The sequence below is a fragment of the Solea senegalensis genome, linkage group LG8 (genome assembly GCF_019176455.1).
Source record: "Solea senegalensis isolate Sse05_10M linkage group LG8, IFAPA_SoseM_1, whole genome shotgun sequence".
Classification (NCBI taxonomy): Eukaryota; Metazoa; Chordata; class Actinopteri; order Pleuronectiformes; family Soleidae; genus Solea; species Solea senegalensis.
In genome coordinates this window covers 5,371,156-5,443,244 of record NC_058028.1, presented here as the reverse complement: position 1 = coordinate 5,443,244, position 72,089 = coordinate 5,371,156, and the positions used below count along the sequence as shown (strand labels likewise).

The 72,089-nt window shown below is 39.7% G+C and overlaps 3 protein-coding genes across 3 annotated transcripts; 1 reads left to right on the top strand and 2 right to left on the bottom strand.

The window, feature by feature from the left end:
- Positions 1–17,632: 17,632 nt before the first annotated feature.
- On the bottom strand, positions 17,633–34,251 carry LOC122773240 (integrin-linked protein kinase). The gene is made up of 13 exons (XM_044031753.1): positions 34,137–34,251; positions 32,297–32,551; positions 25,873–26,038; positions 24,177–24,272; positions 23,966–24,062; positions 23,794–23,877; positions 23,616–23,701; positions 23,386–23,495; positions 22,205–22,332; positions 21,889–22,010; positions 21,515–21,614; positions 20,437–20,567; positions 17,633–19,106 (listed from the first exon to the last, which is right to left on the bottom strand). The coding sequence occupies exons 2-13, from the start codon at positions 32,383–32,385 to the stop codon at positions 18,957–18,959; spliced, it is 1,359 nt and encodes a 452-aa protein (XP_043887688.1). The 5' UTR covers positions 32,386–32,551; positions 34,137–34,251; the 3' UTR covers positions 17,633–18,956.
- Positions 34,252–34,860: 609 nt separating this feature from the next.
- On the top strand, positions 34,861–40,772 carry rrp8 (ribosomal RNA processing 8). The gene is made up of 8 exons (XM_044031752.1): positions 34,861–34,996; positions 35,364–35,483; positions 35,651–35,891; positions 35,983–36,817; positions 38,439–38,568; positions 38,656–38,762; positions 38,860–38,956; positions 40,234–40,772. Exons 2-8 carry the CDS (start codon positions 35,379–35,381, stop codon positions 40,345–40,347), a joined length of 1,629 nt encoding a protein of 542 aa, XP_043887687.1. The 5' UTR covers positions 34,861–34,996; positions 35,364–35,378; the 3' UTR covers positions 40,348–40,772.
- A 380-nt stretch (positions 40,773–41,152) lies between these two features.
- si:ch211-149e23.4 lies at positions 41,153–55,022 on the bottom strand. The gene is made up of 14 exons (XM_044031751.1): positions 54,886–55,022; positions 51,964–52,290; positions 51,122–51,436; positions 48,564–48,848; positions 48,337–48,484; positions 46,648–46,802; positions 46,287–46,568; positions 45,849–46,151; positions 45,460–45,753; positions 44,789–44,951; positions 44,114–44,274; positions 43,195–43,270; positions 41,912–41,939; positions 41,153–41,577 (listed from the first exon to the last, which is right to left on the bottom strand). Exons 1-14 carry the CDS (start codon positions 54,950–54,952, stop codon positions 41,428–41,430), a joined length of 2,754 nt encoding a protein of 917 aa, XP_043887686.1. The 5' UTR covers positions 54,953–55,022; the 3' UTR covers positions 41,153–41,427.
- Positions 55,023–72,089: the final 17,067 nt, after the last annotated feature.

The window sequence follows — 72,089 nt, the reverse complement described above, 5'->3', positions numbered from 1 at the left end:
TCGAGAGTACAGGATACTGATTTAGATGAAAATAACTGCACTGAAAATGTGTATGAGAGACTGATTAAAAAAACGAGACTGTGGGATGAGCTTCAATCATTAAGTAATGCTAAGGATGTAAAAGGAGGCCACTGATTACATTTTGATGATTTCCAAATGTGGGATTATTCATACTAGATGTGCATTTAAGCATATCAGACTGAGCTGGCTGCACATTTCTGCTCAGTCGGGATGTTTATAGCCGTTAACAGCCCAGGATTTTCATTTCCACATGAATCATACTGCATGGAGCTACTACAGTTGCAGTGCCAAGTTTATGTAGATGACTGTGACTGTAATAATGAGAGTATGAGTATGGCTATTTGCAGTCAAATACAGGTGAGGTTGCAAATTGCAACCAGCTGACTAGCCCTGCGCTCACCCTCAGCTGTTAAATGCCAAGTGATTGGTTTGTCCATGCACACAATCATGATGCACCTTTAACACCTGGGTCATATTTTTTCTGCATCCACTATAGTCCGTGTGACGTGAATGTCATCATATGTGACAACCTTCACATTTCGTGACAGTACCCGCTGATGCACTCTCCCAGTAGCACATTTCTTTACTAAAAGACAGAAATCACAGCTACTAGAATGAAATAGAGCTGCAACTAACTAATTATTTTCATCATCAATTAATCTGTCGATTATTTTCTCAATTCATCGAGTATTCGTTTGGTCTGTAAAATATCAGAAAATGTTGATTGGTGTTCACCAAACCTGGAAATTATGAAATTCTCACATTTAACCCTTTAAAATCTAGCCTTAAAAATTTCTGGACTTTTTTGCTTATTTTAATCATAAAAGGGCCAGAAATGTCCTGTAAGTAATTTTCCCAGAATAACTTTCAATATCTGGCAGTTATTTGCAATTTGCTGTATGTTAAAATAGTGTATTAACAATTTGAAATTAAGAAAAACTAAAATATATATTTAGAAAAAACCTTTGCATGTTAAATGTGAAATTTGAACAGTATAAAACATATTTACAATAACATTTTTGTGTTCTTCCCACTCTCTCCTCTCTGGCAACAAAGACGCAGATTCTCCAGCTTCCTGAAACGGCGTGAGTGAAATTACTGTAATAAGCACATGTTGTCTTTTACGGGAAACTTCTCAGCTTTCAGAACCCGCTGGAATTTTTCTGATTACTGTATAAACGTGTCTTCTGTGATACGCTTGGTGTTAAAGGGTTAAGAAGATGAAAAATCAGAAAGGTTGTTTTAATTATTGAAAAAAAAAAAAACACTCAAACCGATTAATGATTATCAAATAGTCGATTAATGTAGAAATCGATTAATCGTTGCAGTCATTGCAGCCTTAGAATGGAACACGAGATTGAGTATGCAAGAATGGAACACGAGCCTGGAGCAGATCCTCATTTTATTATAAAATCAAACCACACACAGAAAAGTATATTGGCTGTCTGCGAATACAAAGTGTGAAAAGCATGACCCAGGCATAAAAGGGCTGGTTTGAAACTAGCAGAAAACTTAAAAAATCATTCAAAGGGCACAAACCTTCATCAAAGCAGCTCAGTTTCCTGCTGTCAATACACTCCAACTAACAAGGTCATTGCCCTGAATCCAGATCACCAAAATCATTTATTCCTCAGGTCATAACCTACATCCATGGAATTTTTTTTTTACAACTATTATCAGTACTAGTGCCGTACCCACTCAATGTCTCTTGCACTTTTTATCCAAACAACATCACACATGGTATTGCAAATACTGGTGCCCTGAGTAAGTTATCTGCCAATTCTGAAGCCTGTCAAGCAAAGTGTTGGACAGACATGTGATAAACAAACATACATACAGACGTTGACGCCCACTCACCCATCTTTAATTCTTAAGGACGTGTGTTTACAAATAACTTCCCTCTCGTTCCTATGTTTTCCTCTTTGATCATTCTCCATCTGTGACGTGACTATTCGTGTTCATAGCTCGATGAGTGCTGTGTTCAGAAATCTGATGCTTTTGTTAGAAATTCCAAGGCTGTGTTGAGCAGGTGCACAGCCATTGTGACAAGCACAATTTATTTGCTGCTCTCAAGGAAAAGGGAACACGTTCAATAATGTGCTGGGAAGATTAATCCATTTCACAGAACACAGGGCTGGGGCTCGCTCGACGCGGCAACAGAGGTAATTTACACGTGCAGGTAACCCAACTCAGCAGTTGAGTCCTTCAGAGTTGTAAATACTTGTGTATTAGCAGTTGTAATTCATCTCATTACACTTAGGACTTTTGAGTCTGACACCATCATTTACATCAAAACTACAAGCCTGTCATAAAGACCACACATTACGACTGTCTGTGAAACACTTTACTGGGGTAAAAGGCCAGGAGAAAGCAGGGGCGTAAGTTACAACACTTTGTAGTGTCAGTATTGGTACGATACAGGCCAAAATCACTGGACAAAGAAAAAGAGTAAAAACCTGACATGATCCATTGAGCCTAAGTATGATATAAATGCTTCATTACGCACTGGAAACATGCCGTAAAGCTGAGACAAGGACATGAGTGAGGACTGCAAAGGTCTCCCACACTGTTGGAGCTTAGCAGGGCACAATATTAAATATCTCCCACCACAATTATCCTGACCAAAATAAGTGGGATTCATGACATTACTGTTTTACTTATTTACATCTTGAAAGTACAAGCAGCCTGAGGTTGTTTTTTTTGATGAAAACTCTTTATTTCTTGAGCCATCATTTTGAGGAATTTGCTGCTTTTCTTATTTGTTAACTTTTAACCTCTTTGACAAGGTAAAATCGCCCACTTGTTCGGTCAGCTTAACTCCTTGTATACTATAGATGTTCACGTCTGCATACGCCTTTGTCGCTTAACTTTATAAACTTAACTTTATATTCATATTTAATTTGTGTGGTTTTATGTTTGCCGTTTAATATGATCCAATAGTGCACTACTGTTTAAATAGTTTGTGGTTTGATTATATCCATGCTTTTAATTATTTTTACAATGCAATATTGCCTTTGCTAGTCTGAGTAGTTTTATATTAAGATATTGAAACCGTACCGTTACCCAAAAACCATGATGCATACCGAACCATGGGAGAACTGCACCGTTGCATCCCTAATGTGAAAAGTGTAAATAATACAGTAGTGCAATTAATTGTGCGTACCTCTGAATTTTAGCTGTTTTCCCACACTAAAATGAACTAAATGCTGAGTCATTGATATTGCACATTTAAGAATCATTACACCCTTAAAAATCAAAAGGGCTTTACAACCCCTGTGGAGCCTGAGTGCACCCCAACGGGGGTTGGTCCCATGGAAAGTCTCTGGACTGTACCACTCAGGAAATGGAGCTGATTCACTAAACCTGTACTTCATCTAGCAATAAATGACAAACCGCTCAACCACATCATATTGCGTAAGTCTGGAGGCAAACCACCAGAGACCTTCTTGCTGAGGGCGACAGTTCCAGTTCCTGCTCTTCCCCGTGGAAGGAAAAGACACAGGACGGCGGATCATCGACAGGCAAGAAGAGCAGCAGGCAGTTAGCCAGACATGATGTACAGCTCTGCATAATCAGCTCTCAGCCCCATTAATCTGGGCAGACTGCAACACTTGATGAGACTGTGATGCATTCGATGAAAGGTCCCTCCCTCAAGTTGTCATTTTGAAGAACAGTGACGATGCTGCCATAGAGGTAGGTGCCAAGTCACGCAGCCACACCCCTAACCAGGCCCAGAGGACATACAGCGAGACACTCAGAGGACATCAGATGTCTTCCTACTCCCGCAGCTAAAATTATAATCACACACTCATGAGCAACGGATGGAAAAAGAAAAAAACTCCAATGCATAGTCATCGGGTCTCATTTCAAAAATCAAACATTTCTCCTTAACGATCTGCATCCAAGGGCACACAGTGTTAGGTCTAAAATCCACGAGTACACAGCTATTATAGCCCAAGGATCACAATGTGAGAATGTGATCTGGGCTCCTCTCACAGGAGAGGGGAGCTTTACACAAGTGTGAACACAAAGCAGGAGTCGCTGTGTAGGATGACAAGGTTAACTGGACCTTTTCTTCTGCAGCTTTCACTCTTCCCTCAAGGCAGGTCAGCCCGCACCAACATTACAGCCATTTCAGTGTTTTTATTTCTGTTAATCCAATGAAATCTTAGCCGCAATCTATACTTCTAAAAAGGTAGGGTACCTTGACTTTTTTTTGTTTAATTCCAAAATCACACTTTTGACATTTTATTAGTCTGAAAAAACAGGGCATGTAAAATGGAACCCACGGTGCTACAGTGGCTAGCATGTTGTGTCACCTTGTCTCTGCGGCAGCCCGATTGTACATGGAATGAGTATATCACATATTAAAACACTGTTTCTGGTATGTGAAGGATACCATAGTTTCCTCTTTGCTCTTACGAAAGGTAGGCGTAAGTGTATGAGTTCTCCATTTGTTGCAATCTACAGTCACACCATTAGATGTCACTACTTCTTACACAATGGACTTTAATGTGAATGAAACGTCCAGTGGAAACTGTGGCCGAAAAGGTTATTGCGATAAAATATTTTCAAATCAGTCGATAATTATATAAGTATCACGATGTCAGATAGTAAAAGACAGCTTTTTCGTCTTGAGTTAAAGTTGAAGAAACCAGTAAATTGGTGTTCTAAACATTTTTAAGAATAGAAAACAAAAAAAACATGTGGACACAACACATATATATATATATATATATATATATATATACACACACACATACATACGTATATATATATATATATATATATATGTATATATATATACACACACACATATACATACATACATATATATACACATATGTGTATATATATACGTGTATATATATATATATATATATATATATATATATACACATATACATACATACATATATATATACACATATATACACATATATATACATACACATATATATACATATATATATGGTTATTGAATTATTGACCAGTCATACTTGCAAGGAACAAAGAACCATGTTAAAAGATATCCTTTCCTGTTTTCATCGATGGCGTGACCCATTAACAGGCTCAGAAAAATTTTATCTGCTGTTCCATAACTACTGGGGAGACTCCATCTTGAGATTGTGTGATACAATCAAAAGCGCTAACACAGACACTAAAGGACGTAGGATGAGATTGCTTGGCCAAATAACTTCTCATCTCAGCGGTGTGATCTATGAAAATCTACACCCTGGCGTACTTATTCATTTAAATATCAAATAAAAGATATTTTGGCTCCAGTTCCCAAGTGAACTTTGATTTGTCTGTGAAGCCGATTGTTCTACATGTGGGTTTTGAGTCTTTTGAAGTTTTTTTAGGTGGTGTACGTCTTCTGGCAAAAATGAATTCAGATGCAGTTTCTTTGTTCTCCGAGGAGACGACGTGGAGGCAAAACCTTACAATATAACCTTATAGTGGGGTCACATTTACAATGTAAAACACAATAAACATTATTATCGCAGCAATTTTAGTAGGGAAAGAGGCGCCGTTTGCGAGGAAGCCAGATATTTAGACTTAATGGGCCTTGGTGTATGTGTGTGTAGGGAGTTGGAGGCGATGACTGTGACATAGTCCACTGGGACTTCACTCCCCTTGTTCTGTGCTGGCAGTCGTCGTGCTGCGGATTTTATGGCCCTCTGTAATATTTCACGACCCCACGCATGGGTAAATCAGACTGAAGCAGATGAAAAGAGCAGCGGCAACAGCCGCAGTCGTCCAAAATAAACATTGCCACTAAAAAAAAAAGCCTTCCGGCGTGATGTCATTTGGCTCGGTGTCATTAGGGTCGTCACAATAAGCATGTGCAACCAGGCATCCAGTGTGAACTCTCTCAAATGGTGGTGCTCAGAAGATGACTTTGAAGTCATTTATGTTGTAATGGAGATGCACCCTGCTGTGCTGTTGGTTCTTTAGTTTAATTGACTACTAACATAATTCCAAATGAATCTTAGATCACTTTAACCCCGCGATCAAATTAAAAGAGAAGCCAAAATCACTCCACTCTGAACAATCACACTCTCTGCGTAACAGAAGTGCATTTGTTAATATTTAAATTGACAAATACCGTACATGACACGGATACAAACAAAAACAAATACTGTGTCACAGGAACAGACTTCATCAAAGAAAGAAATAGTGTCAGCCATGTCTTACTAAATTATCAACGTACCTAACAAATAATTAAAGCTTACTCCCTCATGACCCCCGATGTTTCACAATGGTAAAGTAGGATGAATTACTGCCCTCAAAACAAAGCAATACTGCCATCTGGTGGGATTAGACACAGAAATGTGATATCAAACCATATGAATTTAGTATATATTGAAGAAAAATATAAATATTTCATCTTAAAAACACAAACACACACCTGACACACAAACACACACCATCTACATGACACAGAGCTGAGACTGACCCATGCAGGCTCAAAGTAGCACAACTGTCTTCAGTCAAAGTATTCATGGCTGTGCGATACAATAGTTGGCAATACTGGTCATTTTACCAGCAATATTTGTTCTGGGAGTAACTAACGACAAAAACAATGTCATTCTTTTAAGGTCAAGTGAACAATGGGACACAGAAAGCACCTGCCACTACATTTACAACCAAATATTTAGCTCCATCATGCTGGAAAAATTACTTTATTTTAATGCAAACCCGAGCCCTATTTAAAAACACAATATTCAGTTAACTGCCACGTCTATCTGTCTCGTAACCAGGATAAAATATTATTAAAAACCATGTTGTCCTCAAATCAAGGACAGGATTGGCAGCAGATCAGCGACACAGGACACACTACACACGCTCATGCGGGCCAATCGATTCCAAGCCACTGTCATTTAGTTAATAACAAAACACACCTTAATAGTAGCCTACTGATTTTTTCTAAATATTCTAATCCCAAAATGTGTCCCTCACGCGCAATATGCTAGCTGAGATTTACGCAACTCTAAAGTGTCAAAAAATAGGCAAGACTAGTTTTTATATATTGTTTACTATGCATTTGTTTTATATTCTACATGTCTAAAGACATAATTATAGTTCAGATGCTGGAAAACATTAAACTCTGGAATGTTTGAGTTTTGCAGAAGTCACGATCTTTAATGAAATACATCACTCAAGTTCTTCAAGGTCTCCAATATGAATCCAGTACTTAATATATTGTTGATCGGTTTTGGTCAAACCTGGAAATGATGATATTCCCAGGTTTTACTGATTTCTTTGTTATATGGAGCAAAGATACCAGAACATATTCACACAACAAAAAAAATCTGACAATTTGCTTGAATTATTGAAAAAACTATTATTTTCTGTATACAGGAATAGGCAGTAATTGACCCAAGTCTGCTGTCATGGCTACATGATGGTAAGCCATCACCATATGACGCAAAACTGTGCTTATTTCAAGTTATATTACATCAAATGGGCATAAAGAACGTTTATAGCTGGTTTTATGCTGCTTTATGAAGATACATTTATAGATGAGGTTTTATGTAAAGTCACACAATTAATTGTCATGAGCTGCTGTTACCATAACCCAAAAACAGAGAGATTTAATACAAAAAAAGTATTCAAAATGGAGTAGAACAAAAACTGACCGTCAAAAATGCAATAAGTCACTCCGTAAATATAAAAACACTAACACTAAATAGAATCAGCTCAGCTGTCACACTGTTCTTTCCCACACTAGACTTAAATACATTAGTGTCTTCATTGCGAGGTCACTCCGTTACTCACAGACTCAATATCCATTTATTCTTGGTCGTAAAAAAAAATAGAAAAAAATCAATCTGTGTGGAGGTTGGCAGGCATCCACACTGGCTGATAAGGCAGAGTTGGCTCTTGGCACATTACATGCAGCACTGAAGTGCCTCCGGTGATGTAGCCACAGTCGCGCAGTGTATATGAGAAATTACTTGCATATCATTCACATTGATTGTTTAATCAGAGTTCGTGACTTGGCAGCGTCGCCGTAAACAGATGTAATGGAGCTGTATGACAGTTTAATGTCAGGCCACCAGAAACAGCATCAACAACAAACGCTCTACTCTTCTACTATTCAGACTTTCTTGTCTTGACCAGAACCAATTACGGATGAGTGCATCAGCGTGATGAGCTCCTTTTCCACACTTGTTTTACATAGATTCACATGACACGCGAGTATGAAGGACAAAGCAAGGAGGTCCAAGGTTGGACCAGGAAGACATCAAATAATACTAGATTACTAATTAAGTTTTAGAAAATAACATTCAAAATCAATTAAATCATGGCGATTGTGCTCTCTCCTTGACTTTATGTCGTTTTATACTTGCATGCCTACTTTCTTGTTGGTATTGTACCTGCTGTGTTTAGTAGAAAAGTTAATTTTAACAAAAAGCATGAATGAATGAATGCAGAATTTAAGTGCACGGAACTATAAAAGCATGAATATGAATGAATAAATGGATGGATGAATGTACTGTATACAGAATTCACAGTCTTTAGACTCACATCTTTCTTCCCATTCTTACATATTGATGATTTAAACATTTTTCCAGACTTCCTCAAGACTTTCACACAAAAATTCAGACTTTTCAAGCTCTGGAAAACAACATTCCATAAATTTCATAAGACATTTAAGACCTGTGCAAGCACCCTGTAAATAGGCCTGATTTTCAAATTCAGACCAGTCTTTATTTGAAAGATCCAAGTAATCAATTCATTCAAGTCTTTTAGATCTTTATTTTATTACATGCTGTGTTCTGTATCCTTTGCACAAATCTCACAAGATTACAGTAGTCGTCTCACGTGACCACCAGTAGCTAACAGCTGAGTCCCCAGATTAGTTTGTTACTTTGCCATCGATGGTGTAGAACCAGAAATACTTCCACGCGCTTGCTTGTGTCCTCCATTTTACTATTGTCTTCTTCGGATGAGCAAAGAGGGCCGAGATGCAGGGCAAGCGGCTCTCACAGTGCCCTCTACTGAACAAATGTGGTGTTACTGGATGTAACTGCCTGTGGTGCTTCTGGGCTGTATATAGTATTTTGAACTCTAACTATTTTATGTTATTGGATTAGTCCATTTCAGAATCTGATGACTAGTCCACTATTAAAACTGAGTTGCACTGTGAGGTTAGTGTAACTTTTTTTAATGTAAACATTAATATTTTTAATGGTTGACCAGTTAGAGCAGGGGTCACCAACCTTTTTGAGACCGAGAGCTACCTGAAGGGTAGAGAATAATATGGAGGGCTACCATATTCATTATTATTATTTTGTGCAATTTACCATTTAAATGATGAATATTATGCATTCAATTGCATACACATTAATTCCAGTGCTTACTCCTAATGATTATCACAGTTTGTATAAACAATATCAAGGACATTTTACTCAGTGATCATATGGATACATGCAAGTGAGGTGAAGTGAAATGTGCCCACGGGCACCTCGTTGGCTGCTCGCGGGCTACCAGGTGCCCGAGGGCACCACGTTGGTGACCACTGAGTTAGAGAGATATTTTCACTACCAAGCAAAATTGGTATGGAAACTGAAATATCTAATTGAATCTGGACAATGGGAACCAGAATAAAATAGATTCAGAAAGGAAATCAGGAGCGATACCCAGGCCTACAATTAAAGTGACCATATTGTGGGGAATCTTGATTCTCAGGAAAGAAAAAGTGACCAAGAAAAAAAACACACATCATTATTCACACCTGGCATGGCAAACAGTCAGTCACAGTCATCCCAGGATGCACAAAACACATGCAGCAGGTGAACCATTTCACCGTTTGCTCTCTTGTCAGCCGGGAACAGAAATCAGAGGCTGCAGTGGGAACACCAGAACTAATCACTTCAAGACTGGACACTGGACAAATGTAGCCTGGTCGACAGAATCTTCTGCTGAGGACGACAGAGTCACAACAGCGTGAACACGAGGGACCAAGCATCACTGAGCCACCTGGAGCACTAAAATACCACTCATTCAATGTTTGAATGCCACAGCTTATCTGGATATTGTTGCTGACCAACGTCCGTATTTTATCAGTTCAGCATCCTCAGCTACTTACGGCATGACAATACTCTATGTCACAAATAAAAAGTAATCTCTACTCGGTTCAATGAGCATAACACCTTTCGAATGTAGGAGAGAGACATAGAGAAAGAGAGATTTTCAGCAAAAAAGGTAATACAATAAAGTTGACTGGAATCTTAACAATTATTGGCCAATACCATTTAAATTTTAAAACAATTACCTGGAGCTTTACTATTAATAATGTCAGGAAAAATGTTCTGCAGAATTTGATTCTTATACTGGATACCATGTCTTGTCTGCACTCTTCCATACCTTTTAACCTCTTATATACTTCTGCTGTATTTATCGATATACATATTTTTTGAACCTGTTGTATATTTTGATATACTTTTATATAGTTTAACCCTGTTCTATTGCTGAGCAAATTGCAATGAAATTTCGTTCTATGTGCACTTGTTGTATACTGAAGCCAAATTGTGAGAAAAATTACCATTTTAGATTAAATATTGTCCTAATCTATACACATCATATTGCACAGATGGAAGAAAACATCTTTTGTTTCTCACAGATGTGCACAAATATCACACAGCATTCTCTCTCATATTGTGAATTGCGAATAGCACAAAACGCAATAGCAACTAAACTACTAAAAAAAGTACTAATAGAGAACACAGCCTACACCCAGGTTATCACAAAAAGTTCTGCATTGGGCTCATACATACAGTATATCCCCTGGAAATGGTAACCAAATCTGCCACTTTTTATGCTGTTTACAGACAAATGTTAATAATAAAAAACGTTGTTGATAACGTATTCAGACTTCAGCCTTCAGAGTAAAAGTTTTGAATTTAAATCTAAAAACGGACATAATAATGGACTTAGAGTTATTTTCAAAAATGAAAATGTTAACTGTTGAGTCATCCTCTTGAATGTCAGGTAAAATATGTCGGCTCTAAGCTCCTGGTCTGGCTCCATCCCGTCCTCCCACACGATCCATCCTGGCATCTGCCAAAGCAGTCTGCCATTAATCTGAGCTTTTTTTGTACCTGCTGAATACAGTGATCCCAATTCTTGCACATTAACCTTGCTGCTGCCCCTTACCACCCCCTGAAAACTGGCACCGGTGCAGGTCACATGTATGTGTGATCGTGTGCAAATATTTTCAGAACTTGTCACTTGTTAGTGTAGCAATTCCTGCCACGCTATAAATAAAACGAGTCACAGGGAGGGATGGAAGCCAGTGGAGCGCTTTGACAGGAAAGGGCGTTGTGGCCTTGTCTCCATAGGATACGAGGATTAAATCTGGTGCACACATTCACAGCTTATCATGCAGCTTAGAAACTATGCCTTTGTACATTAATGTGCATCATTATAATTACAAAACATCAATATTAAACGTTATTTTACACAGTCATGGTGTTATTTTTGTGTATTCGGCATTAACGTGTTGTAATACTGTCTACTTGTAGTTCATTAAACGTTTGTTTTCATGTTTCTATGATGTATTGATGTAGAGGTTTAACCATATATCTACTTATGTGTCAATAAATCGATCTGTTTCAATTTGTCAAGAAGCCCTACATTCACAATTTCTTTCAATTATCTGTATTATTCTGTCATTTTTTTGACTTGTAGTCCATCACAACTTTACAAAGCCCAAGGAAGTCTTCATATAGCATATTCAATGTGACCAATTGTCAAAAGAACTCCGAAATATATGCATTTTATAATAATAAACAACAACAAGAATGCTCAAAATCCTCATATGAGACAGAGAACAATTAATTACAAACAACCGGTTGTCAAAACAGTCAGTATAAGACCAACAGCTTGCTTCAACCAACCAGTGACATCAGTAACTGTAGTGTGAAGTATGTGTCAATATGGCCACAAGGTAAGAAATGCTCTCTGAATATCTGGGCAGAAAAGAAATACTGTCGTGGAATTTAAATAAAAATATATGCGTCTTACCTTGACCCTGCGCCTCCAGAAAGACACCACAAAGAATCATAAGGCAGTGGAAGGTGGAAGACAACAATAAACCCACATGACGTACTCTGCATCTCACACTTCTCTGGCTCCTTGGAGGCATGGCAACACCGGTTACTGGGGGGGAAAAAAAAGATAAATATATATACTGCCAAAAAAAGCAATTAAGGTATTGGCAAGAACTTGGTACAGTTTTAGGCACATGATATGAAAAACATGCATGAAAAATCAATCAAAGCACATGAGGTCAGAGAGAAAATATGAACACTCTACTGGGCAAATTCTAAATTCACTGCTGAATAAAATCTGAGGCCATAACAACATGGCTTTTAATGAGGGTTAGGCCTTTAGTACAAACAATTTTAAACATACATCTAAGAAGGAAGATTGGGCAGCAATGGTTCCCTGCATCATTCAAGCAAGAAAACATAAACAGATACAATATAGAAGGATTTAATCCTAAAATTGCTTTTTTTAGTGATTCCCAAAGTGTTGACCACTGCTCCCTAATGGGCCCTCCAGGTACTGCACGTAGTGCAACGAGAGGTCAGTACAAATAAGAAAACACATGCAGATATGACCTTTTTTGGACCATAGACATGGAATAGCATAAATCACCCTGTGAAATAAATCATGTTTATGGAAACAATGGATACTTTAGTCTGGTGTTTCTACCAAAAGCTATTATTTCAGGTTTTGGTGGGCCACAGAATATTTTTAGAATGTTCCGAAGTTTGGAAAAGGCTGGTTTAGATTAATCTCACATTATAACAGCCTTTAGTTTCTCAGTTAATCATTTAGTCTGGAGAACATCAAGGGTAGAAATTTGCTAAATCCCATGGATCATGTACAACAACCACTAAACAAGTCTCTACTATGATATTCATTGACTGCCAACAACAAAATGTTTTCAAATGTTCTACTTTTTTATTTTAATGCCTTTACATTTCTTTTTTCAGGTTGATTAGCATGAAACACATACTAATACATATATTTAATACCTTCTAGCTGTAAAGACACTGCTGCCGTCTTCAGAAAGAAATCTTCCATCACAAATGTGGGCAAAGCTGAATCATCAACATCATCCGTCTCTGTGATGGATGATGAAAACTGCCTGGCAAAGTTTACCAAGTGCTATCATTCACTCTGACATTTCATGCCAGGCTTCCAAAGGAAGAATAAAATGAAGAGGTCTGGACTTTTCTATGTACTAATCTTGACTTAACCTGAAGAATTTTGAGAATGTTTTGCATTCTTCCAATGGAAGTGTTAACAAGACCAATTAGCTGTGAGTCCAAACACAAAACAACATGTGTTATATTTGATCACAGGTCATTAGGACTGAAGAACTGGGCTAAAATATCTAACAGATATTGTGAAACAGTTTGATTTGCGACATCATTTTGAAGTCAAACTTCAGTTCAATCGTCACAGTGTTATAGATTTATACTTCCATTTCCTCCAATTACGGCTGGGTTTCGCTACTGATTTCCTGAGTTCATTCAAGCAAGCAAAGCATGTCGAAATATTCCGGTTTCCACTAAAGTTTTGTGTGTCTAATAAAGAAATAATCACAGAACTAATGCCACAAATAGTACAACATTCTCTCAAAATGTGTCTAGTCTGGGGAATCATTAAAAACACTTAGGTTTAAATTACATTTTCACCCCAAAGAAGTAACATTAATGTCCTTTTTTTTTTTTTTAGAAACAGTGGACAAGGAACAAGGGAACAGTACAGTGATAAATCAAACTTGAATTTAAGAAACCCCTTACAAGTCCAAAACTACAGCCTAAAAAGGCGCATTGAAGTCAACAATACAGGGTTTATGGTCTTAAACAGTGGACACAAACAATGGAGGACACATCAGAGATGGCAGACTTCACCCAATTAACACAACAAGCCTCTGTCAGCCTATGTGTGTAACTCTGTGGTGCAACGGTAGAGCGTCTGACTCCAGACCAGTGTGTGTTCGAATCCACGTCAGGGTCAAAATTCTTGGGCAACATGGGTGTCTATCACAAATTCTAACAAGCCTCTCTTGCTCATATTGCAAGCAAGGGTGGAAGCACACACAGACAGAGCCACCAAAAACAATACTTCACTCCCACTCTGTGGGGTGAAATAACTAAACTGTCCTCTTGAGTGGACAATCGCGACACCAAAGCATCTGCATCATGAACAAGGCAATCCAAGACATAAAGACATAAATAAAAATGCCTTAAGACATTTTATTGACAATAAAGCCACTCCAAGTAACAAATCAGTTGTCAGGTCCACCAGGTGTCAAATCTTGCATGACAGTGATATTTGTGCAGATAATACACAAAATGGCATATACTTAAACATCAAATGTAAAGATTTTAGGAAGCCCTACTACCAAGACATAAATAAGAAAGCCTTATGATATTTTATTGACAATAAAGTATAAACCCTGGTCCCATGGGTTATATATCATCATTTGGAGCATTTGCAATTTGCTCAGTGAATAGTTTTGAACTGCCATTTTGACTTGAAAAAGAGCAAAATAATTGTTCAAGCCTACCAGCAGCTAAACAGTTGTTGAGCAGAACATTGCTTTTACCAATATTCAGAAATGGTTGATAAATACATGGGAATTAAAAGGAATCACAGCCAAGCAGAGATGTACACTAGTTAATGAGTCACTGTATGAGCAATACATATAAAAGCATGAATACAATTGTAAGTATATCCGAGTATCACAACAGTACTTACTTTTAAAACAAGTTAAGGGGTAACTCTATCAAGAGGTTGAATCCAATTAATGATGATGGTTCACAAAAAAAAAACCTTTCAATAAAATACGACTTTAACTGCTACAAAAACCCAACGCCGCCATTTTGAGAAGGTCGGAAAATGGTGCCTGAGTGAAATCCAGTCTGGCTAAATCCAATATTATAGTTTTATTTATGTAGTTTTTCTAGCTCATAATTGTTTTTGTTTGTTTGTTTTTCAAAAACCCAGCTTTATAGATTTAGTAATGCAATGGAGGAATGAGCTACACGCTGTCTAAAAACTAGCAAACTGTCTGAGCCGTTTACTTGGGATTGTACCATCTTATAAGAACGTTTACACTGTTAAAAGTGTTTCATATTAGCGTCTTACCTTCATCTGTTGTGTTCCAGCGGCAAATAAATGATAATGTTTCGCCAACACTGACAAAAAACTGTACAAACATTGACAGGTGGAATCATGTTTGTTTGCGTGTGTGTCCTCCTCTCCCCCGAACTCACCTAATGGCGTCACCTAATTACGTGACGTCACAGTCAATTTACCTGACTGCGTAATGCGGAAGTCGGCGTTATATTATATTATATTATATTATATTGTGTGATAATAGTAATTATTATTTATACTAATTAGTTATTTTAGTTTTGTTATTATTATTTTAAATGAAAGTCCTAATAAAATTAAAACGATATACATTACAAGATATGCTTTTTTCTTATATTGCTATACTTTTGTTTTGTATTTGCCTTATTTTGTTTGCTTCATTTAATCTTTCTTTGCCTCATCACCAATTACATGTCTATGCCCTAATTATACAAATGTAAATGCAAATTGTATAAAAGTTACATCTTTATCTCTATTTGGGCCTATATTTTTTTTCTGGACTTGTTGTGATTTTTCAAACTTAATGATAATAAAAAATTAATTAATCAGAGTAACAGCACTTCCCACTCCCTTCCCTTCTAGTGTTTCAGGTAAATACATTTTCTTACAAACAAAATCATTAAAAACTCATAATTTAGTGACACAAATGACTCACACAGATAAACACATAGATAAAGTACTTGTACTCTACCTTTTCTGTCCTGTTGTGTTCCTGCTTTATCCATGAATAAGCCCAGCTTCCACTGCTGTCTGTGAGACTTTCTCCTCTTCTTTGCCTCTGCTGTACGTTCACAACTGGCTCAGCTCTGTTGTTTCCTTTCAGCAGCCAAATGGTCCATCTGCAAAGACAGAGGGAGGGAAAAGAGGGGAATAAAAGGAGGAAAAAAGGAGAGGAAAACCAAGGGATGTGAACGAGAAGAAAAGGGAAATAAGAGACAGATTGCTTGGATAATGTAGATCGTCAGGAGCTGCTTTCTTTCTTTCTCGGTGACTCAGTGTGTGCAGAGAATAAAAAAAAGAACAACCTTAGAGTTAAACTAATTTGATTTCACATTTCCTCAGTGCTGCCGTTGTGCTTTTTCCATTTTATTTGTTCGCATTTTCAACTTTTGAGTTTTACAAATGACAAACCTGGCCACTCACTGAGCACTTAAATCAACACACAGTGTGTGTGTGTGTGTGTGTGTGCAGCCTGAGGCCATTTCAGACATTTGTGATTCACAAAGCAATCACAAATGAAATCAGCTGCATTAAAATAAATGAAAAATGTTGTCGTAAATACAAAATAAAAATAGTACTGAAAGTGGAGTAGCAAGAAAGTAGAGCAAGACTGAACCAGCAAACCAATTTTATTGTTTGGTATTTAGATCCGGTGTTATTGGAGATTTGAGTAGACAATCAGATGTTCTATTATTAGTATTTAAAAGTACTCTCTTTTGCTGTATTTCTTTTTATTTAATTGCTAGATTTGGAGCATATTTTCAAGTATTTTTCTATAAGCATGATTGGTTTGGGCATCGTGTGGCCATCACACAAGTTATTTATGTCATGTGACTGGTGAGGGACCAGAATGCACCTGCGTGATCTTATACTTTTTCCTTTTTTTTTACCAGAGCGAGAGAGAGAGAGAGAGAGGCAAACAGGGTTTCCTTTGTTCTTTTGTTTGCTCACTTATGGACAATAAACTCACACAAAATGAGAATAACCTTCACAGGACATTATGTTTATTTCAGCTGCATAAGATTCATACACTTGTGGTCTTTAAATTAAGTTTAGTTCGACTTTGATTTGGATTTATTGGTTGTTTGTTTTTTTCAGCCACTACACAATGATTAATAATAATTGAAATGTGATTTTAAAATTAATCAGTGACTATCAAGATATGCTTTGTTAAATGAAGAACTATTTAGTATTTTATATAAATAGATATATTTCTGAAGTACCAGTTGGATAAAACTGACATCCTGCTCAAATGTTTAACCACTATCAAATAATTGGATTTCTGGCAACAGGAATAAGGTGTGTGAACCTAGTAGTCTCCACTAGATGGCAGCATTTGACAGTTAATATATTGCCAACAATGTCTTGTTTATTGAGATTTTCTTTATAATTGGAATATAGACATAAGTGAAACTTTGTTTAACATTCATTTGACAATTTTAAAAATAACAATATACTAATTATACTTCTCAAAAACATTTACATCAAATTAGTTCATTCACTTGCCATGTAAACTTGGGACACTCATCTGTGGTTAAACAATCATCAAAATTCAGATTCAAACTAATGTTTTTCACATTGTAAGTTTTTAGAGAATCGCCTTTGAGAAAATTCAACAAAGAACTGAACCTGTGATAAATGTCATTAGTTTACCCGACAAACTCCAGTTCCCATCACAAATCCACACACTCAAGCTTTTCCATACTTTTTTTCTTTTTAATATACTTATATATAAATACATACATTTGTAGTAAGTCATTCTCGATTTTGGCTTCAACCTGTGATTGGGCACAAACAAGCAAGCTGGTGGAGGCACAGACGAGACAAAACACAAACACAAACCGATTCTGAAGTAAACTACAGGCTCCAAATAATAAGTCATAAAAAAAAAAACAAGTGAGGACCAGATTGTATGATGTTAATAATACTATCCCTTTATGTCCCAGTCATCGTCTGTTGGCAGTAGCGCCGGATGCAGTCGTAAAAATAGTTGCTGTTGTCGACAACAGAACAAATTACATTTGTACCTTGATAAAACTGGGGTATGTTTGAGTAACCCAGCGGACTACATTATGATGATTAACAAGAGAAAAATCAGCATCGTCCTCCCATAATTGCAATAATAAAACATATTTACTGCACTGGAAAAACAAAGTAAATGAAGATACAGTCAGGACAAGCTTTACATTTTCCTATGGGACCAAACTAATCCTGCTCCGTTCACTCATTCATATAAATTATTCTTGGCTTCTGAGTCTTTTATTTTTTTGTGACATGCCAGCATACAGTTTGAAACGTGAACCTTTACCCTCAAGACAAGCTTTAGGTTGACGTGTTAATTTATTTTTATCATAAAAAGGAGCAGTTGTGTTAAGAGTCGAGCTGAACAACTAATCGTTTTTTAAGTGGAAAACACACATTTTTGAAACATCGCAATTAGCAAATCCACAAATGCTTACATTTAATTGTTGTTGTTTGATTGTTTTGCTTAACGCCAATTTAAAAAAAACTGCAATAAATTCTTGCCGTTGCATTAGAGTTAAGTATTTTGTAGATTAATGGTATATTTATGCAGATTGTTTACAAAAAAATAAAATAGATAGATAGATATTGCCCAAATCATTCAGCCAAACTTAAGAGGACAGCTTTTTCCAAGATAAAAATGTGGCCTGAAATCAACTGAAGAAAACACACCGATTGTCGTTCAGTCGCTTAAATAAGATTGTACTCAGTCCACTTGATGACAGATTAAAAGATGCGTCAGCAGATCGGGGACAAAGACGAGGACGAGGAATAAAAACTTGACATTAGAACAACAAAAAAAAGGAAGATATAAAAGAAGAGATTGCGTCTCAGAAGCTATAGTGGCGTTGAATGCGACGTTAGATGAAGGAGTTTAAGGCAATACTGGTAAGCACCACACCACCATATCAAGAGTGATACATCTGTGGGAAGATATCCAGTAATGATCGTGTTCAGTGCACACACCGACTGAACACGGAGGAAAACTTTTCACTTTTCACTTTTCACTTGTCCTGCATTTTTTCCAGAATGGGCACAATCATGTCAAACTTAGGTCTCTTGGCAGGATCTTCGTTCATGCAAATCTTCATCAGCTTGCAAATGTGGGGGGAGATGCCGGGCGGGATCGTGGGCCTCAAACCCTCCAAGGCAATCTGAAAGAAACACACACACAGACACACACACAATATACTGTCACATCTGAATCCAAGTTCCTAATACAAGTTACTTTCTCACGTCTGTAGGCCTTTTTTCAGACGTAGGCCAATGAATTTTTCTGGGCTGATGTTTGGCTGCTTTTCCATTTTTGTCCAGCATTCATAAAATACAACACTTTAAATGATAAACAAAATGACCGACTTCCTGTAGACTTGAGGCCATGACCACAGTGGACTTTTTTGTTTGTCTTGGGCAAGTTTTGTGAAATTCGGCACAACTTGGTTTTTGGCATGCTCCATCCATGTTTCACCTTAGGGGGCACTACAGAGCCCTGGTGCAACACACGGGCCTGAGCATCAAGCCAATATCGAATTTTTGCCCCACCTGACCTCCATGCCAAGTTTCCAGAGTTTTTAAAACACTTAAACCCCCTCAAAAATGCCCACAAAGCTACGGAATAATAATGATGTGAAGGAAAACAATAGGCTCCACGCACTGTGTGCCAGGAGCTGTCGCTCAACTAAAATAAACCTTTAGGGAGCAAAAAGTATGACTTTCTCATTTTGTGACAGCTGGACACTGAACATAAACTAAACAAAAATAATGTATGAACTAAATATAATACGTTTATAATGATTTTACACACTTTTACCTTGTTTCGTACGTGAGGAAAGTCCGCTTTTATCTGTGTAACTGAGTTCACTTGACAGGCTTCAAACTTGTCTTTAACAAAGTTTGACATTGTTTGGATAAGAAATGCAAAAAATATTGGTAGAAATATGACAAATATATTGGTAAAACTGAACTTGCTGGTGGATTTTAATTGTTGTACTGTCATTTTTTCACATATAAGCTGACTTTCATAAGGTACCTTGAATAAGATGTATATTATTATTATTGTTATTAAATAGATTAAACAAGTCATCAAAAAGACATGAGAACCTGTGAAATAAACTTGTGGATCAAATGAGAAGGTTTTAGTGACTCAAAAAGAGCACAAATTGATTAACTTAGATGAGTAACTATAGGCCGTTTACTTTACAATAAAAATGGCCCAAACCAAGTGACCTATAAAGCAACCTGATCTCTGATAAGCCAAGTTTCCATTTACAAATTGAGCATTAAAAACCTAAATGGAAACACAACTGAATCAAAGAAAATTGGAAAATCCTACGTTTTTACTCTTGAGGAAGGTGAAAAATCTGGCAGGCAGATAGAAGATAAATACAGACGAGTTCAATGGAAACCGATCTGGCAACTAAAGGACGGCACTGGAAACACATTTAAAAAAAAGCATTTTCTTTGACCACATTAGTGAAAACCAACCTTCATGCCTATTTCCATGTTGGACAGGTCAGCAAAGGGAACTTCTCTGGTCACCAGCTCCCACAGCAGGATAGCAAAGCTCCACATGTCTGCTGAGCGACGGTTAATATCTTCTGGTTTCTTCTGCAGGGCTGGAAAAATAAGTGAAGGATTTCATTCCCGACCACAGCCACCACACTTTTATTTAAACTTGCTGCTGCACATTAGTATGAAGACCAAAGCTAATGTTTGAAGATGATGAGAGGTACTTTAATTTGATATCATGTTAGTCATAGAGCAGGTCACGGATGGAAGGTGGTAATAAATAGAAACCTTTGGTAAATTTCTGCTTTCAAAGTAAGGATCACAGAGAAAGATGAGGAATACATGATGAATAGCAATAATTTTCCATATTACGTTAGTTATAATGATAATAACAATAAGCCTAATATTTTAGTGCACTTAACGGTGCAAACACAATGTTCCTGAGAGTAATTTAAGTAAAACAGAAAATTGAAAACCAATTAAAACTGATCAAGTAAAACCTAGATATTCTGCATCAGCAGCAGTTATTTTAATCTTTTCTTTTATTTGTATTCATGCCACATTCACAAGTCAAGAATCAAGGCCACACTTGAGCTTGTTAAACATTCTTTTCTCTTTACATCCGTTATACTGCAGGCTGTAACAAGAAGACAAAGCCTATTAGGCTTCTTTACATCAGCCAAATCTATACAGTTGTTCTTCATCAAAAGCAGCCATTTCATAGCTCACTACCCACTTTATGTCCTGAACATTGTGTGGAGCTTGTTTCTATGGTAACTGAAGGCGACATCTCTCTCTTTTATTCCACACACCCACAGTCGTCATGTTCAATTCACTCTTGAGTGAAAGTGAAAATCTCCCAGCAACCAAAGTTTCCTGGTTATTTTTTACATTTTTATAATAAGTTTTTCCATCTTGCTCAGATTTCACCTTCAGCTGTGTGGGTTATATTTAGCTCAGAACCAGTCAGGAGAAACCTGCACCCGTCATTCACGCTCGAGCCTGTGTGGCTCCTGCCGTCACTCAGGATCTGTGCTGTATGAGTGATACCTACCCTCAGGGGCGACCCACGCAGGCGAGTACATCCTGCCGGGACACTGGAAGGAGAACTTGACGTCTGACATGCTGATCCTGGCTGTCATGTCTTCATCTATCTGTGGAAATAAGGAACGCGGAGTGAGACATCAGCTCACACAGTGTAAGACATCTCTTCCTACTTGTGAAGCTCTCACAGAGTTTTTCTTGGTCTAAGTTTGGGTCCACACTGGATGTGTGCGGTGCGTTTGAATCACTGAACATCTAGTAGATTTTACATCACATCTCCACAGCAGACCCAGCCTTTGTTGTATGAACAACAGGGGTGTGCGAGATGCAGAAGGTCAGTAATGCAACCTAGAAAGCAGCACTGGTGTCACAGCAGCTTCTTACCATAACGCTCTTGCTGTTGAGATAGTGGCGAGGAATCATGGGTTCAAGTGTGTGTAAGAAAGCCATTCCACAAGCAATGTCCAACGCAAACTTCACTGCCTGTGTGTGGTCCACCACAAAGTCTGACAGCAGAATGAGGAACACACACACAAAAAAAACATGTTTCAGTCACTTTGGACTTCACCACTCAATGTTTTTTCTTCAGACAAAGTGATGAAAACATAAAGACAAATGTGGTTTGAATCACAAATTCCTGCAAAAACCACCAAAAATGGGTGAAAAGTAGGGAGTTTGTGACCAGAGCAAAAGTACTCACTGGTGCCTTCATGCAGCACGTTGTAGAGGGAGCCATAAGGCATCGCGTGTGTGATGATGATGGGGTGAGGGGCGGGAGGAGCCTGACATGCTCCCAACATGGGTAGAACATTCGGGTGGGAAAATATCCTGGGATGGAGCCCAGAGGGAGGGACACGGGAGAGAGACAGACACAGACAGACAAAAAGAGGGAAACCCACAGAGGATTTTGATATAGACTGACGACTAGTGTGAGATGCAGCAAACTCCTCCAAAAGAAATTATACGTAAAGTTTGGTTCAGCACAATGCAAACAGACAAATGAGTGACACAGTAGTAAAGAACATCGGGGCCTTCATTCAGACTTGGTATTAACATCTGTCCTGAGTGATCCTGGATGAGTCTCCCATGACCACATAATTAAATCTGAATTCACCCAGAAGTAATGTTTGCTCATGAGATCAGGGAGAAAGAGAAAAGAAGGCATTACTGGTACTGCTGTAACATGAAATAAGTTTAACGAAATCATCTATTGGGGGCGTTGGCAACTATTAAATGAAACTTTAGACGCTTGCAAAAGCGTAAAGTTCACAGTGAAAGTGCAGTGGGTCAGATGACGACAGTTGAGGAGGTGGTTTCGACTGCAAATGCGTTCATTCATGCTCAAGAAGGTGGAAACGTGTCCTCAAACCATCTCAAGATGTAAGGGGGATTGGGTGCATGCAGACTCGAGATGAGCCAATATGATATCAGCATTGAAGCAAAAAAAAAATCACTGTATCTGATAACGGGGAAAAACACAATTACAATCTTATACAATTCATAAACCCTAAATGGACTACTAAGATTGAAAAAATTGAACACAAAAAAACAGCATTTCAACGTGCCTAATTTCGTCTTTGGCAGCAAAATAATTGTTACACTCTTGAAGCTATATGCTGATAAATGGCGGTATTATCGGACCGATAATAAGCTCAAACAGCATATTAGTCTTAATAAACTTAAAAGATTGTATCAGACTAATATGGTTATCAAAAGACTGTCAAGATTGTGATATCAGTATCAGACTAGAAAAGGTTGTATCAAGTCATCCCTAATACAGATTTGTGCTTAACACTGTCAGCATGAGTCACTCAGAACAGATGGTAACACCAGGACTGAGCAGGGTCCAACACTGTAAGAAAGACTGGATTAAATAATTACCTGAGTTTGGGATACTCCTCATTAAAGTCTCTGCTTTTCCTCGTGGTCCAGTCTCGAACTTTAAGCACCTTCACGACAACCTCATTCCCCTGCCAGCGTCCTTGCCACAGCTATGCACGAAAAAACAATACAGAAAAATGGAGTGAATGACAAGGCCCCCTTTTCTAAATGGAGCAGTTCTGCATGAATATTCAGCTCAATTCAACAGTGAAAACAAGAACATCAAGTACCTCTCCTGATTGGTTCTCATTAATTTTAGCAAGGAGGGAGAGCTGTTTGTAGTCGACGCCAGCAAGTTTGTTCAAAGTGCCGTTGCCTAAAATTAAAAAAAGGAGACAAAGGTTCATTGTTAGTTAAGGTTGAAACACAAGTACCATTATTTATGTAAAAAATTAGCACATGACTCACGGGGTCGAGTTCTGGTGGTGCCTTTCCAGAATGTATCCTTGAAGGGGATTTTAGTCATGTTCTGTCCCAATTTCTCAGCCCTTTCTGGGTGATAGAGAAATAAGAAAACTCAGTTACAGAGACACAAAACAGGATTTTGAACAGCTGATACCGAGATTCATGTAAGTACTACCTCTGAGGAGTTCACGTAGGTGAGGTTTGCCTTTGTCCAAGGGAGTTTCCCCATATTTGTTACAGATGCTCACCTGTGCTCCATTAGTCACAAGGTCCTGAGAATGAGAACAGCATGGTTTCAGTGGCATTTCTAAACAGTCATGATGTGATGTGAATTGACACAGGAACAGATGCAGTTCTTCTGCAACACCATCAGGGGGTGCACTAACCTCAGCCACTTCGTCCTGGCCCCAGAAGCAAGCATAATGCAGTGGTGTGTTTCCATGTTCATTGGCTGCGTTTGTGTCTGCCTTGCACTGGATGAGCTAAAAACAAAGAGAAATCCGGGATTAAAAGCAAAACAAGACTGGTCAGATCTTGTTTGGGCTGTATACAGGGACGAGTGTTAATGCTGCCAAGAAAAATCACGGAGGTATGTCTTGCCTGTGTACACATACCAGAGGTATTGAGACACGACTAATATTAAACTCAATAGCTGCCTGGCAGTTATTCTAAATCAGACACTGCAGCAGAGGCATTGCATTATGGCACCAGCAGTATGAGCTGTTGCAGGTTGTCTTTATATTTATCACAACTTATCACCACATTAACACCTATTAATAAATGAAATTATAGACTGGCTCCGTTTTTTCCAAAGAGAGCTTCTTAACAAATAGTTTGACAACAAATTTGCGACATTCAAATGGATTAAAAAAATTTGAGTTTAAGCTCCATCAGTAACTGCATATTCTCATCCGCAGTAGAAAAGGACATTTCCACTGTTTTTAAAAACCAAAAAGAGCAAAAAATGAAAAATGTTTATTTGCCATAGAGCACATGGAGTCTGCATGTTCTCCCCATGTGTGCATGGGTTTTCTACGGGACATGCAATATGGGGATTAGGTAAATTGGACACTCTAAATTGACCGTAGGTGTGAGTGTGAGAGTGGATGGCCGTTTGTCTCTATGTGGTCTATCGCCCTATGTCAGCTGAAATTGGCACCACCCGCAACCCTCATGTGGAGGATAAAGCAGTAGAAGATGGATGGATAAATGGAGTCACTTTACAGTTGAAACATCAGGACATTGAAAAATGGCTCATACGTTTATAAAGGATGAATGTATTTTGAGGAAAACATCTACCTTTTTCCACATCCTTGTTTTTCTCTTACCATCAAACAAGTTTTGTAATCATGCTTATTTAAAGGTCCAGTGAGTAAGAATCATTGACTCATCTAATGGTGAATCTGCAGAATCTAACAAACTGAGGACTCCTCTGCTCATCCCTCCCTTCTACTCAGACTTCAGGGAAAAGATGTCGGTCAATGTCTTCTTCATTTGCGGAGCACATTTCCACTAAACGCAGACTCTGACTGGTTTGTCTGTTCCAGCTGCTGTAGAAACACAGCAGAGCAGGATGGCAGCCTTCATAAAGCAAGACCCTTTGCTAAAGTACATATAAAAGATTTATTCGAAGCCTATGAAAACCTAATATTTCTCATTATAATGCCATCATGCAATCATAGAAACATACTTTAATAATGGGTAGTATATTCAATTTTGGCCAATAAACCCCTCTAAATGTTTCACAGTTGAGCTGTAAATTTCCCTCGACACTAACAAAACTGCTAAGTCTTCCCTTTAAAGCTGCTGATGGTAGAACTGCAAGAACAGACAAGACACAACCTGGTCTCACTGCTGTTGAGATGACATCACTTCAGCTTTCATAACATCCTGTGATTTATCACTTAGACTTCAATAAAGATACATCAGCAGAAAACTGAGATCATCAATATTTGTTGGAATCTTCTAGGCAAGGAGGTATGGATTTGCCAACACGCTTTGAAAAATATAACAATAAACCAAAGAAATATCAGTTGGTCATAAAGCAACCATTTTGTGCAATAATGTTCACGTAACGCTCACCTTCCCAACGATTTCCCGGTGTCCATGGCTGGCGGCCAAGTGGAGCGGTGTGTCGTCGCCACGGTTCATGACGTTTATGCGAGCTCCTCTCATGATGAGCATGTCCACCACGCTGGAGCGGCCCTCCCTGCATGCCCAGTGCAGGGGGCTGAAGCCGTGGTCATCTCTGCAAGGAAGAAAAAGAGGAGCGATCACATTCAGACGAGGCTACACACAAACACATTCAAAAACTTCAGCACAGCATGGTTGAAGAAGAACTTCAGAGAAAACAAAGTTTTTCCACCGCAAACTGTGGTACAGTTGAGACGAATCCAAACGGTACAGAGTGGGTCTGATTTTTCGGAGGATTTGTGTTTTGCTTGGACAATCAAATCTTCACTTTTCAAAAACCAAAAAAGACAAGTGTGCAAAAACTGGGCAGCCAACCCTGGACAAAGAGTTCACTTAGAAGTCACTCGGTGCGGAACTGCACACGTTTACTAAGGTGTTCTTTTCACCAAAGCACCACCTTTTACCCCAAATCTTGGCCACAGTGCTTGTTTACAAATTGACTCCAGCTTATCCAGATGCAATCTATGTCATAATATTTCACGTTTTCTTTTTTAACCGAGTAATCTGCCGTTTAGACTCAGCGCCCTACCACACCACCACTACCATCCTGCAGGTCCTCTGCAGTCAGATGGGGGTTTGCTCTCTTACTCAAACGTGCAATTTTAATCAGAAAATTGTCATCCTGATCTTATCATGATCTCTACAAATCCCTCGACTACCGCTCCTTCACATAATTTCAAACAGAGGGAAATTAAACCAGGAAGTGCTTTGAGTTTCCTCGAACACCTTCATCTACATCAGTTAGCAACCCTTTTGAAAAGAGTGAATTGAACTGTGTTACAGTGAGGTTTAAAAATCAGCTTTGGTGTTATGATTAGCTGCTGAAATTTCCTCACCTGCCATACAAGTTCCAACAAGTCAATTATCAAGTTGTGATTGTCTTTCAGGTGAAATAGTTTCCTAACTCTACATTTATCTTAATATTTAGTTGTTATGGTGTAATGCCTTATAGCCTAAGATCTATATGCTTTTATGTTTCATCAAAATGTTACCATTTATAAGGTTCATCTATCTAAAACTACAGCAGTCTCAGTTCTGCACTACATCACTAAGTGTTTCTAATTATTTTGTCACTACCATTCATTAAGTAAAACTGATGGAAATGACTGCAGAGCAGTGTATTAATCTGACCCTGAAGCATTACGCTGTGTACATGCTGAGCTGAGGGAGTGAACTACGAGGAATTTCATTTGCATTTCTGTCATCTCGCTCTAAAAAAGGAAGTTCAGGCAACTCGTAGTGAGACGACAGCTAACAATCCTCTTGCACTTGTTATTCCTCTTTGTCACACTGACACCGGTAACAACACATGAGGACAGTTACATGACAGTGCGACAAATGACAAAGCTCCTGAAAAACCAAGAGAACAAGAGCTGAGCGACAGGATGTCAATCAGGAAAAGGCTTTGGAAAAACAAATAAGAAAACAAATGGGCTGAGTGTTGGTTACAATCCTTATAAGGAGGACCACAGAGACTTTTCTTCAGCAGATGCACACACTCCAGCTGCTGTGAGATTGTTTGTCAAGTCTCTGCCCTCTCAGTCACAAACTATCTCATCTGCAGATTATTGCTCTTCAATCCCCTCATCTTCATGATTAAATCCATCCTCTACCTCTCAGCTTCACGTATGACCATCAGGCCTGGATTTATTTTGATTTTATGGCTATAATATTGTCAAGAAATGTTATCTAAATGTCACAAACCAGTCTAGGAGTTACAGTAATGAAAAGTATGCATGCCAAATCCTGTCGACGACGTCAGGAATGGTAACAGAACAGTTAAACGTTCAATGTGAAACATTTTGTAGCTTTAGAATACACTTTTCATATGTACTTTATGCAAGGGCCAGCCATCTCTCTTGGGGTTACAATATTTATATATTTCCATGGGAATTAACAGGTATTCATTGGAAATGTTCAAAAGTAAAAGGTTGGTAAATAATATATTGTATCATAATCTGGCTAAAACAATCAGATTTGATGCAAATGCAGTTGAATATCAATGCTCTTCCTCAAATCACAGGCACACCACTTACTGCAGGGCTACTGAGGCCACACCCTCTACATGCACTGTGCATTCCTCCATCACATGACATCACAGATGATTTCCAGAAACCTGAACTATTAAATGAATCTGTGTCATGCTTCTTTAATTGTATTATTTTGCATAGATATCTGCTTATTGTCATAATCAGATATTCTTTAAATTATCCGAACTTTCCAGTTAATTCTCATCATTTCCATGGAAGGTTTTCCAAAATTCTTGAACTGAAGTTGCCATGGACAGTTTCTAGGAAATATGCTGGCAATTTTCTGCTCTTTCAATCTTGATCTTGCATGTTTCTATAGCAGTTGATTCTTGTGCCTTTCATGTTTTTTTAATTTCCCACCACACTTGGGAAAGGTGGGGTTGAGCAAAGGATTCCCACATTTGTTAAAATCTGCAGTCTCCTCATTATATGTCACTAACTGGCTCTTAAAACTGATATACCTCAATGTCCATACACAACATCTGTCACTATTAAAATAATACTGCACATTCCTTCTGTGAATAATGTGAGACTCTTTTTTGTGAAACTGTGAGTAGGCAGACGGCAGAATAATACAATCAGAGAACTGAGGGAGGTTTATGAATCTGCAGGAATTTAACCCCCCCTCCCCTTCATCAATTCACTGGCTTGTATTCACACATCCTGCAGAGTCTGGTTCAAAACAGCATCAAGAGCCCCACAGAGACCCTCAGTCCCACAACACTCCGTTATTTGTGCATCTGGCTGACCCGCTGTGGCCGCACCAGATCTGCTCCCTGAGCAATTTCCTCTCAGAGCAAAAGGCCAAATACTACAAACTAATTAGTCAAAGCTTATGAGACAAAAACTCCCCGCAGACTCACTCCCATTATTTCTTTTAGATTAAAGTTAGATCTGTTTTGGGGAGGACGTGGATTTATGACTACATTAATGGCTGTATTCTTCAGCACAGGGGTATTTGAAGGTCCAGATTAGAACAACATAATTTCTTATTAGCAGTGTTTTAGTGCAATATAGAGTATATTTGAATGAAGAACTGTAGAAAGATTTTAAAAAGGCACAGTGTGTCATATTTCAGAATGACATTAATCTAAAACTTCTTGGACAACTGATTAGTCATTTAAAATGTAATAAATCAAAAGCTTTGTTCTCTTTCTGGTGACTTGAGGATGGATTATTGTGATTGGCCAATATAAGCGGCAGAATCTCACATGTAGAGAGAATGAGTCAAGCAGAAGTTATTCTGGATGTCTGGCTGAGAAATGAATGAAGAACCTATATATTCTTATGAGAATCTTTTTCTAGTTCATTATAAGACTGAGGAGAGACAAAAATGACTTTGCTCTGGGGTGAACTTGACGAAGAATGTACTTTGAGAAATTACATAATCTCGCCTAATTTAATTACATTTTGCTTATTGGTTTCGCAAGCACACGCTGCTGTCACTGCAAACGAATTATAATGATTCTCAAAGCTCACAGATTTGTGTAAAATTCTATGATTCTACAAGACAAAACATGTTAAAAGGTTTTCTGGGGAACTTTAAATCTTCTAATACATTTAATCTTCAACAAATATGAAACATCAGCAGCAACAGGTGACATTCAGGCAGCAGGCTACTGGTTTCTGTGAGCATTTTCTATTCAGGGACTGTTTTGTTTTTTTTAAATAGGTTACATTTTCACATTGAGCCAGCTTCACCCATGCAACCAAAGGCACTAGAGTGCCAGGGTTGTTCTTGTGCTCACCCCCTCCACACTGGTCATTTATTTCAGGCACTTCCACCTGCCAACAGAGCTCAGTTTAGCAGACGGAAAAGCCAGAGGAAGCGCCCCTGTCTGCACCCTGTATGTGCCTGGCCTGAAATCCACTCCAGGTCATATAACAAGCCTCAGCACAGGGAAAACGAACAAATAACTTTTCAATATTTATCATTTAGTCGCTTAGTTTATGAACAACATGCCAAAAATTCTGATTTGTCTCTCGTCTTTGTCCTTACACGATAGTAACCTGAAACTCTCTGGATTTTGACTTGTCCAGACAAAACAAAGACTCTTAAGGGCTACAAAAAAAGGGCTGAAAAATGTCAGAAAATGTTCTTTTAAAATTCGGATCAGTGTTTCCCAAACCTCAAAATCATCCATTAATCGTTGCAGCACATACAGTACAGGAAGAAGGCTCAAATATATGACATTGACTTGAAGTAGTAGACTAAAACCTACAGACCAAGGACGGTAACAATAATAATAAAATAATATTAATATTTGCAACTTTATTTATATAGCACCTTTTAAAAATAGAGTTCACAAAGTGAGAATAAGCAATAAACAATAGTAACAACAAGGGAATTAAAGTACAAAGCAACGGTACAGTGCAGGCATTTGTGATCATTTTAAACTTTGCAATTAGCTCCAGTGAGCTTCGAGGAAAGATTGAGGGGAAGTGAGTGGAGCTATCTAATACCACTGGGAGACAAATTCCAGAAACACATCGATGGAGGAGGGGAAGGTGATGTGCTGTGCTATGACTTACTGTGCATTCCTCTTCAGAAAAAAAAATCTTTTCAGCCACACACACACACACACACACACACACACACACACAGTGTCCTGTCATACACTCCTCTTCCAGTCCTGCCCACTTCAATAATCTCCTCCCTCCCTCTCAGTTTTGTTAGGTGGTAAATGGTTCCCTTAAGGCCTGTGTGTGTTACTCCTTGTAAGGAGATTCAGCATTCCACTACTGTTCTTTGTCTGGAAGATACATCAGTGACAACACACTGTCAATGAGCAGAAAATATTCTTGTGACCGTCTGATAGGAGTATAGTGGGATTAGTAAAAGCATAGTGTGTTCTGCAGGGGAATTAAAGGGCAAGAATACAAGTGCCTGGCTGAGATACATCAACAAGAAAAGGGAAGTTGACATGTAATCAGCTAATGGGCAAGTTACATGTGGGGGGAGTATGTACCCACACGGGTGTGATGTAATCAGTCTGTCAGTTTTGCTTCACAGAGCTTGTTTTTGGATTAAGGATGTAAGGATGTAACATACAAATAATGTAACATTATGTAATGTAACATTATTTGTATGCTACATCCTTAATCCAAATAATGTAACATTATTTCTGTTCACAAAGACAAAATAGAAGCAGAACAACATCAACAATGACAAAAAAACACAAACAGTTAGCTCAAAGGTGTGCAGAACTGATTCATTCATGCCATCTTTGTTTGCTTTTAAAAGAAATACCAAAAAGTGAGGAAGACGAGCGTTGTGGGTGGCCATGAGAACTTGAGTGGCGAGCTCTGCCAAGTTTTTTCCTTTGAAATCATCTGAACGTCTCTAGCAGGTGTTTTGTGATGTAAACATGTCAAATATGTAATAGAAGCCTGTATTGTATTAAGCATCCAGATCTTACATCCTGTCCAGTGTTTTAACTTTTTCTGTAAGGTTTGAATTTGCAGCCACACGGCGTCACTAACTACCATCACTGCCCGTTTCCTGTCCTACATTACGCTCCATGTCATTAACATGGCCCCCACAAGGAAATGGGTTCAATCTCTGGCCAAAATCTCACTGGGGACTTAAAAGGCAGGCTCATAGTCTGCTCAATGCAACATTTAAAGTAAACAATGACAGTGTAGTGTAACTGATGTTGCTTTCTAAAATTCTGAATGACTCAGTCCTTCCTGGATGCTGAGGCCTGTTTTTGTGATTTTGCCTGATTTCGTGGCAGCTTTTTCAAAAACAAAAGCAAAAAAGTCTAGTTAGTGAGTTAGTCTAGATTTTTTTTTTATACAACGATAAGTGAAAGGCCTATCCCACATATCTGCAACTTCCCACCTCCAGATCTTCAATAAAAACTGCTTCTTCTTTTTTTACATCATAACAATTGTGTAATGATCAAAAAACATGTAGTCTGATTCCCTGCTCCGAGGTTGTTCTCACTCTCTGTATTCAGTATATTGCTCGCTCGCGCTCTCTCTCTCTCTCTCTTTCTCTCTCTCTATCGTTAAACAGTAGCAGCATATCCCAGTGTAAACTCTATGCTCCAGTCCCAACAATCAATGTTTTGGCCCCAATGAACCATTTGAGAAACAGCGATTAATGATGAATGATGAGACAGCAGCTGACACTGTGATTCTGCGTTGCAGAAAACTATGTTGATTGGTCAAAATTGTGAAAAAGTTGCAGTGACAGGGCAAGAAATACAATATAACTGGTTGAATTTGTGTTAATTATAGCAAATTCCTGGTGTGGCTGTTTTCTCCACTTGACTTACCCTTGGTTGAGGTCGTTCTCTGTATTGTCCAACCATAATCGTACTGCGACTGCGTTGCCTTCTCGGCACTGTGTAAAGATGTCATCCATTTCAGCTGCGGTGTTTTTCCTCTGAAAGGTGCCACCACTTCAGAGTAGATGCAGAACTAAACTGTAGCGAGAGGCTGGCCCAAAGGGTTCCGCAAAGTCCTGGCCAGCATCAGTCCCTCATCTGGGACAAAGAGTGTCAGAGATGCTCAACAGCTCTACAGCAAACCTGGGGGAAAAAAAAAAGTTGCTATTAAAACACTGACAGCAGTAACTGGTTGTACTGTAAGGATCAGTATATATTCTTTCATGTTTAACCCTGTTGTGAAAAGCCCACAGGGAAGGAGAACAACGTAGTATTGAGCAATATTACCCACCTCTGTCATAGTGGGTGGGTATTTAGATTACAGCATTGTGACTCACAGCACTTGGCTGTGACTTGCACCCTGTGTGAGCACCACAGCAGATACATATTTCTATGCAGTGTGTCACATCAATTTCTGCACACTTATGTTTAGATTATAAAATGAAAGACTGATTTGATTAGTTTGCTGGCTTGCAATCAGGTTATGATTTCTTTTGTGTGACTCAAAGCATAAGTATGTCATTTAATAAGCAGAAATGTCAAAAAATTAACTACTTTGTGCTTCTCACTTATGAAAATTGCATTGCCTTTCTGTCTTGTGATACTAGTTCACATATTTTTGGGTTCCGACAAAATAAGCAAGTTTAATATATCACTGTATATCACTAATATCTGACTTTAGAACAAGCCTTAACAGATAAAACCATTTCATAGGTCATTCTTATGTATGTTCATTATTTTTTAACTGTGCTCAAGTAGTTTTAAACAACTGCTTGTTTGGTTTTAAGCAGTTTCATGATTTTTTACTACTTCTTGTTAAGCCCTACTTGATTATAACGGCAAAGCATTGTTGTTGTTGTAAAAGTGCAATATCACTCTAGTGTATTATAATGTAATAAATGACTTAATTAATGAGGTAAATTTTTAAAAAGGAGGGCGATATACAGCTATATATAATTTCATAAATTAAAGTTTTAAAAAAGTGTAAGCTACAATGGACGTTTCGTGCAGGGATAGAATACAGCTTGAATAAAGCATTCATTCATCGTCACTCACTCACACAGCATTAATTACAATTGAGTTATTTGTTAACTACATAAATAAGGCTTTTGAAAACTGCAAAAAAATACATAACACCAGCAAAAACTAATGAAAAACGGGCGCCTAATACTTAATTATAACACCCATGAAAGAGAACATTTACATGATTTGATGTTTGATTAAAGGTCTATTGCAGCATTTATTTAAAACTATAGCTGCAGGCTAAAATCATAGACGTTTACACAAAAAAGAGTTTGAGTTTGACTTTATTCTTTTTATTATTACGTGTTTATACTGTTGGCATAAACACTGCAGCACTCTGGACTCTCGGTCATTAAACCATTTGTCATAATTAAATCAGCAGTCTGACTAGCTGCACTGCTAACCCGGCTAACACAGGATTATAATATGTTAGCTGGTTAACCTTTTGGCTACTGACAAGTACAACAAGTGTGCTCCCATTACAGTAGATTAAAACAATAACAAAGTTATATATAGACCAAACATCACCTCCTGACTGACTACGTGAACCACAGGCAGGTTTTGGCTAACAAGCTAACCCACTAATGAGACACCGCGAACCGTCGTGTGTCTCTCATTTGACGCTGAATGACTGAAAGTGACACTCAAAGCATACGCATTTGCTGCTTTAAAGGTGCTCAAACTGAATCATGAAACACAATCTTACCCGGTGTGTTCGCCCGTTTCAGAGTAATAAGAGTTCAGACGGACATAAGTTAATAGCAGCGGTGTATCTTGTCTCCAGCGGGTTGAATGCAGGGGGGAACGTCCACACCCTCGCCGCCGCCGTGACGACGTCACAGCGGCCGCAGAACACAGAGACTACCGCCCTCTACAGGACAGCAGGGACTCAACATATCCATGGCCTCAGGTTATGTTTTTTTAATCACTTAAGTAAATGTTTCATTTTATTTTTGAATTGACCCGACGAGAAAGTATTATCTACTTGATAAATTGAAATACACACATATATATATTAATAAGTCATCATTATGAGATACTTTCTCATAATCAGTTTCATCACCAAACTGTATTTATTGCTGGGATTTCTTGTTTTTTTTAATGATGATTTAATGATATAAAAGCAATGTTACTCAAACCATGTGTACACAATGTGAATATATGTATTTATTATGTCACGCTCATAGTCATAATCATAATCATCTTAATCATATATTAAGTTAACAAACGCGATCGTTTTATTCATGAATGTATATATTTATATACGAGTAGTTGTCATTGCGGTTTATTCAAACATCATTAAAGTATTCAGTCTTTACTGATGAAAAATAACCTACACACTGCATTTTCTTCAACTGCAATTCCTGACTTCATTTAAACTTCATTTCCCATGAACCCCTGTGTATGCTTACGTCATTCACTTGCGCCAGCGTCTACGTCTGTTTTGCTTCCTTCATCCACGAGAAACTCAACGTGGTCCTCGAATTTTTGACAAGGAACCTTTGCAGTGGTTAAATAAAGATTAACGTTAGTGTGTGGAGGAAAAGCGGTTCAACCAGTGAACAGGTAAATGACGAGTAACTAGGTTTATAGAGTTTACAGCAGGTTGATCCTTTTTTCTACAGGTTTTCTGTTTGGTTTAGAAGTGGGTTTCTAAGTGTGTGCGTATACATGTATTTATATATTTGTGAGGACCACAAGCGTACAAACCTTTGTGAGGATATTCTGTCTGGTTCCCACACGTTTAAAGGGCTTTTTAGGGATACAATTTGGTTTTAGGGTTAGGGTTTATGTTAGGGTTAAGTTAACATTTTTAGGTTCAGGAACTTAGTTGTGATTATGGTTAGGGTAAGGGGGCTAGGACATGCATTAAGTCTATGATGTGTCCTCACGAAGATATAAAATCAAGATTGTGGGTGTTTGTTTTTTGCAGTGTGAACAGGGAAACATGTTTAATGAAGAAGAAGACTGGAGTGATGAAGAAGAGGCTCAAAATCTGAGTAAATCTGTCTTCACAAAGACTCAAAAGACGAAAAAAAGCGCAGATGTCAAGGTAAAAGACATTTAAAGAATATATTTCTGCATTATATCACTGTAATAGTGAAGTAATGTGTACATTCAAATAACCCTGTTGGGATAAAGTGGAAGTTTTGATGTGCCACTATGTGACTATGGCACGTATTGACTAATCACGTAAACTGTTTTCTTGGTCATTCCAAGGTTATTGGAAAGAAGAGCCTACTGCGAACTCTGCAGACTCTGGGATCGGTACCAGAGTGGAAAAGCGAGAACCAGGAGCAACAAGACAGTGACAGTGAGACAGAAGCAGCTCCGGCGCACCCCAAGAAAAAAAAGAAGAGAAGGAAAAACAGAAAACGCTCAAAGACTTCGGAGGAGCAGCAAGAAAATGGTGACGTAGACCAAAAGGAAAAACCTGCAGCAAAAAAAGGAAACACATTTTGTGAGTATTTAACAGATTAAGGCACAGCCCATTTTAGAGAAATATAAAAATGTCAGTGTGCAATTGAATCATGTTTTCTTTCTTCTTGCAGTGGCCAAGAAGCTTAAACCCACATCTGCAGGTACGACAAAGGCCGAAGGCGTCACAACATCTGCAAAGGCAAACTTAAACGAAGCAGAGAACGCAGACAAACTGAGTAGACAACAATGGAAAAACAAAATGAAGAACAAAAGGAATTGTAAAAATAAATACCGTCAGAATGATCCTGAGGTCGGAGAGAATGAAACTAAACCTGTGGAGAAACAAAAGCTGGAGAAAGATGTGAAAACAGAATCACCTGGGAACAAAAAAAGCCAAAAAAACAGTCAGACCCCTAAAAAGAAAAATGAGATGACGAGTAAAGCACAGAAGAGGAAGAAGAGCGAAGAGGACACTGACATATCCTCTGCACCACAAATACAAACACTGAAGGAGGAAAAACAGTCGACTAAAGCAAAGAAAGACTGTGAAAATACTACCATCACAGATGATCAGCAGCAGCTGCCCATGAAAAAACTGAAACCGGAGCTGAGCAAAGACCAGATTATGAAACGAGAGAAGCTGCGGAAAATGCTCCAACAGAAAGATACAAAGCAAAAAGAGATAAGTGTGGAACAAAAAGACGAGCCTTTGGTTCCGGCAGAACCAGCGGCAGAGGTGAAACTGGACCGCTCCGCCTCCCTCAGGTCCCGCATGGAGCAGCGCTTGGATTCAGCTCGCTTCCGCTACATCAATGAACTTTTGTACAGCTCGAACAGCGGCGAGGCCAAGCGAATGTTCAATCAGGATCCACAAGCCTTCTGGGTCTATCACAGAGGATACACTGCTCAAGTTCAGAGGTGGCCCAGTAATCCAGTGGACGCGATAATCTCTTACATCCTTCAGAAGTGAGTTGCCTTCACTTCTCCAGCATTTTATATTTTAACTATATATTTGAGGATTTGGGGATGTTAATCCCTGGTTCTTCTAGTCTTCATGCAGGTGTGACTTATTCTGCATTCCATTTGTATCCAATCTAATCCAATTTAATATGTAAAGCACTTTAAAAACAACCACAGTGCTGTACAGAATAATAAATAAAAGACACAATAAATAAAAGGCATAGAAGCTCACGCAAGGTGATAAGATATATCTAAAATAAATTAAGACATAAAAATGTGGATTAAAAGTAACAGCCAAACAATAAACACGGATCAAATTGTATAAAACAGAAAATTAAATTAAATAGAAATAACATCAACTTAAACAGTGTCAAAGCCCAATGAAAAGAGATGAGTTTTAAGAAGAGACTTTACTCGGAGCAACCTCACATACCAGGATTCAGGATTCTAAGATGGCTGCTGCTCCTTTATTTTACAGTAAAAAAGTCGTGCACAAAGCACCGTTTGAGTTTTAACCATAGACATGGTGGCTGTGCTGTTTGTGTGCGCAAAATACCACCATGTAGAGCGTTGTTATTGTCTGGTAACAATGGCTCGCCCAAGATATGTTTGCATTTCTGCTCGCTCCCCATTACGAAATTTCCGATGTAAATGGAAAACTCTGAAAACAAATATTTGTGATTTTGTAAGAAGTACAGTAAACACAATGACTTCTGCATAACGAAAGGATTTTCAGCAGCTTTAAATGTGGTTTTTTAACACAATATTTAAAATGTTAAATGCACAAACCTGTTGGTGATTTCACACCATAATACAGTCAAGCAAACAGTTCAATTCAGTCTGATGATGACAGACTCTCAGACAAAGCCGAACTGAACCAGTAAGATGATCCTGTATCACGTCAACATCTGCACAATTTAACAACATATAACTATAGAGAGTCGCCTCTCGGCGAGAAAGTCACCAGTGCGGATACTAGTTTTACTGAGGGCCTTTCTGTGTGTGTGTGGGTTTTCTCTGCGTTCTCCAGTTTTCTCCCACGGTCCAAACACATGCAGAGGTTAAGTGAACACTCTGAACTGACCGTAGGTGTGAATGTGAGAGTGAATGGTTGTTTGTCTCTGTGTGTGTTTGCCCTGTGATGCCCCGTGACTGTCATGTGGAGGATAAAGTGGGCAGGAAATGAATGGGTGAATATGGAGTGCGGTGATTTCTTTGCTTAAGGAGATTGAACTGAATACAGTATAAAAGAACAAGTCCTGTCTCTTCATCTTCAAAGAAGAAACTGAATAAGAAAGATACCTTCACATGTTTTTGAGGCAGGTTGTTGTTGTCTGCAGTAAACAACTGTAAATGCTTTGTTTTTCTCTGCTGAGGAAGCTTTGACAGTGAGGACTGGAGCCGTGCAGGAGATAATTACTGCACTGCAGGTGTTTAATGACACTTGAGTTAACTGCTGTGAGAATATGGCCTTGTTAGTATGAGCAGTTTGGGGGGGGGGATTAAATATTCTGAGGTAAAATTGTGTGTCTGTGGCTGTGTAAACTTTTCATCTGCATTGTTCCTTGTTTAAATTGTAACTTTAATTTATGCTATGATTCTTAAACACATGTATGTTTTTTTCCAGGCCCTCCTCTCTGGTGGTTGCAGATTTTGGTTGTGGCGACTGTAAAATAGCTCGCAGCGTGCAGAACAAAGTGCACAGCTTCGACCTGGCTTCGACCTGTGAGCTCGTCACAGTCTGTGACATGGCCAACGTGAGTGTAGTTTTTCCTGTTTCCTAATAACGGCACATTTTCCTCTGGGACTGTTCTGAAATTTAAACACACATTCTGTCTGTCCAGGTGCCACTTGCTGACCGCTCTGTGGACATCGCAGTGTTCTGTCTTTCCCTCATGGGAACCAACCTGGAAGATTTCTTAGCAGAGGCCAATCGAGTCTTAAAGATGAGGTGAAAAATGGAATGAAAACCATGATGTTTATAATTTTCTTTGTGGTACTTAATTTCATGTGTGTGTTTGTAACCGTTTGTTGACTTATTATCACAGGGGTGTGCTCAAAATAGCAGAAGTGGCAAGTAGATTCGACAACGTGAGGAGCTTCATCACTGGACTCGCAAATCTGGGATTCAAGATGGTTTCCAAGGTGAGGTGACGTCAGTTTACTCAGACAAACATGTTCTTATTAATCAACGTCACTATGCTGGTGTCTCAATTGGGACCAAAGTGGGTAAAATTAATAATTTCCTAGAGATGTTTTGCAAATGATTTACTCTTTTATGCACGTTATTTATGACTTATATACCTAAATCTTAAGTTTTAGGATGGGAAAATTCAGCAAATCTGTTTGGAGACCCATCTGTGGGTCTCGACCCAGTCTTTGGGAATCACTAGTTTAAATATAAGCCAAGTTAGCACATGCATTAAAAGCACAGTATGTAATATCTGTCGCTAGGGGTCAAAATAATAACAAAGACCAAGTTTGGCGACAAATACACCCAAAAAAAATCAAAAACTAAACACACAGAATAACTAGAAGTACCAAATGTATTCTTCCTCACTCTGGGTTTGCCCCGAAATTAATTGTAGAGACGATAACGTGGATAACATTAGCCTTGAAGAGAAATACAGATTTCTGTGGATTTCTACACTACTCAACAGAATATAACATTAGTCTCAGGGTTATTTTATGTTTAAATGCAGAAATGTTGCATATCATGGCTTAAAATACTGTGGTTTTTTAGCCTCAAGACAAACATGTCACACTATTAAGGCTCAATAATTTAGCCCCAACATCTTGGAACTTTGCTGCCAAATTGCTCAGTATGTTGTCATGCACATGTAAGTAGAAGTACAGTTAGATCCATCCCAGATTAAGCAAAGGGACAGTCTGGTATCATGTAATCTCTAGCTACTTAAGATGATCACTAAATTAGAACAATCCATGAAATTCACTAATATTTAAATGAGAAAAATCATTAGTAAATAGAACATTAGACTAGTCTATCACCAATAACAAAAACAAACCAGGCTCATTAATCAAGTTTGTTTCCTGAAGCACAGTCTTATTCAAACCACAGGTATCTGTAATATCTGTCTGCAGGAGTCTGTAGTTTGCAGCTACATCCTTCATTGTAAACGTGTGCCTGTGGTCAGGAAACCTCAGGTAGAGCAGAACGCTCAGTAAACAGGTTTCAGACTGGAAACAAAGAGTCACAGGTAAATGTATCGAGAAAAACATGAGACATGAACACAGCTCAACCTGAATAATGACAACCTAAAGCATGCAGTCAATGATAAAGTATTTAAATAACATTAAGTGGTTGAACTTGCTGGTTACTTTAATCCTCTCTCTAGTTGGGGATGTTGTAAAATCATTGAATCAAAGTGAATAAATGATTTGTTTTTTCTTCTTTTCTTCAGGACACAGAGAATACTCATTTCTACTCGTTTGAATTTGAGAAGATAGGGAACTCTCCAGAAAATATCAAGAAATTTGGACTTGAATTGAAGGCCTGTGTGTACAAGAAAAGATGAGGAGGCTGATGGAGAATGTCATGGATCTAAAAGTGTATATAATTCTTCACACATATTTTATATGAACAAGTATATATATTCATGTACTTGTTCATACAATTGTTTTGTTGTTTTTTAGGCAACACAAAGTTGTACATCCTTATAGAAATGTACCGATGTACAGCATGTGGCTGCATTGATGACCTAATTCAGACAATTCTATAAGAAGGAGAGTGAAGAAAATGTTTTGTTGGTTTTTAAAAAATATGTTGAATGATGTCAAATACAAGCTTTTTTAAATGAATCTCTTTGGTGTTTGTTTAACAAAATTATTTTAGGAGCACATGCAGTCATAATGAATGATCATTGCTGTGGTTTTTATATCTCTTATTATTCAGAAATTGCAAAGGAAAAGAGAACAAAGATAAAACCTGATTAAACAGTTACTGCAGTTACAATCCTTTGCCACAAGGGGGTGTGAAATACAGCAAGGTGACTCCTGTCTGTAATTGCCTGGGTAAATCATATAGTATCATACTTTTATTTAAAGAATTGCTGCTGCCGATGCAGCACAGTTCTTGAAAGCCTTAAAAAGTCTGGTATTTTGAAATGCTGTTTTCCAGACCTCCAGAAAAGTCTGGTATTTAGCGTGAAAGTCTTGACAAAGTCTGGAAAAAAGTTTTGCTCATAGAATTTTAGAGTTTGCACAAAAGCAAGCATAAGAAAAGCAAAAAGAAAACTTTATATCATTTCGGTAACATAAATATAAAAGCTACAATAACGTATCTGGATCAGAGTTTTTAAAAACAGCACAGTGGAAGATTCATATTATTAAAGTCATGATTTAATTGAGAATACAATGTGCACAACAATGGGAAATTCAAGTAACATGAAAAAGTGCCAAAAAGAATAATGCATTATAAATCATCGGTCAAAATAAAACTTCAATAATGCTGTTTCAATAAAAAAAATCACAAGACTTCAAATGCTACAGTCATATAAAAAAACACTGAATTCACAGACTTTTCTGCTCTGAGAACAAACTCTCATATCAAGTTTGTGCAGAATGTAAAGCTGAACGTTCACAACACCTCGTCCTCTTCACACCGTGCTCTTCACGTCGATGACGATGGAGTAGCTGAGCAGCTGAGCATACTCCTTACTCTCATTTTCCATCACCGCCGGCTTCTTCACCTCAGGAGAACCGGGCTCCTGCATCTGACTCGTCAAAGCCGAGAGAGAACCCCGCTTCTGAAATTTAGAGAAGAGTTCATCAGCCAGAGAAAAGGGAAGAAGAACCAGGATCTGGAACGTGATCTGCGGAACTTATTTACATCTTATTCTATTGATTTATCTATTCATTTTAGTCATTCAACTACTTAACAAGTGAATTTGGAACCATTACAGCCTCATCTAACCTTAAAGTTACAGTGTGAAGGAATCAGTGACATCTAGTGGTGAGTCTGCAGATTGCAACAAATGATCGGAGCCAGAAAACCCATATTTTTAACGCATGTGCAAAGTGCGGCTACACACTCTGGACTTCAACTGCGCAAACGTGTATGTTAATGAAATTTAAACGTACCTTATTTTGCTTCCTGTTGTTTCTTGTGCTGTAAAAAAACAAGGGAACATTTATATAAGTCACTAAAACAGTCCTGTTTTGGAAGATGGATTATTGTTGAGGAAAATTTAGGCCAGACATCACCACTAGATGGCAGTGTGGGCTAATCTGACACACTGACAGAACAAGTTGCAGGTGTGCAGAGTGTGTTATGTGACAAGAATACTGATGGAGACGAGTGGAGACCCTCTGAGTCCTCGTCATTGACCTCTGGTGTCAGAAGCAGCAGCAGCAGCAGCTCGCTTTGTACATTATGACCCTGTTGACATGAACTCAATGAGGAGCAGCGTTTGCTCACTATAAGTGTCCCCGCTGCTGGATGGGGGGGGGGAGGTGGACGGGGTTTACATTAGTCCCAGAATAGCTTTTCTCCCTGGGAGTCATGTTTTCTTGTGTACGCTTGTTGTACGCCGTGAAGCCGACCTTCCCAAATTAGCCTGACAGGACCCTCCCACCGGTGCCCAGGGATAATGGGACAGAGGCTCCGTCAACCAATGGCACCTTGACCAAACGTTCTGACCACAGAGGCAGGCCCATTGAGGAAGCCTCTGCACAGCGTGGAGCTTCATTCACCATAGAGTTGCCTGATCTGGTCCATTCTTGACTTGACATTCTTAAAAGAAAAAGTTCACATTTGGCAGCGAGCGTGGAAACGTGGAAAGTTCCACAGACAGAAACCATAAACGGCTCGAGGATCGTGACACATATCCCACATCACTTGTAAAAGACGAGTGACTCACTGCTTTTTTTTCCAGCAGCAATAAGATTAAGAGATGGATTTGTGGATCTTTTTTCCTTCTTCTCATCTTTGATGAATGACATCTCAGATTTCATTATACTAATGTGGACTTTTTGAACCTTTTTACCTTTGCTTTGGCAGAGTGGCGTTGATGATAATGGACCAACTAACAGCTGCCGGGCTGCAGAATATGCCAGAAGTAACACTGCTAAAAGCCAAGCAGGACGCCGGAGAATAAATCTGTTTTTCAAAACTCACTGAGGGAATGTTGTCTACCTGTCTACACGCAGGTGCCGCGGTGGCAACAACACCTGTCTGCTTCCACCACACTGCTTCCTGTTTGTGAATAATATGCACGACACAGGTTGTGGCGAGTTTGGTTAACGATCCGCACATCCTGTTTTGTCTCATTAAGGTACAGCTCTGGCTGCGCTGTCCTCATTTACCCATCAGCACATGCCGCTGTCAGCATGGTGTCTGTCACCTGTGAGGGCATTTAACTCACCAGCACACCCAGAGAGTGACGGCGAGGATGGAGATGATGGTCAGGGCTACAGAAAGGCAAGTCAGGGCTATCAATCCTGCAACACAGACACAGTAGACAAGATATTAGTCACATAACCCAAATATCTCATCAGATAATCACATGATAGCATCACAGGAAAGCAGTCTTTTATAAAGTACCTTTACCTAAGCTACTGAAGTAAAAGTCTTAAAGTATATGAGCAAAAAAGTGAGGAGACAATTAGCAACTCTTCTTTTTCTAATGATAGTTAAAGCAAATGTAGTGGAGGAAAAGTAAAAGTTGCTAAAGTACAGATACAAGATACATTACAACACTGCAAGAAAGGTCAAGAAAAGCTGCTGAAATTCAAAGTTCACATCACTCCTGACTTCGCTGCAGTTTTTTTTTTGTGAATTATAAGTGATTTAAAGATTTTCACTGATCACTTTTAAAGCTTGAATGGGTCTAATTCCAGACTACATAGCAAAAATGCAGACCACATACGAGCCAGCTCGCAGCTGTAGGTCCCCTGGTGCCGGTTGGGGTTCTGTTATCTGTCCCAAAGTCAAGGCTGAACTCTACTTTTTCCGTCAAGGCCCCTCCACTTTGGAACGACTTACCTGACGACAGAAGGCTCGCAGATTCAGTGAATTCTTCAAAATCACTCGTTAAAACCCATTTTTACAGACTAGCTGTCAAGTCATGTCGTCTTTTATCTTTTTTATCTCCGGCAGTAGTGACTTTTATTTTGAAATGTGTTGATACCCAGAGGTCACATCTCGGGACACACAACACGTGAAACCCTGAAGCAGATGGTAAAGTAACCAGCGAGTTTATACCTCGGGCCTGTTGGTGTAGAATTTCTCAAGAAAACATGTCAGTCTCTTTACTGGAAAAATCCAGGACGGCAGACACTCACCAAAGAGTTTGCTCTCGCTCATGACCTCCACTTGAATCTTGACTGTGGCTGCGTGGTGATAGAAGGAAGCACAGCAGGTGTACAGGCCTCTGTCTTCCTCTGTGATTTCTGACGGGAAGACCATTTCGAGTCCCTCCATGCGGACGAGTGCGCCGCCGCTCCTGAAACATGAGCGCCACTGTTAAATTAATTTGTCCTTGAAGGGAAAAAAGTCTGACATTTTTGTGAAATACACTTATTTGCTTTGTTGCCAAGAAAAGGTGCAAAGAAGATTGATACCGCGCTTTATTGTCGCACCCGGCAAAGAAATATTCCTGCACATAAATCCACATAAAACCACAAATTGCCATTTTTATGTTCCCTTTTCTTGGACTAAATAAACAGCCATGAAAATGTGTGGGGAGAGTTTTGCTATTTTTGGACAAAGACATGCTAGTCTTTATGCTAAGCTTTGCTAACTATCTGGCTGTGTTTCATCTGCAGAATCTCTCACCCCTCCCAGAAAAAGCAAATTAGCACATTTCCTAATCAAAATGATGCATTAATAACATGCAAACAACCTGATTAATCTTAATTGTGGTTGTATTAGCTCATTTTTAGCAGTGGAATGATTGAACTTTGTGCAGAGCACTGAGTTTCCCAGGTGCTGCCTCGTGATGAACAGTGATACACCACCTCTTACAGCTGAGGTCATACTGTGGCACGTTGCCTTCGACTCGCAGCAGTATTCTCTGGTTGTGATGATTTTCCTGGAGAGTTAATCTGTGTATGACGGCTGCATCAGCGTGGCGGTTTCTCAGAGGTGTCGTGTGGTTCAGGACTCGCACAGCAGATATATCTGCGGAAAGAAAGTCGGTTCAACTTTGAAAATTAACCTTATGTGGTCCAGTGTGCAGTGAGTTTATTGGCATACATTAAACATAGGGCACAAAAGTATGTCTGTCTAAGTGTATATTGCTTTAAAATAAATAGAATTAGATTTTCTAGCCTTAGAAATTGCTTCCTTGCGCCTTGATGCATCGTGAGTTTCTTGTTTGCTTTCAGGTGACCTTTAAAGGTCTAGTGTGTAAGGATTGGTGCCGTCTAATGGTGAGATTGCAGACTGCAAGAAATAGAGAACTACTTTCACCCTTTCTGCGGTTTCCTCCTTTGCCATTATTACATTTTTGTTAATGTTCAAAGTCAAATGCACTGTCTGTTAGAGCAGCACAAATGGCTGCATTTATAAAGCAAGGCCAACAACCCAAGCAATTTGTATTTTAAAGCAATTATACACACATTTCTGCTATTAAATCCTCTTAACTGCTATTGGTTTTATATTATTTTATTCATTCTTAAAAACTCACAGTATCTAGGGACGTGAACGGTCCTCCTCTCTGTGACCCCGTGTTTAAACTGGTAAACGCAGGTCAGGTCCTGACCTTCATGAAGGGCCAAAGGGAACTGATAAGTCAGCCTGGTTTTCAGGGAGTGTCCTTCATACTCTGCGTGCAGGGATGTTTGACCTTTGGCATTTTCGGGAAGCACCCAGGTGAGGTTTGTCTCGACACCCTCCCCTCTGCACTCACACACACTGCACACTGCCAGCCAGAGATGAGAGTCCTGCTGTCTCACCAGTGACACACTCAGCTGAGGGGCCTCTGACGGGAAATGAGAGGCGACAGGTAGGAGATGAGCAACGCTGTGAGGTGAGGCAGAATTAAATATTTCATAGAAAGAAATGTGTGTGACGTACTCTGCGCGGGAATGTGTATCGTTCGGTTCTCTGCCGCCTCCGTGCTTGGATGCTCGACCATGCAGGTCAAATTCTGCCCGGCATACAAAGACGACAAGAAGTGCACGGAGCTACGGGCTGAAACCGAACCGTCCGCCTTTACTTCAGTCTCTGAAAGGTTACTGGTGATGCTGTTGTCACTGTTCCCAACATACCAGGTTATTACTGGTGCAGGGGCGACGCTGTCTGCAGAGCAGTCCACCTGTGTGAACTGTTCACCGTGTCTCCAGTCGGTGCTGGAGTTGATGGTGATGTTAGTCTGAGCTGCATGGGGGGAAAAGAAAAGTGAAAAGACAGAGGTTGTGAGATAAAAATCGACGGTGCGTTCACATGCGGCCAAAATGCTGTATGTTCACGGCTCTACACGGGATTATCCACAGCATGATTTGTTGAACATACCGCAATGAGGCAGTGTTATGCTCCTGCTCTCTGGCTCCTCAAACGCTGGGTGATTTATCACACACTCTGCAGTGAGTTCCCGAGGCGAGCAGGCAGGGAGGAGAATAACTCCCCTGACAGAGTGGCTTCCATTATGAGAAGTGAAATTGGACCAAGAGACTCCCGACACACCCTTTGGTAGAAGCCAGGATACGTTGGCTGCGGGAACAGCATCATCTGCTGAGCACTCAATCACCCTGTGTCCACCTTTAGTCTGCAAATCCACTCGTATCCTGGGAGGAACTGAGGAGAAGGTTCCACATTAACGTCACATAGAGTGCAGAACATTCAGGGTGAGGGTAACACCTGCAGCTTCACGTACCGTGAACTGTGATGTTGATGTGCACCGTTGCTTTAAGATGGTGATAGGAGACGACACATTCATACAGGCCCGCGTGCCGCTGCTGCTCGACAGGACCGTGAACTGTGAGGTAACTGCCAACCAGCTCCAAACCTTCAGGCAAAGGCCCAGCATCTCTAAAAAAAACACAAGCAAATATACAAAAGAGAGAGTCAGCTTCAGTTTAAATGTTCCTGCTGTCAATCACTTGTGGTCTGGTGCCACCAAATGTGTGACCACATCCTCCAGAAGATATGCATGTTGTTTCTGTGTATACAGTAGGGTTTGTGCATGAAAAAGAAAGGTTGAGAAAGGTTGAGAAGCAATTTGTATCTGGAAAAGGAAACATTTTTTCCAGTGTCCTTTTGACAAAAACAATAATATGTAAAAGGAAAAAGAAACACACAAAAGATCTCCTGTTTGCAGACAATGTGACCTGGAAAGAAAATCACTTATTGCTGAAATCGGTGAATGACGGCACACCAAAAAAACTCGGCATGGGATTTAGAAATTCTGTTCGGGTTTTGGCACGTAGTTCAAGTGTGACAGAAGAAGGGGGAGGAGGCCGTGATGCAACTTTACTGCTGTAAAACACCAAAGAACAATAGAAGAAGAATGTTGCAATTCATTATGTTTAAGGACATAAAAGATGAAGTGTGTTTGGAGGTCATACAGAGAAAAACATTCCCATAATGCAACTTTATAGCACCTTGTTTTGTGCCTTGTCATTGATGTAATTACACATTTTACAGTATTCACACCACAACATAAGAGTTATAATCACTGTTAAAGTCACTCATTACGTTTTTGACTGAAATTTAATAGATGTAGTGCTGAAATGAAAGGTATATAAAACCTTGATACTGCAGTAAAACAATGAACAGTTTTTATGTCGCTTAACATAAAAAAACTGTATGTTCACATAACTATTATTAGACTGTGCAGCAGCTGCTGACACAAGGTGTGAGCATGAGAAACTTAACCACCACTTTCCCCTCATATTTAAAAAGAAAAAAAAAATAAAGAATACGTCATAATAAATAGACAAAAGAGAATAAAAACAGTGGCGGGTTTTTAAATCTCTTTTTTATGTTTAAATGTTGATGTGCTGTGTGTGTGATGATGTACTATATATATATATATATATATACACATATATAAAATTTTGCCTTTTCCTAAACGTCATCACATCTGGCAGACCTTTACAATTATACATCAACAGTAGCAGGTGAAAGGTATTTGTGTACATATAAAGAGAAGCATATACATTGTGTACAGCTTTGTACATTTTCATTTGTTCATTTCAGACCCCAGATGTTTTATTTTCAGGGTTTGGTTGTTTGTAATTGTGTCATTTTAAAAAAAGTCATGATTTATTATTTTACATCCTTGCTCTTGTAAAGATCTAGTATGCAACATTTTTGTGTCCCGTCACTGAATATCAAGTTATGACTTATTTCTGTATGGTTAAAAACTATGTTTTTAATATCAAATGATATAAAGTTAATGTAAATTAAAAAAACACCCAGAAATAAGTCATATAACTTGATTTTAAGGGGAGGGCCGCAGGTTTGAGACCTGTGCGCTAGGGAAAGGCAATCTGAAGACTCACCATTAGGTGTCACTATTTCTTATACAGTGGGAACTAATGAGAGTTCAAATTCTCCTTACTTTGTGCATGTAACATCGTATCTCGGCACGTTCCCAGTGACCTCCAGGCCGATAACAACTTCACTCTCTCCCTCCCGCAGCTGCAGGTTTTCAGCTCCTTCACCGTCGATGGTCGACTCAGAGTTGATCAACTGAACTCCAGACAAATCTGTGCGTGAGAGGGAACAAGTGTGATTTCTGTAACTCCTGCCTCGCGACGTGCATGAGCAGATATTGACAGCACTCACAGAAAGACGGCAGCGTGACGGCCCGGGACTCTGTGTGTGTAAATTTGGGATGGTCAAAGACACAGGTGACGTTGCAGCCCTCGTACGCCGTCGCGGGGAGGACGACGGAGCTGCTCTGCCCTGTGTCTGAGTCTGTGCTGTTCTCTCTCTGCGGCTCTTCATCGCAGTTCAAAGACAACCAGATATCAGTGTCAGGTCTCCCTCCAGATGAAATGCACGAGACCACCCAGAACTCATTTCCTCCTTTTTGTACCATCTCTGCTTTAATGGTCACATTTGGCCTCGCTGCAGAAAGGGGAGAAGAATTATTCTTTCACAGAGGCTGATGTGTTTTTTCCAGAAAATTAAAAAGTCAGAGAGCAAGTGAAGTCTCGGGGTGTTTTTGTAAAAATAGGAAGCTGGGGCCGGATGAGGCGAATGTTAGCTAAACACGGACCATAAGGGGGCTTCTGCTTGGGTTTTTGGATGGAGTGCTGACTTAGGCTTATCACCTGTCCCATCTGTTGGCCCGGGCCGCAGCTGAGAGCAGATGTCTGGCACAGCTGCGGTCCAACTAAAGCTGAGAGAACCACAGGCTTTAAGACCAGGAATCAACAGAGATCAGAAACTATTATCAAATCCATAAAAAAGGCCGCGGTGTCATGTGATCGCCAGCCGTCCGTAATGAGTTAGAAAATTGAGCTACAGGCTCATAATAGCTGAAGAATTTGTACGATCAAAGCACTTTGGCTTTAAATATTCCATCTGTTAACACCTAAAGATATGCGTGTTAGGAAATTAGCTAAGCCGCGGTGATTTAGTGGCGTGTTGAACGTATCGAGAACAAATGATCCGGCTGACCGGGCTTATGATGTTACGATTGTAATCAACCACAGTGCTGCGAGCTTATATGGTGTTTCCATTGCTCTGCCTGAAGAGTGGAAGGACTTTAACGCCTTTCAACAACACTGAGCACAAAGAAACAAACAGGAAAAGAAGAAAAATGTCCTTGCACAATACAACAGCTCATGTAGTACTGAACGTCTTCCAAAAGTAGAGCAGCTAATATGTCAGCAGAGAGAGACACTGCCTTTTTTTTAATATTCCTCATACTTTAATACCTTTTTTTATAAATGGAAAATATTGATCATAGCTTTCCAGTTTGTTAATCTTTAGCACCTACACTCACGGGCCATTTTATTAGGTACACAGGACGTCTAATATAATGGCTTATCCTCAACATCAATGTCTTCGAGATTCAGTGGATGAAAATGTTAAAATGTCACAGGATGTAAAGACGCAGGTGACAAAGTGTTTGAGGCTTGGCGGAGGTGTGCCCTTTTATATGTAGTGTTATATTTATTATTTTTTTATCTTATGGCACTTTAAGTCTGTGATAAAGAATGAATGTAATTGAATTTTTTTCTGAGGGTGACATGAGGAGCTGGAACAAACCCCAGATGTCACACCCAGTGACCCAGGGCTGTCAGGGCCAGGAGGGCCTTCTCTGCTGACCCTGACGATATCAAAAAAGTATTTTTTTTTATTATTATTGTTATTTTTTTGTTATTTTTTATTTATTTCTTTTTTAATAATCAAATTAATGTGTGTCTGGACGTGTCTGAATTCAATTTTTCAGTATGTTATGATTATATTTCCAGAAAGAATATGTTTTTTTTTTTTTTGTGAAGCTGAGCTGGATTTTCCATATGTCATTAAACGCATCATAGCTCCGTGGACCTGCTCTAGTAGTATTGCTTATATCCTATTTGGTTATAACATTGACTGACGTGTGTCTTCAGCCAATCAAAAGTTGATGCATAGTGACAGAACGCCCCAGGCCCAGCGACGTGTCTGGCGCTAGCCCCCGCTGTTTGAACCTTTGGCGGGTTTTGAAGTAAGCTATGGCCACTGCATTAACACCACCGATCCATCATGTTTCTGATCTCCTTCATGTGCACTTTTCACGGCGATCGTTTGGAGAAAAGAAGGAAATTACTTCAAGAGGAAGACCTACACCGAAGAGGTACATAATTTCCGGTAGTTGGAGTGTTAATGATAAATTTATAACATTTTTTAAAGTGGTGAGGACAAAAGTGTTGATCATAAATAGTGCCGGGGACGTGTTCTGCCGCGTAGCTGACGCCTATGCTTATGTGGAATCTTGTTTTTGTGTCATATAATGGCTTGTGAAATTGCGGTTGCTGAGTGACATAACGGAAGATGTGGTGGTAATGATGCAGTAGCCTGTAGATGCGCAGTGGTGTGCGTGTGCGCTTTGGTTGTTGCAGATCAACTGTCTCGTGAATATAGTGTGTTTTGTATGTGGTTGTGTTTGTGCGTGTTTTTTTTTTTTTTACTGAAGGCCCTGACTGTAACCCCACGGTACGCTACTGGTCACACCCAAGACAAAATGAAGAGAACAGTGATGATACTCAACACAAGTGAGTGTATTACCACATGAATGCACATGAAGGAGTGAGAAGCAGCAGCAGAGTCATGAAACATGACGACGAAAGTCAGGAACAAAAAACACAACAACAAAGACACACACACATAGATGTTAAATGTAAGCATACCATATGTTTCCACCCTTACTGTGGTGAGTTTGGGGTTTGGGAGGGTTGGGTGTCGAACGGCACAAGTCACGCTGTCCTCGTCTTGCAGGTGGGTGGGGAAGCGCAGGGTGCTGCTCTGGCTGAACGTGCCGTTTGAGTGAGCCGTGACGTCGCTCTCACTCACGGTGAAGATCTGAGGATCTGAGGGAGGGAGGTTGTTGACCAGCCAGGTGATCTGAGGCGCGGGCCTGCCGTCGCCGACGACGCACGACACTGACTGGTAGTGAGTGCCGTTCACCGTCTCAGCAGACACCAGGACTTGGATATCAGGCCGAGCTGTGGATTAATTGACGAGTTGATAACATGTCAATATGAGTCATCAAGTGATAGTTCAGGGTTTTTTCAAGTGTTGTTGTAAGAGGTCGAGAGGAAAAACAGATTTGATATCAAGAGAATGTTTTTATCTTGGTGTAAAATGACTGGAAATCAACGTTTGGGACACTTAGTAAACCTCAGAATTCCTGCACCAAACTCCATCGAGAAAACCAGCGATTTTAAACCACTGCACACAGGAGTCGTTGATCCACAGCGACCGTAAGATCACATTTAGAAATAATTGTGACTTTGGTGTTTGAAATCCTTCATTCAGATGTATTTTAAGTGACAAAAACCTACCAAACTTGGCAGTAGTAGACCAGGAGGAGCTCCTGTGTCCGCATGAGTTAAAAACGCTGATTTTGTCTATGGACTTTGGTGCAGGAGAGTGACCGGTTTACAAACATCAGGTTTCTATTTAAAAAAAGCTGCCAGTGTCTCAGACTGGATCACACATAGTGGTGAATGAATGACAGAATAACACTCACCTACTACAGTGACATATGCTCTGTCTAGGAGAGTCCCCTCCTCGGTTTCAAACTCGCAGATGTATTCTCCCTCCACGGCCACACTGGACACGGTCATCCTCACTGTCAGGTTGTTGACAGAGTGTGGCACTGAGAGGTCACTGCTGCTGTACAGCTGACCATTTGAAAATCCCGCCAGTTTCTTGGATTTGAGTCTGGAGTTAAGCTGACGGACCCAGTGGGCGCTCTGCACCTCACTCTGACCCTGATATCTACAGCTCAGGTACGCGACCTCTCCCAGGACCGCTGTGACGTCAGTGACCTCCACGTACGGCTCCTCGCTCGCACCTGGGACGCAGAACATAACAACAGCGTTGGGTCATAATGAGAGGTCAAGAGTTCACCTGAGCAGTTCTGACACTGAGCAGAAATGTCTTGAGGGAGAAAATGTGATTGTTCTTGCTCCTGCGAGGACAGACAGCCGGCTGATGGATGTCCATTGTTCTGCCCATGAAAGGGCTTTTCTGCTCATTCCATTGTCTTTCACTGGTCAAGTGAAACTGTGATGGATGAGGTGAAGTAAACGAGTCAGTGGTCACGAGGTTGTCCGTCATTTTATCACAATTACCGCGTGCCAATAGCAAATCAATGCAAATAAGACTGAATCAGGGGCTGAGGCTTCGAGCTAAAGGCTAATGTCGTTACGCTAATGCAATCAAAGATGGAGATAAATACTTTTATTGTGACTTAACTGGTAACAGGTGAGGGCATGAGGTCGGGGATAAATGGAGCCTCCAACAAAGGTTTAATCGTTGTAAGTAATGATGGCCCGTGGTTCACCACAGAGATAATTATCTCTCAGTGCAAACAATTTAAATCCATTACCATCTACAGCAGTGATTGCCAAACACTGGGTCGAGACCCATAGATGGGTCATGTGAGATATTTTTAGGGTCCCCAAACAAATTTGTAGAATTTCCCCCAACCCTTTAATTCTGATTGATGTTTATATGTTTTACATAACATGCATACAATGAAGGTTTAATACCAATTCAAAGTGACATTGGATGATACAAATATGGCTCTAAATTACTCACTAAATTAAGCATAAATCTACTCTCATCAGGATTGAGTTTGTAATTTAGGTTTAAAAATTGTTGAGTCACTCTTGGTGCGTTCCTTTTGTAGTTTGAAATCGGAATTTCCGAGGTCATGAATTCAGATTTCCAACTCGCAAACTCTGTCATATTTGTTTCACACTAAATCCGTCGCACACACAGAAACACATGTAGACAATGGCTATAGCTATACATAGATCCATTTGCGTTTCTGACTTTGCAACTGGAATGTGGTTTGGAACTTTCAGTTCCAAATTCTGATGCAAATGATGTATAGAAGCACCTATGCTCATCTTTTGAGGAGCCCAGGAGAAAAGCTGCGATGACAAAACATGAGTATTCGAAATATCCTGCAAATTAAACTCAACAAACTAAAGTTAAAAGGGAAATTGGAATTATTCAAAAAAAAAAAAAAATACAGTCCTTGCATTCTGAACAAAGTTAATGTCTAAAAACACTGACCTGAAGAAGATGCAATTGAACATTTAAATTAAAAACCCTCCAGGCTGAACAGGAACTGAACTTTTTCTCCTTACACATTGGCACTTAATAAACTGTCTTGTCCTCTCCTGTGTATATTTAAGAGAGCGGTCCACCAGTTACACCCTGATCTATACCCAGACTCCAGCGACCTCTTCCCTCCAACGGCAATGAGAAATCAGCCGCGATTAGAGAGGGCTGCGGAGAAGGGGACATTTAATAGAAGCTGACAGGTTTTAGCACTTGCAGAAGGGACAGTGTGCAGACTCCGGTGCATACCAAGTCCTGCTCACTCTGCTGACTTCATCACAAGTGCACACGAGGACACAGTTTGCTCCATCAGCTGCTCCAAGCCAAGACCTTCTATTCAGCTTGAGATGCGTGATGAGCAAAAAAACAAAGGGGGGGGTTGGGTTGGGTGGGTTGAGGGTGACAGCTTGCTGCGACACTTCTTCGTGTTCATATACAGCAAAGAAAACTATATGCATGCAAAAGTGAAATGCTGTTTTACTTTTACTGACAGAAAATGGAAACAATGCAGAGCCTTATTTCTCTCCCTCCATCAGTTCAATTATACCTAGTGGGTTCATACTTCATTTGCCCTTGCAGGTTATTGCCAAAATAAATGTCAGCCAAGACTGGGGAGGAAAAAAAAAGAGGCACACCTTAAGGATACGAGCGCAGTAATAACCGAGTAAAAAAATATATATCATACATTCATGCACTGCATCATATTTCCTGAGCCCCAGGCTTTTCTTTTTCCTCGCCAAACACAGCACCCGGCAGACACTCAGACACTTTGCTCCGCCAGGCCGGGGATGTGGTAAACAAATAAGAGTTTCGACTTCGACGCACAAAAGCAAGCATTTTCACACATTTCTAACTTTCATCTCCAGTGACTCTGCAGAAAGACTGAAACTAAACATGTGAGTAATGTCTCGCCTGCAGAGGTTTTTGGTTTTTCAACCCTCAGCTAAACAAAGAAAGAAAGAAGAACATAACAACACTCATATATTAGCTTTAAAAGGCTATAAAGGAGCTAATGTGGTTTTTAAGGCGGCGCTGCTGATCAATAACAGTAAACTGAGAGCCAGACTAACACAACCAACATACAATCAGCCATAAATTCCCAAATCATGTAGTAATTATTGAGTTTTTTTTTTTTTTTTTTAAAGATACACCCATTGAGTGGCTTTATTGTGCATTTATAATTGGACTAATCACTCAGGGAAAAGCTGCACTGTTAAGTGTGAATGCCACAGGTTAAATAAGACCTTAAGGGCCAGTAAAGTTAGCCCATAAAACAGCTGACAGTCACAGATGGACTGTAACCCTGCACACTTACCCAGGATTCCCAAGCAATGAGCTACGTTTAGGAGGAGACCCAAAATCAACAGCCCAGAGCGTCGCATGATGGTGTCATCAAGAGAAATAGACTCTGATTGACTGCACCTATGTTATAGTGTACAGGCATTTAAATTGTGTGTGTGTGTGTGTTTTCTGTGGTTTATGGTTGTAGGTACACACCCTCTACCTCTGACACTGATGTGTGTTTGTACGTGCACCGCCAACCATCTCGCACACACACACACACACACACACACACACACACACACACACACACACACACACACACACACACACACACACACACACACACACACACACACACACACACACACACACACACACACACACCGTGCCAGCAGTTAAAACCACTTCTCCCTTTCTAAAACAGAAACTGTCTCTCTGCAGCTGTTCTCCATTAGGACGTTAGATTGGTTCATTTGGACACACAAACCAAAACATAATCCATAAACTTAACCATCACTAGTTCATGTCTAACCCTAACCTTATAGCACAGTTCAAATCTTAGCCCTAAACTTCCCCCAAAGTTCCCACCAAAATAAGGTTCTGCCACACTAGAACCAGTTTTTGGTCTCCATGACGACTATTGGTCCTGACAAAGTCCGTGTTTATGCCAGAAAACATCTTGAAGGGGTACAGAAAGGAGTACACACACATTCTTGTACAGCATTCTTAGTGAGGAAACTCATAGATATAATGCTGTCCTTAGCCCCTTAACCAAAACAATGTCTAACCCTTAACCTTAACCTAACCAAAGTTCAAATCTTATCGCTTAACTAGACCAGTTTCTCAGAAATTTGGTTCTGTGTCATTAGGACTAGGTTTTGGTCTCCATGACAACCGCTGGTCCTGAGAAGGTCAGTGTTTATGCCTAATAAAGGTCCTAAAGAGGTCACAAATACAAGTACACACACATGGTAAAACCACTTCTCCTTTTCCAAAACAGCAACTGTCCCTGTATAAATGTCCCTGTGCGACTGTCTCTGTGCAATTGTCTCTGTGTAAATGTCCCTGTATGACTGTCCCAGAGTAACTGTCCCTGTCCATGTAACAGTGCCTGTGTAACAATCCATGTGTAACTGTCCCCATCTCTGTGTAATAGTACATGTGTAACCGTCCCTATGCATCTGTCCTTGTCTAACAGGCCCTGTGGGACTGTCCCTGTGCGACCGTCCCTGTATAAATGTCCCCGTGTGACTGTCCCTGCGCATCTGTCCTTGTCTAACAGCGTCTGTAACAGTCTCTGTGCAACTGTCCCTGCAGACTTTTCTGACACTTTTCACAGGATGAGTGCGTTTAGTCCTTCGTCCACCTCATATAGCAGAGTGCCTGTTGTGGACGTGGTAAATCCATGCATCATTCATACCACCCAGTCCCGCCCGGTCCTCAGAGACTGCCCCGTCTCCGCTGCTCGTGCCCGGCAGTGTGGGAAATCACTCACCTCTGGGTGCTGTTTTATTGCACAGTGTTCCTCTAATTCACTTTGACACTGGTTTTTTTTTTTCACAATTTGTCACCCTGCAAGCAAAACAGAAACTAATGTGGGTCTTTGCACAGCACAGCAGTTTTGGAACAATGAATTTCAAATCCGTTTTTATTTCCCGTAGAAGCTGATCAACTCTCATGTTGAGTCACCTGCACCGCAGGAGGATGACAGTGCATGAAATGACCTGACCCGAAAGGAAGAAAAAAAAGAAAAAAAGATGCTGCCAACACATTTTGAGGGCACGTGGTTTTTTAACGACTTCATGAATTGCCTGGTGTGAAACTGGCAACCATCGTGGGAAGTTTTTAATGTGTACGAGGGTTTTAAAAACTGAGAAAAGCGCTGAGTCACACTCTTTGATTCTCCGTGCACACTCACACACTCGGTGTGTGCGGCACAATCAATCAGGACGGCCTGCAGGTGAGAAGCATCCATTAAAAACCTTTAAATCTCCTCTTCTCAGCCACACACCTCCTTTCTCATTAGATGCTGGATTGTTAAATATACCTTACCACAGTGGTTCCCAGACATTTCTCCTTGAAGACACACCAAAGGGATAAAGTGAATCATATGTAATTTATATGAAAAAATGAACAGCAGTTGTCAGTTTTTGTTCCATGCACACAGTGTGTTTGGATAAAAACTGTCCCCTAAAATCAAAACCAAGGAAACTCTTTGAGAAAGCCTTGTTTTTGAAGTCTTTTGCGTTAAACAGTTCTAGCACGACTTGACTTGCATTTCCATTAGTAATAGTACCTGTTTTTTTTTTAGTACCTGCTCTGACAAGGTTCCAAGCATACTGAACCCATACCAAAATGTGACGTCGACGTCCGACGCAAGAATCAAACTGAACAACGCCGAACTGTAGATTAAAATAAAACAGACTTAAAAACCCAGATAACTTGTTAATCTCCAACATTTAGCTAAGGAAATGTATAAAATCTCAATATTTAACAGGAGTGTGGTGTGTTTAGTGACAGCGCTGCTGAAAGCCGGCGATTGTGAGCCAAATCACAACCAGTCGTATTGCAGTTCAGTGTTTCAGTCATGCAGGAAGTACTGAACGATTCTGTGAACAAATCTTTTTAATGAACTGATTCTAATGATTGAGTTACACCGAAAACAGCTGCTTGTGTTTGTGTCGTGTATAAAACCGCGTCATGGCAATTTGCATGTTGAGGAGGAGGTAATGGTAAACGACGTGTCTGATGACAAACCTGTTAAGCTTGTTAGCCGTTAGCAGAACCCCTCTATTGCAGGACACAAAAACTTAGTCAAAAGTATCATTTTAAAAAGCGAAAATAAAAGACAAACAATAAAAAACCGACAGCAAGGCTGGGAGAACAACAAAATCAGAAGGAGGCAGGCTGGTCGTGGAAAAAATGAAAAGATGAAAATGAAAATGAAAAAATGAAAAGCAAAAAGAGTTACCGTGGCTGGGATCCAAAGCTGAGAAGGCAAGCACGAAGGATGGGTGTTACAGAGAGCAGCAGGTGCGTTGGAGGGAAACCAGGTGAAGGGGTTTCTCTGGCCAATCTGCAGGGAAAAGGACAAGCAGACACACCCATAAACATAGGAAACAGACAAACAGTCATAGAACCGGGGGGGAAAGGGGAAGAGGAGACATTTTATGCAGATCCTAACAAAACCATGTGGACCAAAAAAAGATTTTCTACATTTAATATGCAAAAATTGAATTATTAATAACCTAACAACGTCAGAGCAGACAAAGTATGTGATCTCTGGCGCCCCCAGAAGAACGAGTCTTCTGATCTTTTTTATCCACACACATCGGTCAGTACGCGATACGACCACACTTCAAAACACCAAGAACTTTCACTTGAATTCAAAGTCTCTGGTCAGGTTACTTGTTCCACACACCTTTCACCTTCATCTCCATTTGAAAGGGACCCGAGTCATTGGTATCCAAGTGTTCATCAAACCCATGCACCGTTTGCTATCTCCGTGTGTTCTTAAGACTCTCTCCTTTTTAAGTCTACATTTGCAATGTGTATAAAGTAGCTTCTGGGCCGCACACAAAGCTTTTAGAGTGATCCAAGCCTGATTAAAACTCTTATTATTTCCAGTCTTGCTTGATTCGTACCATGGATGATCATATCTCCGGAAGGTAAAACACACAGTATTACACGCAACATTTGATTTCGGGGGTCAAACGCTTGACACGTGGTCGAGTCCATCTTTTAAAACCTGGTGTAATCACATGAACATGGAGCTGGAGGTAATTTATCCTGCTAATTAAATTACCTGAAGTGGTTATTCCCTGAAGGTATACATGCACCGAGGTTGAGTGGAGTTTGGAACGGGAGTCTGGAACATGTCAGTCCTTTTCCGGGTTTGTCCTATACCGTCTGCGCTCTAATGCGTTTTACTGATGATGAATTGTTGACATTTCACCAACGAGGTATTTATAGATTCTACAGATGTACAACTGGCATCATTTTCAACGTGCGGCTTTTCCCTTTATCGCTCTCTCCCTCGCTCTCTACGGATCACTTGGAAATGCAGCTGGAAAAAGGTATTTGGTGACCAGCCAGTAATAAAGTGTGTGTATGTGTGTATGAAATAAAATAAAATAATAAAAAGGAAAAAAAAACACATCACGACAGTGTGTTAACCTACTTAACTCCGTGGGACCTTATCATCACTTTGTCCTGAGGAAGAAACTCATGGATCACATGCATCATTTCTTCCTGCTGTTAGTCATTCACAGCTAAATTATGTCCCTCCTACACACACATTCTTATATGGTGTTTTAAGTGAGGACACGCATAGACATAATGCATTCCCCAGCCCCTTACCCTTACCTTAACTATCACAAGTTGATGCCTAACCCTAATTCTAACACTTAAACTAAATCTTAACGCTCAAAAAGTCCTTCTAAGTTGTGCAGACCAAACAAAATGTGCTCACTTCCTATGGTTTCATCAGGGGCTGAGACAATATTGAGCAGTGAGCGAAAGTAACACCATTATCACCAACGTTAAAATACAGTGGCGTAAATAGTCAGCTACAGACTTTTCACAGGAGGCAGATTTATTCCCAATAAGATCATTTGCTCTCTCATCATCCTCCTCTTCCTCACATATACTTCACACACTGGTATAGTGACATTAGATTAAGACGGAGCGAGAGATAAGGTGACCAATTCTTATTTAATTCATTTATTTGTTATTTGTTCCAGTCAAAGTCCCTCAGCTCCACTCAGATCAAATACCCCGCTTTATACAGTAGAACAGTACTTCTGATTTTCCTCCAAGTGCCACCAAGCTCCCCTACAAGTACCACAGTTTGAGAACCATGGGGCTTATATGACTTTTGGTCCACACACATACACACAGTCTGGTTTCCATGACTTCAGAGGACATTACATTGACTTAAAATACATTTCTTGGCAACTTACTCCAACCTTAACCTCATCCTAACTATAAAACATGTCTCATAATATGACTGTGTAAACACATTTAGGTCCCCACAACATGAACAATACCTGAAACAGACACACACAGGTTCATGCAGCTATTCTTCTGAGGACACTGCATTAACTTTCCATTCATTTGAACAGCCTAAACAAAGCCTCATCTGTAACCTTAACCTCAAGTTAATCACAATTCAAATCTGTTTTGGTCTCCATGAGGACAACTGGTCCGGACCAGGTCAGTGTTTATGCCAGAAAATGTCCTAAAGAGGTAACAAAGCACATCATCTAACCCCTTACCCTAAACTGAACTATCACAACTAAGTGTCCAGCCTTAACCCTAAAAAAATAAAAAAGTAAAAAAGCCATTTATAGTTTTGGGGCCCAGACAAATTGTCTTGACAAAGATATATAAATACACAGGTGCACAAACACACACATAGAGATTCCACACTGTCACGGCACTTGATGGATACACCACGATCAGTCTGCGTTCACATACCACTGGTGACGGCCTGTGAAACTGCTGGCATTTGTGTACAAAGAGAAATTAAAAGAATTATCAGCACCATGTTTCTCTCTCCAGGCTTTAAAACTTTGTGACATTCAGCTCATGTGTGTGGTCCACACACACAGAGAGGAGAAGAAGGACAGCCTGGTTGGCAGGGTCCGTCTCTGCAAAGCACAAATAACAATGATCTGAGGACAGACAAGTTTTATTTTGGAATAATTTGTGTTTTGTTTTGGCTTCAAGGTGTTGGAACAGACATAAAGCTAAAACTTTCCATCTTAGCCTGGATCTTGTTCAGGAAGTTCAGTTTAGTGGCAAAAGACATAGCGAGGACACGGGCGGACAAAGAGACAGATGAAGAGTGCTCACATAGCTCAGTGGATGAGTCAATGCTTATGTTTGATTCTCATCAGACGCTGGAAATTTCCAACATTTAAAGAAAAAAGAAGAAGCAGAAAAATCCAGATTGTGAGCTTGAGGCGCTTCGGCACTCATGATCTCCAATACAAAGAGAGAAAAATAGAATAATAATGCGTTTTCTTCTGGCAGACGGACAAGCACATATGAATACTGTCAGCATCAGCGTTAAATGACGCGTGAATGAAACAAAAGTGTGGACGTTTTGAAGACTTTCAGACAAAACAGATGCCTGATGTGAAACCACTAGATTGGCTCCATCGCGTGATGAAAACGAGGACATTTAAAGCTCCAGTGGGCAAGAATCAGTGATATCTAATGGTGAGAATGCACACTGCCACAAAGTGTTAATGTTTTTGTCATCTCCTATAATGGATAATAATAATAATAATATAGTACATGTAACATAATATGTACATTCAAACATAATCATCTCATAAATGTTTATGACCTTGTCTGACCAACTTCTAAAGTCATGTTACTTTAAATCCAAAATTTAACAGCATGACAACAACAATATAATACATATAGTTTAGAATGGTTTCCGCACGGGCACAGTGTTGTATGAGCTCAGAGAGTAAAATGACTCAAAGCGAAACACACTTGTAGTTTCTTACAACTGACAGGAAATGTGTTGAAAGGTTACATTCAAGCCAGTGCTGCAGCACAGAATCAAAACCTAACAGCAAGTGCAGGTACACAGAGTCCAAATTGAATTAAAACACACGTTTTTTATGATGCAAAGCTTCTTTTTTTTTTTTTAAATGACAGACAACAACTGCTGTTTCTCTGTAACTCTTTTACTCTGCGAGTCCAAACATCTCGGCTCCATCTCTGCAAGCTCTAACCGACAACACTGAGCGCTTAATGGTTATTTAATTGGAGGAAATCACTCAAACAGTGATGTGGCAGTCCTGAAGATGATGCATCTGATGTTCAGGCCACGAGCCATTTATGTGCTTCAGCGGCTGAGGTCGTACCACTGAGTGCTTAATGGTTATTTAGCGGATGGAAATTACTCAAACACACTCAACAAGAGTGGGAAGGCAGATCTGGTCATGACAGGAAGTAGTTTGTACCATAATACCCAACGCAGCTCTGATAGATGTTACAGGAAAGAATCCTCCCTTACCAAGTACTAGAGGTGGACATTACATTTACTTATGTTCCTGTAATTGAGTCGTTCTTCTGTGCACTTAAACCTTTTAAGTAGTTTTTAAAGTCAGAGAGAAGTAATACATTTTTTTCTGACTCTGTCACCCCACGTGGAAAATGTTCAACTATTCAATACGGCAAATTTGATGATAGAATGATTAATGATTTGCTGTGTTAAAAAATTAGGTTTCAATACATTTCTGAAGTACAGGGGGCGTGTTCATTGTAGGAGGCGGGACACAGCTTTAGTGGGGACCAAAGCAGCTGAAAGTCATTGTTTATCAGTGTTTGAACAGAATATTAACGTAAATGATCCACTTGTTCGGAGAGTAACTAAACCCCCCTCTTCTGAGGTTAAGATCCACCCCAATGTCTAAATTTGAAAAATGCCAAGAAGTGGGGGTCAGTGTTGGAGGCGTGGCCTGGTAGTCGAGTGAAGTGCTCAGTGACACGAACCACCCAATCGCTCGCACCAAGGCAGGGGTTAGGGGAGATAAAGAGGGTATGGGGCAACAGTGTTTATAAAAGGGGGAGGAGTCAAGCCTTGCACAGATCAGACAAGATGGTGACGAAAGTTTGTACAAGGGGTGGACAAGTGGACTAAACGAGCCAATAGCAAAATTTTAACGCAGTAGCTGGTGTTTGACCAGAGAGAGGCAGCAGATACACTGATTTTTGTCACATGAATCATTTCAATACTTTATATTCAACTGTAAAGATTTGCACCTGGGTCAACAATTGCTGTCATAAAATAAACGGTCAAATATGTAATGTTGTGTTTACATTTCATTACTAAAAGTACATGCAGTATAAAACTGTATGACAAGTTTATTCAGAATCAGCCGTTTATCGTGGCACATTAAAACCAGGGGAAGCTCAGCTTCAATTGATCTATGAGAGAGAACAGAACAGGTTTTGTTTGCTGATGCATGATGATTGGAGGAACTGTCTGAAGAGACCGGAGCCTTTTTTCATGTCTCAGTTGCATCCGGAGTTTACGAGTGAAGTCCAGAACCTTTTCCATTTCCTTTTGTACATAATATACTCCATAAATCAATAAAATCAATATTCTAACATTTTCTTATTTCAGAGTTACATAATTATCGCGTTTCCTTGTTCCAGTGGTTCATCCGTGCATTCGTTTGGTTGGCTGTTTGGCTGTTTCACAGACCAGCCACTGCTAGATATCCATATATACTAGTTTATACCTGAAAAAGGTGCTTTAGGGGTTTAACCCCGGCATACTTTCTTCATCAGTGATACCTGCAGCCTCACTGTGGGAGTGTGCTTTCCTCTGCCTCATTTTAAATTTAGTGGCAGAGCTTCTTTTTGTTTCTGCATCCAGGAAAGAGGCATTAGCCATTTTCTTGCTGCTCTTCTGTTTGTAAAGGTGTTCCTTCCTGTCCCGTCAGCTGAACCTGAACCTTCGGTGTCTCTTTTGTTCCAGATGTGAAAAAGCAAGCATCTGGCGGCGCATCAAGTGAGAATGTAAGTGAACTAGACAGCAGATGGTTCTGGTTTGTGCACCGGTTGTTTGGGACATGCTGAGCATGGCTGGGTCTGTGCGTGCACCCTCCAGACCTGGCACTCGTCCTGGTTTCCCCCCACCACAGGACTCTGCAACCAGGGAGGGAGGGAGGCTGCGAGTCTGCACTAATGCATCCTCTACATCTCCAGTCAGAGGAGGAGAGTAACTGAGGTTCATCTGAGGAAATGATGCCATTCATACCCAGAGAAAACAAAACAGTCCTCATCAGGCCCAGAATCAAACCTGCTGTGCCTGAGGTGAGGGGGCTATTGTACTGTCACACAAACAAGTAACGTTTGAATCGTGTGTGCTTGTTTTGTTTTTGAAACACAAAGCAGAGTGTTGTTTCAAAAAACCAAGTGGCCACACCTCACTAACCACTTCCAGAGCACTGATCTGGTCATGTTAAACGTTTGACTGCACAGGGTTTGACAACAACTTTAATGTCCTATCAAAATGAGGTTTTTTTTGTATGGTGAAAATAAGCAGCTCCGTGTGGAGGCGTTGGGGGACGTGCAGTATCAGACACTGAGTGACTTTAAAAACGAACAGTGTTAGGATCATGTCACTAATGCAGGCTGTGCAGTTTGATGGTGACACGGATTGGATTTGTTCTCCCTCTGTCGTGTTTTCTGTTTGACTCATCACTGTTTGTCCAACGTTATTTATAAAGCACTTTAACAACACCGGCTGAAACAAAGTGCTGTACATCACAGATAAATAAAACAAATAAATTATAGAAACATAAGACCTAATATACCTAAAAACAAACAATAAAACAGTAAAATAAATGAATACGTCTATTATAGTTTAGCTTGAACAGAAATGCTTGTTGGATCTTGTGCGTAACAGAGCAGTACCACATCAAACTGTAGGGGGCAGTACAGCGAAGGTATAGCGGTTATTGTTCGTTTTGTACATAACTTTATCTACATTAATTACTATTGTGTGTGACTAATTTAAATATTATACACATATGAATTAATTAAATCAAATTAATGATTAAGACATCACTCACATTGACAAATGTGCAGCACAATTAACAAAATCTGCACCTCTAATTATGCAGAAGAAACATTTCTTTCAGCCTAATGTTTTGCTCCACAGCTTTAGAACTTTGCATCACCTTTATGTCTCTTAGCACTTTTCACCGCTCAGATGAACCTACTTAATGTGAGCTGCTTCACACTGAGCAACAGACATGTAAAGTGAGTGAGAATCAGCTGAACATGGGGTAGGTTGAGACCAAACATGAGCTAAAGAGGAGAGAGAATCATGGAATTGTCAGTGAGCTAGAAACAGAAATGTGGATAAATACTACTTATAGTCAGTGAATGCATAATTTAGGGCACATTTCCTCATCTTAATGACTACTCAACATAACAAGTTACAGTCACCCGTTCACACACACATTCATACAGCTTGTTTTACTGCCCCCATGTGGCTAAAAATTAACAAATTAATACAAACTTAATTTTTTTTTTTGATGGAAAAAAGTTAAATGGTTCAGTGACAGTGGCCGTTTTGGTGACTTTTTACTTATGTTCTAATACATTATCACATACACATGGCTATTACAACACAAAACACATCAGTGTACTCATTCATTCATTCATTCATGCTACTGCTTTATCCATCCATCCATCCATTTTCTACAATAGCACATTTGGGCATAGGCGGGTTCACTTTACATGAAAATCACAGGGGCTGCTGGTGCTAATCCCAGATGACACAGGGCAAAAGGTAAGGGGCAGCCTGGACTAGTCCATCGCAGGGTCAACATATAGAGATGAAAAAAATGCACTTACTACTAATTAACCTCTGCATGCAACCTCTTTTTGTACATGTGAGAGGAAACTCCACAGTCCCTGACTGGGACACGAACCAGCAACCTTCTTGCCGTGAGGCAACACGTGCCGCGTGCACCACTGTGTGGCCCACCAAAGAACTTGATTCCTACGAAATGTAGAAGAGTTGTTTTTTTTCCCCCCCTCTCCCGATAAAAATTTGTGTGCAACAGATGTGTTTGTGACAAAGCTACACACACTCAGCTGTGGGAGATAAAATATTGTCTGTTGCTGTGTGGAGATGCCTACTGTAGGAGGTACTAAATGACTTAAAGATGTCGCTCCAAAACGGTTGACAGCGAGCTCTTAATTAAAGCAGCGTGGGATAATGAGAATTTGCCTCCTCTCAAGCGTGCACTGCACTAAACTCAGCTGACACTACAGAAAATTCACATGCAACCTTAGACCCGGGGGACAAATTACGCTGGCACCGGCCGGGCAGGGACTGTGCAGGAAGGCGAGCAGAGAATCAATACACTTTTATAGACCTGAATCACGCCTGAATGTACATTCTCTGCTCTGCTACTTTAATTCATCTCACTGTCTCATGCTTTTTCGGGGGACGAGACAGGCGACACACACACACACACGATGGAGACTATTGTGTTGTCCTCTCTCCATTAGTGGACGTGAAGTCTCTATTTTGACTGTTGCATCTGGTTTTACAGTTTATTTCACATTCCTCTCTGCAGTGTTTCAGGTTACAAATGTAAAAGACAAAACAGAGCTGGATGCAAAGTTTCTGCAACTTTTTGACTTCCAGCTACACACATTCATGGCTGCCCCCTATGGGCAGAAATTAAAACTGATAAGAGTTTGGATGCAAATAGCACCAGTGTGAGTCGACTTGCATTTTATAAGAACCAGATGTAAAACATTCCAGATGAATGAAGAGATTGTGTTTTTTGTTACAGAAGTTAGTAATAATTTGTGCTTTTTTTCCATCTGTATTTCCCATCGTTTCTAAGATATACAACTGTTTTTCCTCTATGGTACAAAACAAACTACTCTCTCATTTCTAGATTTTTTTCACCCATTCACACAACAATAGCGGTGAAGCTCACATGTCCGACACTGGTCTGGAATATAGAGGCTAATTGGAGTTCAACATCTTGGTAAATACAATATTAAAACCCAACTTTTGTTGATTTTTTTTCCATTGTGGTTAATGGTATGATTCTCTCTCTATGATCTTTGTGAACAGAAATGATATAACATGACTTGTAGGTCATGTTATATCAATGTTATGTGTCAGTGTTATATATCAAGGGTTGTTGGACTGTCCAGGGTGTTACCCCGTCTTTGTTTTCCCTTTGTCAGCTGGAATTGGCTCCAACGACCCTGGGACGGAACTTTTATCAGTGCCAAAAATAAAGCAGAGAAGACGGGTCGGAGCCGAGTTGGATAAAAACCTGCAGTTGATGAGGAATGCAGGATTAAAACAAGCAAAATAAAATGTATTTTTATCTTTCATAAGTGCAAGATTCAATGACCAATGGGAATTGTGCAACTGCTCAGGGAAAGCCCTTGACCTGGTGGGTACTCAAACTGGCAACCTTCCTTTCACAAGCCAAGTTCCCTTCCCACTTAGCCATGGGCTTCCCCTTGATAACTCCTTTATCATTGTTATCATTATTTCAGTCAAAAAAAAGAGTGAACCTACAAAATGTTCCCTGTAGAGAAACACACATGCACACACACACACACACACACACACCAGAAATCCATGTGATGCCTCTTGTTTATGCAATAACCGCTCAAGCGTGCCTTCCTGCAGCCCACTGTACTCCAGGTTTTTACAAACTGATTCAAAAGGCTTATTCCCAATTTCTTGTGTGATCTAAAATAAAGATAATAATGGAAAGTGCATTAAGGGGAGTCCTGTGTGTGTCCCTGACAGACTGCCCTCTCTCGCTCTCTCTCCCTCTGCCAGGAACACACACCCTGACCTTCATCTTATTTACAACCACTCAGCATTTTTCTACATAATGATAAGTGATTATGCTGCTTGTGATGCTCGGTGATGCTCGGTGGGTGTGATTTGTCAAAGTTCAATCTTACATCCCCTTCACCACATTTAAAAAGCTGCAGCACGAGGGCATGAATCCAAACCGATCAGGGATCAAATTACTCCGATAATAATTAAGGACGAGCAATAACTTTTCCCCATATATGTTTACTGTGAAATATAAAGTCCACTTTATCTGTGGATGAGTCCACTTTACTGTCGTTAAAACTAAATGCTCAGTTTACACATAATAACCGTTAATTAAGGATTTAACCGTGAAGTGTTTATGGCCTAAAATTTGACTTCAGGGTCAGGATCCTTTCAAGCTCAATAACGTTAATGCAGACGGTATAAGTGATAAAGGAAGTAAGGTTAAGACACCAGGGTCAGGTTTCGTCGACTCAGGCTGCAGCGATTGAAATGGATCCGTATTAAGGAAACCGGAATCATCAATAGGTTTTGTACTTTCTGTATTGAATGGCACCATTGAAGTCTGAGACTTTCTGTCACTGCTGCAAAGATTTAAATTGGAATTTCTGGAAGTTTTATTTATGGGAATAATAAGTTCCGATGTGCCTTTGTAATAGTCTCTAGATCAAACCCCCTTTACTAAAAAACATTCAGATTAATCTCAACAACTGTCACATAGATTGACATAAAACCCATAATCCCAGGATATATAGCTCATGTTTACTGTCATGGACTACACATTTACTTTGTTTTAAGCTTAACTATGAGGTCACTGGTTGAATTTGAGTTAATTTACAAATGACACGTTTGTGACATTAACGTCAGCTGTAGTAGCTACTGTGCTTGTGCTAATGAGCAGGTATTTAGCTTAAAGGTTAGTGTTGTCTCACAGAGATTTGAGGATTATGTTTGCATAATTTGTTGAATTACAAATTGCTTTGGTTTAGACTTGAAATTTGACAAGTTGTGAAGCGTCAACATCTTGCATGGCTGTTCATTTTGTAGTTGGATTAAGTTAATAGTTGTAGTTCTAAATATGTTCGAGAAAAATAAAGATTAGCAGCATTATGTTTTCCCCTCTGTTGTTATACCTTAGCATTTTGCACATTACATGCTTGTTAGCTTGTCAAACTGTTATCCATCGTAGCATTAGGTTATAACTAATCAATTTGAAGAAGTAAACCATGTAAAACTAGTCATTCCTGACTAGGTTATGACCTACGGATAGGATGATAAACTAATTTGCTTTTTGGGGGCCTTTTTACTTTTAAATAGTTCAGTTGCTGCCTTAAAAATAAGCCAATATAGACCCAGCTAAAGAACAGCGCTAAACTATCACATATTAGCACAAGCTAGCATGAGACTGGAAGTAAACCAGCCCCTGCTTTGATACTGAAACAAAAAAATCCCAGCCAATCTATCACTTGCTAGCATGAGTTAGCACAGAACAGGAAATTAACTGAGACCAGTTTTGTTAATGAAAGTGCAGCTAAAGTTAGCTAAACTTTTACCCATGAAGTGACAAAAAAACCCAACAGAAATAGGATTTTGTTCCTATTTCATGAAAAATGCATGTGTTTACTGAGCCGTGATGTAATATTTACTTATAAATACTGTGAATATTGATTGTCATGTTTATAAACTGGGTAAACATGTGTAAATGATTAACCACATTCTTAAGGATCCATTTTTAAATATCCACCTGTTCACTTGTGTCTTATCTTCTATAACCAGAGATTCCCTATCCACTTACACACCTGCTCCTTATTCCCCTCATTTCTACAATACACAAATGTTTCTGAGCGCTTGTACCTTTGTTCTTGCTCCCAGTGTTTGAATTACAAAGATTACCTATTTTTGGATTCCTGTTGCCTGTACTGTTCCGCTTGCCTGCTCATCCAACATCCGCCTGCGACTCAGCCACTTTTTATTTATTCAAGACAACTTCACTGCATGTTAGTGTGTGTTGTGTTTGATGAGAAAAAGACTGACATCATACATTAAATTACAGGTCCAATCCACCCCAATCTGCACTTTATTCTTCCCGGCTCTATTGTGTGTTGTATACTCTTTGGCATGCTACTATGTTGAGCTAAATGGCTGATCATGGTAATTGCATGTCAGCATGCTGACGTGAGCATTAACTCAAAACACCAGGGTTATACAGAGTATTTATGGCAACAGTGTGTCTCTGGTTTGTCTTAAATAGCTTTTTTTTGGGATAAACAATGGACGTCTGGTACACATAAGATTCAGAATGTCCTGCGTAGGTACTTTGAGGAGTAAATTCATTGTTTATTTTGACATTGTTGACAAATTCACAAGCCTTGTGTTTTACACAGGGGTGTTGTAAGTGACTGTGGAGGTCCTACAACAAACACAACCAGGCCTTTCTTGACTCCCTGAAGCATTAAGCTACATTTCCAACACACTGGTTATCATTTATCATCACAATGAATCCCAGTGTCAGATGTAACAAAATGCGCAAATCAATAAAATTCCAAAACACAAAAAAACAGAAGTGAAAATACAGTACATGCAGAGAATTTAAAGTAGGACAAAACAAATACAAGACAGATATTGAATAATGCCATCAAAAACATGACCTGACAGAAAGCCGATGTTATAATAACAGCTTTAAAAAAAAGTAATGTTATGCTTCTGGTGACTCAAAGTGGCAGGTTATTGAATGTACATACACAGCAGATCCTCCAAAACGAGAGGAAGTAAAATTCTGTCTTTTTTCTGTTAATAAGTTGACCACAGTTGACTAAAACCAACTATGAGATAATGCAGGAAAAGAAAGAAAAACTCAGACACTGCAACTCCTCCAGTCTGACCAGACTGTCGTGACCTTGGTCCCTGATGGTTTGGTCAAGATGGTTTCCTTTATTATAACACGCGTCTCCCCTTGTATATAATTACTGACTCTCTCCTGAGCCACAGCTGTTTAATGACAACTCAAGAGTTTGGAGGAGGAAGAAAGAAAAAAAAGCCTCCATTTTGACTAAACTCCTACTTTAGATTTACATTCTGCTTAATAATATTGTGTAAGGAGGGGGCCCTCTTTTTGTGAGGTAGCTGATCCGAGTGGAGCCAGACCGAGGGGCCCGGCAGTTTTATGGCTTTGTGGGAGAAGTGGCTGCCTCAAAAATGAAAGTGTATTGTCACGGTTACCAGACTCCTTATCCTCATGACCGCTGAATGGCCAGAGTGTGACCTCTGAGGGCAACACTGCCCGTGGAGAGTTTTCTACGAGAACAAACATGTACCTCAGCCCAAGGAGGAATGCCCCGTGACATTTTGCCCTGAAATCACTGCAGGAGGTGCATGGATATTCAGCTAATTGGAAAGGAAAAAGAAAACTCTGGATGTGTTGTATGAGTTTTGTGGCGCTCGGATTTGATCAAGATGAAATTTCCATGATATACTCCTCTGATGATGAATAATAAAAGCAAATAAGAAAGTTGCGACAAGTTTGTATGTAAATCCTTTGATATACATCGTCTGTTTGACAAGAGACAAGGTCAAAACAGAAGCAGTACAGATAAGTTAAATTAGTACAACTGTTTGTCTCCACCTTCTCATTTCACCACAACCGGCCCAGGCAGATTCTGCACACGTTTGAGTCTGGTTCTTCTTCTAGATTTATTTCTGTCAAAACTGATATTTCTTTGACTCCACTGACATAACACACAGTACAAGTAAAGGAAGGTGTCCACAAATAGTTTCAGAAATAGATTCTACCAACAAAAATAAACCTAGGATTTATCTGACCATGATTTTGGCTTCTCACAAACGTGATTGTGCGATACTGACAATCCATGGTCTGCCAACAAATACAAAGCAAATCAGGTGCCTGTCTACGAGCCTGCATGTACGTACAAATAACAGCTGCTGCTAGATGTTTCCTGGATTCAGTCTGGACAAGAAACACTATATTAAACGACAGATTTAAAACAGATAACCAAACAAACATCAAACAAGCTCCACTTCTTTTTCTTCTTTCTCTCTCACTCTGTGTGTGTTTACATTATTTTAGCAAAAGCAAAAGGCAGTGTACTGCAAGTAGTTACTGTATTAAATTAAGGAGGTATCAAAAGATAGTAAGAGTTGTATTCTGTATCTGATATGAGGTGACCACAATACAGCTGAATCTGTTGACCGTGCGTTCCCATTTTTCTGTCTCTAGGTTCACTTTGAGCTATTATGGCAGTGATTGCCCTCTGCAATCTCTTGGGATCTTTTCTGATCCATTAAAAGGCTTGTCCCTGACTATTTTGGACTCCACTGACACAAATGGGGCTTTTCATACAGTTCTAGCACTACTCTGCTCGACTCTATTCGTTTTATTTTTGCTTTTCCATTAGTGATAGTACCTGGTGCTTTTTTTTTTAGTGCCTGCTCTGGCTAAGTCCCAAGATATGCGTCAAGTCAACAAACTGCTGGCCACTGATTGGTCAGAGAGTTTGTCACGGGAAGATTCATGAGTGACACAAGAATCAAAGCGAACAATGCCGAACTGTAGATCAGTTAAAAAGACACTTAAAAATCCTGAAAACATGCATTAATCTCCAACAGCAAAGGAAAGCTCTAAAATGTCAATATTTAACAGAGGAGTCTGGTTTATCTGCCTAAAGCCGGCAATCATGAGCCGAATCCCAACCCGTTCAGTTCAGTGACTGTGTCAGATAGAGTCTGAGCTCCGGTCGTGCAGGAAATACTGAACGATACTGTGAACAAATAATCTTTTTAATCAACTGGTTCTAATGATTCAGTTACACAGAAAACATCTGCTTTACAAGTCACTAGTTTGTGTGTTT

Bases quoted from the DNA above. Each gene is read 5' to 3' on its own strand.
- LOC122773240 (XM_044031753.1), bottom strand. From the start codon at position 32,385: ATGGATGACATCTTTACACAGTGCCGAGAAGGCAACGCAGTCGCAGTA. The intron at 24,273-25,872 runs GTGAGCGTTACG...CTTTGTTTTTAG, and splicing joins ACCGGGAAATCGTTGGGAAG to CTCATCCAGTGCAAGGCAGA. The intron at 21,615-21,888 runs GTAAGAAGCTGC...TTATTTCCACAG, and splicing joins TCAACAGCAAGAGCGTTATG to ATAGATGAAGACATGACAGC.
- si:ch211-149e23.4 (XM_044031751.1), bottom strand. From the start codon at position 54,952: ATGCGACGCTCTGGGCTGTTGATTTTGGGTCTCCTCCTAAACGTAGCT. The intron at 52,291-54,885 runs GTAAGTGTGCAG...TCTGCGTCCCAG, and splicing joins TCATTGCTTGGGAATCCTGG to GTGCGAGCGAGGAGCCGTAC. The intron at 46,152-46,286 runs GTATGTTCAACA...CCCCCCATGCAG, and splicing joins CATAACACTGCCTCATTGCG to CTCAGACTAACATCACCATC.
- rrp8 (XM_044031752.1), top strand. From the start codon at position 35,379: ATGTTTAATGAAGAAGAAGACTGGAGTGATGAAGAAGAGGCTCAAAAT. The intron at 35,484-35,650 runs GTAAAAGACATT...GGTCATTCCAAG, and splicing joins AAAAAAGCGCAGATGTCAAG to GTTATTGGAAAGAAGAGCCT. The intron at 38,569-38,655 runs GTGAGTGTAGTT...CTGTCTGTCCAG, and splicing joins CAGTCTGTGACATGGCCAAC to GTGCCACTTGCTGACCGCTC.